Source organism: Leptosomus discolor, chromosome 21 (genome assembly GCF_034619465.1).
Source record: "Leptosomus discolor isolate bLepDis1 chromosome 21, bLepDis1.hap2, whole genome shotgun sequence".
NCBI classification, from domain to species: Eukaryota; Metazoa; Chordata; class Aves; order Leptosomiformes; family Leptosomidae; genus Leptosomus; species Leptosomus discolor.
The window spans coordinates 781,222-843,186 of record NC_141411.1 but is presented as its reverse complement, the minus strand read 5'-3'; the positions used below and the strand labels follow the sequence as shown (position 1 = coordinate 843,186).

At 57.2% G+C, this 61,965-nt stretch overlaps 1 protein-coding gene across 1 annotated transcript; it reads right to left on the bottom strand.

The window, feature by feature from the left end:
* Positions 1-1,732: 1,732 nt before the first annotated feature.
* On the bottom strand, positions 1,733-10,532 carry PPM1J (protein phosphatase, Mg2+/Mn2+ dependent 1J). Its single transcript, XM_086476501.1, has 10 exons — positions 10,273-10,532; positions 7,807-7,933; positions 6,952-7,275; positions 6,300-6,412; positions 4,740-4,824; positions 3,067-3,185; positions 2,771-2,834; positions 2,488-2,595; positions 2,185-2,336; positions 1,733-1,880 (listed from the first exon to the last, which is right to left on the bottom strand). Exons 1-10 carry the CDS (start codon positions 10,530-10,532, stop codon positions 1,733-1,735), a joined length of 1,500 nt encoding a protein of 499 aa, XP_086332627.1.
* Between the last annotated feature and the right edge of the window lie 51,433 nt (positions 10,533-61,965).

Here is a 61,965-nt window from a genome sequence, read left to right as displayed (position 1 = left end):
GCCAGCCCCAGGGAGCTGTGACCCCCAGCCAGCAGCCCCCGGGCAGCACGGCGGCGGCTCCCACTCCCCTGGGCAAGGGAGGACACTTCCACGGGGTCCGGCCAGTGCCAAGGGCAGAGGGACAGCAGCTCACATGGCCCTGCCTGTGCCTATTTGCTGCCAAGCCTGCCTACATAAATTAATCACAGCTAATTGGCTTTTAGGTAAGTCTTCTTTGCAGGAGCTCTGCAAGAAAGACTTTGAAGTGGGACTACGAGTGGCAAAACCTTATTTAACCACACAGCGCTACACAAGGACAGGCTCCTGGCCCCAGTATCACTCCCTGCTCCCTTCAGCACAGAAGATGTCAACAGGTTAAAATCTCGCTGGATAACTTTTACTTCCCATTAACTGCACCCAGTTTATTTACATCTCACTGATTGCAAGACAAAAAAAACCATTCACCAGAGGTGACACCTGACAAGAGCTGGCTGCACTCAGCGACAGCAGGACACAAACTACTGGTGCCACAGAGCCTTTCCAAAACAAGGGACCATGGCCCAGCTCCCCCCATCCCCACATGACCAGAATGAGACCATCCCTTTATGTTTTGGGAGGATGCAATGCTCTGCCGAGGCCCAGGAAATGCATCCTCCAGGTCAGAGGTACGTGTGATGTGAAGTAAGATCCTGTGCAGAGATCAACTGCTGCTACAGCTCTGCTCAGCACCAGCTTTGAGACTATTAAGAAAAAGGGGGGAGTTGTCTCCCCCCCCCCCCAGTCACGACCAAGCCGCTTTATTGCGGGTTTCCAGCCCCCAGCTAAGCAAATCCAGGCAGCACATTTAAGCTGTTAAGCTTGGCTGAATAGGGCTGCTCTGTGTGCAACTGCTGCTCAGCAGTGGCCAACTTAGAACTGCTCAAAAATATAGATACACATTCATACAGACTCCCCACACCAAGAAAGGATTTAGACATTTTCCAGCTCAGCTCTCCAGTTAATCATAAATAATTGGCTCCAGAAACACAGCAGTGATCCAAGGCATGAAGAGGGGTGGGGGCAGAACCCACGGCAGAGGCAGTGCAAGTGCGATAGCTCATTCCTTCCCAGGGCTCTTGTGACCAAGCACTGCCCCATCCTCCCAAAGTGGAGACTACGACAAGGTACGCGGATGAGGCGAAGGCGTGAGGGGCTGGAGAGGGCAAGCACGAAGTGGGATGTCAGTCGTCGGGCCCACCCACCACCACGCCACCCACAAACAGACTTCTGCCATGGCCCATCCTAGCCCCAGCGCCCAGCCCCAACAGCAGCTTTGGTGTCGCTGGTGCAAGTGTCACAGGGCAGGGGGACAGGAGATGATCGCAGCAGCAGGCACACGCTTCTCCCGGGACGAGTGCCCCACTGGCCCGATGAACCAGCACACCCAGGCCCAGGGCAAGGTGCAAAGGTCGCACCGAGAAGCCAGGGAGCCTTTAGGCTTTTCACAGCAATCAAGAAAGTGGCAGCACAAAAAACACCCCCCGACCCCAGTCCCCACTCTCTGTCCAAGGCCCTTCCCTCTCCACCCGAGGCCGGGATGCAGCAGGTGGAGGGGGATGCTCTGGGCAGGGGCACAGGCTCCAGGTTTCTTACTCTTCTCGTGGTTGGCTCAGGGAACAAGTGCTTGAGGGAGAGGTGGCCCCGAGGTAGCGCCAGTGTCCTGCTCGTCTCCACCCAGGCGAGGCGAGCCCCGCTGCCTGGGGGACACCGGGCATCATGTGTAGTTGCCCGGGCCACCCAGAGGGATCACGAAGACAGAGATGTCATCGCCGGAGCCCAGCTTGTCGTTGGCCAGCCGCCAGCCCCGCTCCTTCAGCACCCCCCTGGACCGCATCACCAGCTCCTGGGCCACCATGGTGTACCTGGGGGGCACAGTACAGCACGGCTCAGCAGTGACCCCAGACCCCACAGACCCCCTGATGCAGCACCCCGCAGTCCCTGACAAGGAGAAGCTGGAGGAGCCAGAGGTGCAGGAAAGGGTCCTTTGGAGAGGAGAGATCCGAGCTCAGGTACGCACATCCCGGGGAGCTTTGCACGCTGCGGAGCAACAGCACCAGCCCCGAGGCCAGAGGGACGCATGGCCACGACACCGCTCCAAGGAGCAAGGCCAAGGGGAGGTGTCAGAGTGCAGGACACGCTCGTCCCCCCTGCCCACTCGCAGCTCACCTGCACGGGTCGTTGGGCTCGTAGCTCGTCAGCACCTCCATCACCACGCCAGCCACCTCCTTGTCATTGGTGACATCCCAGAGCCCGTCGGTGCCCAAGACAAGAACATCATCGGGGCAGTGCTCGTACTGCGTGAGGTCGTAAACCCTGACCTGGCAAGCAACAGGGCAAGATGCAAGGGTGAAGGGCAGAGAGGCAGAGGAGGCTCCCGCTGCACTGGGCACACCATGGATCTGGTCACCCCGACTGGCTCCGGCTGTTGCAGGAACCCCCGGGCGCAGAGCAGCCGGCAGCCAGGCTCACCTCCGGGAAGCAGGACAGGAAAGGCTTGATGTGGATGTTGGAGCTGAACACCTTGAGGTCGTGGTCTCCCAGGCCCCGCGTGACCCCAATCGTGGCCATCACCCGAGCCTGGAGAATGGCAAAATCAAAAGAAAACTTTAAGATGCTTCATCTCCACCTCCATTCCCAGCTGAGAATCAGCATTGGAGCAGTGACAGCACTAGCAAAAACAGGCTGGAAACCCCTGATTCAGCGAGGGCAGATGGGAAGCAACCCCCACGCAGCTCCTGCCACAGCACTTCACCTTTTTGCCTTCCCCGTAGATAAGTGGAAATTTCAGGTCGTCCTCTTCTATCTTTTTGTAAGCCCTGGTTAAAACAAGCCAGGGACAACGTGTCAGCAGGTGGTGGCTTCCAGCACCGCCACTGCCCGCTTGGGACACAGCATCCCCCAGGGACAAGGCCCCTTCAAGACCCGGGCACCCAGCACGTCACAGCCCCCCACCCCGCGGGAAAGGATGCCGGAGCCGGGTGGCCGGGCACAGGCGGACCCCAGCGCCGCCCCTCGGCACGGAGCCTGCCAGGCGGGTTGGGGCGTTACCAGCCGTTCATGTTTTGGTCTCTGTACAGCATCTTCTTCCCCAGCTCCTTGGGCTGGATCCTGCGGGGGAACTCAAGGTGTGTGAACTCCTTCCCCAGCAGCTCGGGCCTCAGGAACGCCTGTGGGATGAAGCACCGGCTCAGCTGCAGGGCTGGGAGAGCAGGGTCCGCACTGCAGCGCCTGCCCCGCCGGCCAGCATCGCCCACAGCACCTCACCGGGCACGGCAGCATGGGACCCGCCAGCCTGACAGCACCCCAGCTACGGCATTTTGCGGTGGGGACAACCTCAGCTGCTCTGCTGCAACTCAGACAGGCGGGGGTAAAGCAGCTTCAAACCACCCGTCCAGGCTACACCCAGAGGGGAGACAAGAGCCATGCCAACACCCAGGAAGAAGGTGAAGCTTTTACACGGAGAGTTTTGGGAAATAAGGATCTCCAAAAAGGATCAAAACCCAGCAAATTCCAGGAGAAGCTGGAATTTTCCCAGGAGGAGTCAGAGCCGCAAACCTCCCGGGACCTTGGGCTCAGCACAGGGCAGGGCACTCGTCCGAGGAAAAGAGCCGATGGGTCTGTTCAGAAACCGTGTCCCGGCTGCGACAAGGGACGAGAAGCAGGACAGAGCCCCTGGAGCACAGTGTGCAGGGGACCAAGAATAGGGGCAGCGCTGGAAAATGCAGATGGAGGAAGAAAGAGCTGAAAGAAAGGAGGAGAGCCCTTGGGAAGAGGGGAGGGTTTGGTGCAGAGGCATGGAGAGCCCTGTCCCACTCCGGGGGGGGGCCCTGACCACGGCCTGGGCGCTGTGCAGCACAGCAAGCGTGCGCCTGGCCCCCTGCCTGCGCCCTGCCCATCGCAGCCGGCTGGAGAGGATCCCGCTCACAGCAGTTTCCTCCTCTCGGTCATTCAAAAATAGATTCAAGAAAAAATGCCTCAGTGTTTTTCCAAGTACATTGCAAGCCAGGAACTTGCATCCAGCAAGACCTCCTCCAACACAAACGCCTCCTCCTCTGCACTGCCATCAGAGAGGTCTTTATAACCTTAAAAAGTCTCCCTGTGTGGCACAGGGGGGTTTGTCCAGGCCAGGCAGGAGAAGGAGCTTTTGGGAAGAAAGCTAGAAACCCGTCAGCGCATGTCAGCTCCCTGACTGCCCAGGGAGCAGCTGGGGAAGAAAACTAGGACTCGGCGCGAGCGCTGTGGCTCCTTCGACCGTGCCAGGGAGCAGAGCTGAGCTCCTGCTGGTCTCTGTGCCAGCCAGCCCGGCGCTCCCGCAGCAGCAGCGGGCGATGATCCCCGTTCCCCAGGCAGGAGCGGGACAAGATGGACCAAACTGGCTCCGTGCAACCGAACCAAACCGGCCCCACGCCGAGAGCGCGGGATCCCCAGGTCCTGGCCAGGCCAGGCTCGCAGGCACGGCCCTTCACGCTGACCCCGCAGCAAACCGGGGCTCCCCCAGCCACGAGATGACCCCACGGGCCAGCGAGCCAGGGCAGCTCCCCGCGTCCCGGCACCTCTCCCCAACCCAGCGAGCTGGCTGGGATGGACCAGTGCCACCTGCAGGTCCCAGCTGTGGGGCTGCCCTCGGCCCCCGGGACCCCCCAAGGCAGCAGCCCAGCAGGCAGCGCAGGGGTCGGGAGGAGGTTCAGCAGGAACGAGGTTAGAAGAAAAGTCTTTCTTACTAAAAACTGCAGCCTCTGCCTCTCTGTCTCTGGAGTAAACTCCCTGGACATTGGAATGATTTCCCCGTTACGGATGATAATGGCCCTGCAATGAAACATGGAAGGATGAGGTTAGAGAGAAGAGGAGACGTGGCGGGGGAGCTAAGCCCGGCTCTCTGGGGCTGACTGCCTGCACGGCTGCCCAGGCAGTGCAACCCCTTCCCATCTGCTGCCTGCCCTCTTCCCAGCCCCGAGCTGGGAGCTGCTTGCTGGCTCCGCTGCAGCTAACCCCCACCAGACCCACAGCCCCCCACGCCTCCCTCCTGCGCAGGGAGGGACAGAAAATGGAAGAGAAGCATGGGGCAGAGGGGAATGAAGCAGAACAAACCAAAGGACAGAATATGGTTAGAAAAGGAGCAGCACAAAGTTGGCGAACCCTCCTTCAGAGAGGAACTGCACACAGGACAGGCAGAAATCGCCAGCAGCAGGACACGGGTGCAAGTGCCCGGCCCACACCAGCACTGCTGCTCGTGGCTGGGGCCGGTCTGATTGATGTGTTCAAAAAATAAAAGTCTGATGATGAGATGTTTCTGGATGTCATGGGAGGATCGAGGGTCTCCAGCACTGGTGGCCCAGCCATCCCACCTGCTGTCCTGCCTGGGGCTGCGGGTCTCCTCCAGGGATGCAGGGCCTGGCTGAGCCCAGTTCTGGCAGCATCCGATGCCCGAGGACGGAACACAGACCCTCGCCCAGAGGTTACAGCCTCAGGGCCCTGTGCACGCTGCTGTCCCGCAGGGCCAGCACCAGGCTGCTGCTGCCATGGAGGGACCCTGCACCCAAAAGCAGAAGGATGAGAGATCTCCTCCTCCTCCTCTGTCCCAGAGCTGGAAGCACATCCTCCAGACAATCTACCAGGGCCTGACATTGCTGGGGACAAGCTAACGCTGCAGCAAACACAGGGCAATTCAAACCATCTTCACCCTCAGGTAAGGCGGACTTTCCTTCCTGCCATTGCCTCGGGGGCATGAACACACCCAGGCACAACTGCAGTAACCCACTGGTATCAGTCAAAATCCTTGGGCTCCAAGCTCCCATGGGACTTGTCTGCACATAGATTTGCATGTCCTCCTCCTGAAACAGTTCACTGGTATTAAGTGTGCCCTCAAATGACCTCCTACACATTACTGAAAGCTTTGATGAGGGCAATTTTCACTCCCCAACTCACAGCCCAGGTCAGTGCTTGCAGCAGGGACTGAGGTGTGATCTAGAGCCGTCTGGGAAGCAGACGGGATGCTGCTGGGAAGGAAGGCAGCAACTCCCAGATTTGGGGAGGTGATTCTGCAGCCCCGTGTATGCACCAGGCAAATGTGGAGGTGACGGCAGGGCATGCTGTCCCCCGGGCGTTCAGGCAGGCAGGGGGTGGCTCTGCCTGGTCCTGCTGCCTTTGTCCTCCCCAAGACAGCCCAGCTTCAGGGATGGAGCTGGGTGCTCCTCACCAGCCATGACTCCAGCACCGCCCTGCTCCACTGGGGCGCTCCCCAATTGCCGGGCAGAAGGTGGTGGTGCCCTGCGGGGCCGTACCTGCTGTCGCCAGCGTTGGCCACGTAGAACTTGCCCATGAGGTAGACGGCAGCCAGGGCGCAGCAGCCCCCGGACAGGTGCTGGGACGCCCGCTCCCGCTCGATCTGGTCGTCCTGGGGAGACACAGAGAGCTCCAGGCAGGGCGGGCGGGCGGCCCCGTGCCAGCAAAGCTGCGAGCAGCCCAAAATAGCGCCCGGCTGCTCCAGCAGCACCTCAGCCGCTGGCCGAGGCAGGAGCCTGCACCAGGCGGGGAGCAGCAGCCAGCGGGGCCCGGGCACCCTTCCCCACGCAGCCCAGGGGCGTCTGCAGGGCTGGGGCAGGGGTCCTGCGGGGCAGCTGGGGACGTGGCTTCACTGGGGCATCAGAGTGGGCAGGAAAGAGCAAGACACGAGAGCAGCAGCTGGGACTGCAGGAACATCGTGCAACGAAGCCCTCTGCATCTGCGCAGCCCGAAGCCCAAAGCCTCCGCAACCTGAACCCCCAAAATACAGGAAAGCATCACAGTGCCCTCTCTGAGACCATCCTGCTAGAAGCCCTCAATGCAGCCCTCTCCTTGCTGCAGAGCTGCCTTTTGCTGGAGGGGACAACCCAGCGCAGACAGAGAGAGCAGAGATGCTCCTAGGGGATGCCCCGCAGGCAGGGGCTCACTCACCATGTGCTTAAAGGCGTTCTCGATGGCGCCGATCACCAGGCTCTCGTGGGAGACCGCTTTCTCCAGGTGAAACCGTGGCACAGCATTGTTGGGGACCTCTCCATTGTCCTCTGTGACGGACACCTGGCTTGGCTCCGCAGACACAGCCCTCGTGTTGTGCGGGAGGCAGATGGGAGGTGGGGAGGGGTCCTGCAGGATGTCCACGAGGTCCCGCAGCTGCTCACAGATGTGCAGATGGAGCCTCTTGGATGCCATGACAGCAGCACCACTGCCCGCATGGCCATCAAACAAGGCCCAGTAGTGGAAATAAAACCCCTTCCTGCCCTGCGGGGAGAGACGGGAAGGTTAAGTGAGCCCGCAAGGAAGCAGATGGGACGGGGAATTCAGAGCAACTGGGGTCACCAGCTGAGGACAGTGACACAGGGCTTTGCCTCCGGCTCACAGGTCCCAGCCCAGCGCAGGCAGGAGTGATGTGGGCAGCTGATCAAGGGCGTCTGGACACGGCTGGTCCCTGGCTCAAGCCCAGCCCTGCACCAGACACCTCGTGCTGCCGGCAGCGCATCTCTGCCAGCCAGCTCCTCCGAAGGGGTGGCACGACAGGGCCAGCGTGGCAGCCGCCTCCGCAGCCCGCTGGGGCACATGGGCCAGCAGCCTCCCCAGGCCAGCCAGCCCCGGTGTAGTCCAGCGGGGATGACGGCAGGAGCTGGCAGGGAGCAGGGGCAGCCGGCCCGGGAATGGAGGGAATCCCGGGGGAAGCGGCGGTGCGCACACATCGCCACATGCCCCGTCTCACGTCCTGCCGCTGGGCATCCTCCCTGCCGCGTCCCCGCCTGTGCACGCCGCCTCGGCTCTCACCCCGTCCAGCTCCCCGCTGCCTTCCCTGGACGGCAGCCGGCCCCTCGGGCTGGGCCTCCTCTCCACAAACACCACCTCGCAGCACGCCTGGTCCTCGTTGTGCTGGCTCTTCCCCGCGTTTATCACCCTGCCGTGAGGAAACAAGGCGTGAAGGCTCTTTCTTTCCCATCACATCCCAGCCAAGGCCACCTCGCAGCACCTCACCCCAGCCCCCATTCATGCCCCCACGTCCCCATGGATGCTCTCCACAGGTGCTCCTGCCCTGCCTGCGGCAGCCGCCAGGAAAGGAGATGTCCCACACCAGTCGCACGGTTTGATGGGAGGCCAGCACCAGTACTTGCTCCCGAGAGCACAGCTGGGTCCAGGGGAGAGCGGCCGTCCAGGCACCCACCGAGGGAGGTGACCAGAAAAAAATGCTTTTGCTGAAGGTCCCCCCCACTGCCCCAAGCAGAGCAACTGCCTGAAAACCTGCACCAGCCTCAACACACACACATACAGAGCTAGGACTCACAGACAGGTCTGTAGGGTTTGCGTGGCAAGGTTTTGGGGTGTGTGGGGGCTGGCTACAGGGGTGGCTCCTGTTTCCCCCACGTCCAACAGACCCAGGGCCAGCTGGCTCCAGGATGGACCCACCCCAGACAAGGCTGAGCCCACCAGTGACGGTGGCAGCACCTCTGGGATAATGTACTTAAGAAGAGGAAAAAGTTGCTGCCCAGGAGGAATCGCAGCTGAAGAGAGGAGTGAAAACATGCGAGACAAACAACTCTGCAGACACCAAGGTCAGTGCAGAAGGAGGGGGAGGAGGTGGCCCAGGTGCTGGAGCAGCGATTCCCCTGCAGCCCGTGATGAAGACCATGGCGAGGCAGGCTGTTCCCCTGCAGCCTGTGGAGGACCCCACGCCAGAGCACGCTGATGCCCAAAGGGGGCTGTGACCCTGTGGGGGACCCACACTGGAGCAGATTGTTCCTGAAGGGCTGCACCCCATGGAAGGGAACCGCGCTGGAGCAGTTTGTGAAGAGCTGCAGCCCGTGGGAAGGACTCGTGTTGGAGAAGTTAGTGGAGGACTGTCTCCCATGAGAGGGACCCCACGCTGGAGCAGGGGAAGAGTGTGAGGAGTCCTCCCCCCGAGGAGGAAGGAGCAGCAGAGACACCGTGTGATGAACTGACCACAACCCCCATTCCCTGTCCCTCTGCAGGAGAGGAGGTAGAGAAATCGGGAGCAGAGCCGAGCCCAGGAAGAAGGGAAGGGTGGGGGGAAGGCGTTTTTAAGATCTGGCTGTATTTCTCATTATCCTACTCTGATTTGATCGGTAATAAATTAAACTAATCTCCCCAAGTTGAGTCTGTCTTGCCCGTGGCAGTAATTGCCTAGTGTCCTCCCTGTCCTTATCTCAACCCATGAGCCTTTCCTTACATTTCCTCTCCCCGTCCAACCAAGGTCAACCCTCCACAACAGGACTGCAGCCTCACCCATGCCCCATCACACCCAGCACCTCTCAGATGGAGCAGGTGCCTCAGAGAAGGAGGGGAGAAGGCAACGAAGGTGAAGTCAGCAGTACTTTTGCAAAAAGATTCACACTAACTTTTCACAGCTTGCGCTGGCACAGCAGATTTCAGGTCTAGATTGCAAAACCTGCTCACGGGAGGAAGCTGCAAACATGCACTACAGGATGAGCTGTTTGGGCACAGACTTTTCAAGTGGTTGCAGAAAGAAGTATCAGGAGACGAAAGAGAAGTCTTGCTGCTGAGCAGAGGGTGGGTTTTGCTCCAGGTGGTTTTTACTCCAGATGCTCCTACACCAGTACCTCCTGAGGCAAATTAACATCTCAGCAAGCTCCCTTGAGGAGGAAGGATCACCTTGAGCAAGGGATGCAGGAGTGGACTGACAGCAGCAAAGGTGGCCTTCAAAGCCCGACCTTCCCCACGGGCCTTTCAGTTAAGGATGAAACTCACAGCGAGTAAAAGGAGAAGAGAATCAGGCCCTTGAAGGGGAAGTCGAAATCAGATCCCACTCCCAAGGCAGCTTCAATTCCCTCCTCCCCCCGAGTCCTGCAAGAGCCGCAGCAGTTCCTTCACCCCTCGGTGCCAGCTCCCCATCAGTGACACCGGGTACCGCGCAGGATAAACGCAGAAAGCAACAACAACAACAACAAAAGAAAACCCAAGACAGAAGAGCCTGAACCCCTCGGCGACGGGCAGGAGCGCAAACCCACGCGGGTGCCTTTCCCACCCGCAGGCATTTCGAGAGCAGAGCTTCCCCTCCGCTGCTCCTGAGGACGCAAACGCAGCTCCCCGCCGCTGCCGGGCTGCGACCCCCTTCAGCCCCCGACGGCCCCGCTCCGGCCCCGAGCGCTGCCGGCCGGTGCCTCCCTCCGGGCTCCCCAGCCCCCGGCCCCGAGAAGCGCGTCCCGCCGCGGGCACCCCCGGCCCCGCGGGCACCCCCGGCCCGGCCCCGGCCCCGCTCACTCGGCGTAGCCCGTGCTCCAGGGCAGGCGGCGGCGGCCGTCGCGGGGGCTCTGCACCGCCCGGCCCGCGTGGTCCTCGGCGCGGCGGAGCTCCTCGGGCGTCAGCTGGAGGAAGGCCGGACGGCCGGAGGGGGCCCCCGCCGGCGACCCCCCGGACCCGCCGCCGCCACCGCCGCCTCCCCGGGGCTCGGCGGGGGGCTGCGCGCCCGCCCCCAGCCCCGCCGCCAGCTGCGCCACGGCGGCGCGCACCCGCAGCAGCATGCCGAGCCGAGCCGGTCCGAGCCGTGCCGTGCCCGCCGCCCCGCCCAGCGGCCCGCCCCGCTCCCCCGCGCCTTCCGCCGGCCGCCCCGGTGGCGGGGAGGGGAGGGAGGGGGGGCGGGCGGCAGCTCAGCGCGTCCGCGCATCGCCCCGCAGCTCCTCCCCAGCCGGGACGGCACCGGGCCTGCCGGTACAACCGGGCCTGCCCTCGGGGGGAGCTACCCGCAAGGCAGCCGGCGGCTCCGGTGCCAGCCTCCGAGGGATGCGCGGCGGCGGGCGGGGAGCGGCTCCCGGGAAGGCTTTTACCGGCTGCAGGAGGCAGAGGGGCGGCGGGGAGACAGGCGGGCCCTGCCCGCGCCTGGCCGCTCTCCTTCCCGGGCTCTGCCGGCCGGTGGGCTTCCCGGCTGGATCCTCCCGGGGCTCCAGCAGAGCCACCTGCTCCGAGACACCGTCCCCTGCCCGGGACAGCTGCGTTGTCACTCTCCCTGCGCTCATTAACGAGGCCCAGCCCACGCGCAGTCATGCCAGGCTATTAATAACGAGCCAGCCCGCGGGGGAGCGGGGAGTTAACGTGAGAGGACCGGGAGCCGCAGCGCTCCTGCCTGTACGCCAGCACTGATCGGGATGCAGGTTTAGCTGACCCGGACCAACACGTTCCCACCGGCTGGGAGGGGAAGATACGGCAGTTTAAATCAGCATCAATTTCACAGCCCAGCCTCAGCACCTCCCTGCCTCCAAGTTCCAATGACAGCAAAAAAAAAAAAACTGCTGAAAAAACACAGTACCTGCCTACTGTGAAGTAAAATTGAGGCTATTTCCTAAGACTTGTGTGTCCCAGTGCTCTCAGCTCCACAGAGAAACCATTTCTTTCTTTCCACACAGGCCTTCTGCACCATAAAGTCCAGGCAGAAGCAGGGCTCCCACTGTGGGCTCCATGAAGCCACCTATACTTTAGCCACTTTCTTCAGTCAGAACTCTTCTAACTGCAGCATACTAAGCCCACCCTACAGGAGTTACTCAAAACTCCCTGTATTCCCATCTTCTACCCCCTAGCTTTAAGCTACTCAGTACCCTGCCTTTTGTAAGGCCCTCACACCCGCTTTCTCACTCTGCTTTCCACAGCCTGCTCGCACACCCCTATTTGAAGCTGCTGCCTCATTTCCTGCCTCGCTCTGCGCCCACTGCTCACCTGGGTGTCCCAGCTGTCGCTTGGCTCCAGTTAAAATGTTCCCTGATAAATACGTCCCTGCTTGCCCACTATGGGTGCTACAAGACCCAGGGGAAAAGCTAAAAGGAGGAGCTCTGGTCTGCAGCTCTTTGAGTTGGAAGTATAGCAAAGGCACAGGTGGGTTTATCTGCAGATATACACGTGCTTCACCGCACGTTAGTAGGTCAGGGCGTGCTATATCTCGGTCATTACCCGTGGCAACCCCTGAACGCCGGTGTGAGCCGCTGCCCAGGTAAGAGCATTCCCTCGCTGATGCTTCTGCTCTTCTGCCTTCCTACATAGCCTGTGCCCGTTCTCTAGCAGGGGCTGAGGGTGTTTGCGCCGCGGAGGGGGGGGGGGGGCGGCTACGGCCGCCCCCAGCCCCTTCCGCCAGCTCTGTGCTTCTCCCTGCTGCCGCTGCAGCCGCTGAGGGGTGTCCGGGGGTGCGCAGCTCTGCTCCCCCCCGCGGAAGGCGGCGGCGGGGGCGGCCGGGGAGCTGCAGGGAGCGGCGGCGCCGCTGGGGGGCGGCAGAGGCTGCGCTACGGCCCCGCAGCGCCCCCCTCCCCCGGGCCGCGCATCCCGGCCGAGCCCCCCGGGGCCGGGCAGGAGGAACGGGCGAGTGGGCTGCCCCGACAGCGAGCCCGCCAGCCGCCCCCCGGCGCGGGGGGAGACCCTAGCTGCCTCGTACGAGTGATTTCAGAATTCCCGGCGCTTTCGGCTCCGTGAGCTGCTGCGGGGTTTGTCACAGCCGGGCCCGGCGTTTGCAGCCCCGGCACACGCACAGGGCACGCAGCTTCGCGTGTTTGTGCCGCTGGTTCCCCGTGTTGTCCCCACGGTGCCTTCTGGCTGCGTGTGTGCGCTCTGGCAGCCCGGACCCCCGGGGGGCCGCCCCACCGCGGCTGGGAGCTGTGGCGGGCTGGGGAGCGGTGGGTACGGGCGGGCTGGGAGCAGCTGTGCCAGCGGGGGGGGGGGGGGGGGCAGCACCCCACCGGTCCCCCTCCGGTCCCCCTCCGGCAGCCCTGGGTACTCTCTTTGCTCCAGATGCCTTCCCCCTTGCAGCATCTCTGGTCACGCAGGGGGTCTCAAATATTACACGTGTGATACCCTTTGTGTTGCTAAGGTTGAAAATCACTGGGTTCTCCGGGGAATGTTTGTCTCCTCTGTAGGGCCGCCGGTCTGCCCTGTGCTGCTGAGTCACCAGGATGCTTTCCTTGGAAATGGCAGTTTCCAAAATGACTTCTGCATCAGGCTGATCCTATTACGTATTTATTGTTGCTGTTATGCTCAGCACTGTGCAGAAAGAATGGTCTGACATCAAAATATGCTGCAAGAATGTTCCCTGAAACAATGCAATGCTAATAACTGTTTTCCAAGAAAGAGGGCTAAATTTCCTCCTATTCATCCTGCCTGCCAGTTCAGTGCGCAGTTTCCTCCTTGCCTGCCAGGCTGGTGTTCCCCTTCGCCAGGCTGCCCAGCACCAGCCCTGCCGGTGGGCCTGGGGATGCCGGCAGTTATGGGCTGAGTCACACTGGGAGCTTGGGGAGGCAAATGCCAGTAAATGGCCCCCAGAAAGCTCTACCTGGGGGAAGACACCCAGGAGCTCATTCCTGCTGGGCCTGCAGTGCATGTTACATTGGGGAAAGAGGAGGAGGTGTGCGGGTGGGGGGGTATGCTGGTTGCCTGAGCACCTCCTGGCAGAGAGCCTCCTGTTTTGTCAGCCTCAGATTGGGATTTTTTGGGGGGAGGGAGGGTGATGGTGTGTTTTAAATTGAGGGACTAATGGGCATGGTGTCCCAGCATTCTCCTCACCCCTGGGCAACCAGGAGTGTGGGGACCCAGCAGTGCCTGCCATGGTGGTGCTGCTTCCCCGTCTGCACAATGGGCACGGCAGTACTGGCACCGGAGTGGCTGTGGGGGCTTGGGGGGCAGTGGGGCGGCCTCCTCTGGTTCTTCCCACCTGCCTTGTGCCCCGCCTGTGTGTCAGCTGGCTGTGCTTATGCAGGCCAAAACTTTTGTTTCTATATTTCACGTTTGATTTAGTTGCCTTTAGCTCATTGTTAATTTAAATGTTCCTAATGAGTCACCACAACCAGTTGCAGAGCAAGGTGGACACCTCTGATGGCTGCTATGAGTTGCCCTAGACCTGGGCAAGGGGAGCTGAGCTCACCAGGGCAGCAGCCACATGTGCATGGGCAGCACTGGCACAGAGACCCATAACCCCCTGCCAGCCTGCTGCTGTGGTAAACACCAGTTTAAAAACTAGTAACACAGGAATGAGGCTTAAATTATGCTGTTTTGCTTAGTTTCTAATGCAACTGCCTGCCATTAAAAAAGCCTTTTTAAGTTTCATCATTCATCTATGTTGCTGAGGCCTAAAGGAGGTAGGACGAAGCCAGGGATGTTCCTTCGTGAAAGAATGACATGTTGGTGGCATTTAAGCCGGAGCAGAAGTAAATTGAACATCTAGATCATAAAAGTACCAGAGGATGTTTTAAAATAGGCTCTTTGCAGCAGTGCATTAGTGACTGCACAGCTTTACTGTGTAATGAGCAATATATTAATTTATAATTAGTGTAATACAGTGAAGCTCAGCAAATAGCTCTGTGCACTCTGGATAATTCATCAACAGAAGAAGCAGCTCTTAATGGTTTCCAAGGTTTGCCTGTCCCCTGTAATTGGGAAGTTCAGAATTTATTGTTATTTCTTTTAAGGGATAATTTGATTGCAACCACACATCTTTGTTCTGTGTCTGTTCCTGCTTGGGTGCAGAAAAGCCTTTGGAGTGTTGCAGCTCGGGGTGGTCCGTGACCTCTCTGCAGGTGGTTTTGGGGAGCAGATGACATGGCATTGGTGCAGGTTTCCTGCAGGCTTTTGCCTTCCCCTCTCCCTGCTGCAGAGGGGGAGGTCAGCAGGTTAGGGCCCTCGGGTCACTTGTCTTTTTCCCCTCTGCTGCTACCAAAACTGCCTTACCCCTTCCACATCACCCGAGGGATCTTCATGCTAAATTCTCTCTCAGGCTTCCTGAGTCTCTTGTTCTTGTATAACATCACCTGACAGTAGAAATACAGAAGGACAATAATAAATGTGTGATAATAAGGGTAATTGGAATTTCTGGAGCCTTTGGGGGTTTTATTTTTCAGTTTGGAAGCTCAGACCCACATCCCAGAGGATGCAGGGACCCTGAGTGGGACTTGTCCCTCCCTGGGCGGTGGGTGCCCAGGCTCCCCAGAGACCCTCCCTCCTGTGCCCTGTGCTGTCAGGCTGGGAATCTGCAATTCCCCGTTGTCGGCAAAGCCTTCTGAAAAGAGAACAGAATCCTCAGAGCTGGGTACTCCGTGCTGAGGCAGCCTGGGGGCACCAGGGCCTCCTCAGAGGAAGGGGATAAAGAAGCTTGAATCTTAATTCGGTGACCCACTGAAAACAGGGTGTGACAAATCTTCCCCAGGAATAAGATGTCAGGAGCTCTGCTTTTTCCAGCTTTAATAAAATAATTTGTATGCCTCTGCCTATTAACAGCTGCAGAGAAGTTGATTGCACTGAGGATTTACAGTGTTCTGGTGTGGCCATCTGCCTCAGCGTAAGTCTCTAACCCAAACCTGTGTCGTAAACCCTGAGTTTTCTTCCTGAAAAAGACCCTGTTGATCCTCTAGAGTGTACAGAGGGGATCCAGGTATGTGGACAGCCAGCCAGGTTAGGGGGAAAGGATTTCTTACATGGTAGCAAGAGTATTTGGTGCTAAGATTTTTCTGGTGCAGCTCCTTTCCAAACTCATCTTGTTATGGAAGAACCCCCCCACCCCCAGTGAAATAAGGGGCTCCTTGAAGAGTCACAGCCAGGGACTAGAGCAATGCTGAAGGCTGCTGCTGGGCAGCCAAACAAGGAGTTTGGGGAGGGAGGAGAAATTACTGTGTTCGCTTCCAGTGGAATTTAAATGAAATCAGTTTTACTGAAGTCTTAATTCTTCCCCTGCATTGAAATGCTGTGATCTGGAAAGCAGCAAGTTTGTATTTCTGTCCCATTACATCAATAAAGAGCTTGATTTTTGTAGGCTTCCTTATTGAATAATCTGGCCTAATTTAATTGGAATTTAGCTGGTGTGAAAGGTAGTTTTGATTGCATTTGCTCTTGATCATTTCCATTAAGACTTTGTGATCTGAAAAGTAAAATGTTTGTATTTACTTATCATAGCAATAGAGACCTGAGTTGGCAGACTCTCTATCAAATTACCTGATGAATATAAACAGCAGATTTAATTTAGTTTCATATTGATTTTTGCCATTATTATTAAAACCCTCTTTTCTGGAGAAGGAGATGCTTGTATTTCCCTAATATCTTATTGGGGTTTGGGTTAATCTTGTAGAGCTTTTCCCTTTTGAGCAACCAAGTCTAATTAATTGGAATTTAACATGTGGCAATTCTGGATCTCTAAAGGGGGAAATAGAGCTCAGTTTTGCAAGATAAAATAGCAAAGAAACCTATTCTTATCAAGGGCCTCTTAAAGCTGGGGTACCTTCCCCTGACTCCCTATGTGCATTTCGGGGTGACTCTTCCCCCCCACCAGGGAAGAGGCCAAGGTCTTGAGTCCCCCAGGAGCTGGTGGGTCATCTCAGCATCTGCCCTCCAGTGTGGGCAGCGGTCAGCTGTGCCAGGAGGGATGGTGCTCTGCTGTCACCAACACTAATTGGTTTGACTGGTTGGAACTAGAGAAGTTATAAATCAAACCAAGATTAAAGGGGGATAAGTCTAGGCTTCTGCTGGGGATACATGAAGGGGAGAAACCCTCCCCAGTGGGGGGACCTGGCTCTGCCCTGCCTCCTTCCCTAGGAAAAAAAGGGAAACATGATGCGAGGTGCTGCGGAGGTGCTGAGAGGCTGCGGTTTGCTCTAAGTGGCTGCAGAAACCTGCTTGGCTCAGAGGGAGGAAACCAGGTCAGATGACGAGGCTCATCGGAGGAGCAGGAGCCCGGGCTCTGGGAATCGGCACAGGCTGAGTCCCGGTGTGCACCAAAGCCACGGGCGAGGGCTCTGGGTGCAGAGAGGGGCCCAGCTCGGTGGTGGCGCGAGATGTCCCTGGGCGTGCAGAGCGCGGGCTGCTGCTGCAAGCCTGTGGGGGGGCTGTGGGGCTTGGACAAACCTGGGGGCCAGTGGGTGCCCGGCGAGGATGGCCCGAATGTGGCACTTCGGGGCTTTTGGCTGAGCTGCTTCCGAGGGCTGGTGCCTGGGCAGGGAGAGGGGATGCACGTGGGCTTCGGTGAGCTCAGGGGAAGAAAAAGGCTGGGATGTTTGTGAACTGCCCACGTGTGGTTTGACTGAGCAGCTGCATTGATCTGTAACTCGGGTTGGTCTCGGAAATCATTCAGTGCTTCCAGCTGCGCAGTGGCTTGAAAGGTCCAGGGGTAAACTGTGAGTGGTCTTCAAAAACCAAAGGCTTTCATTGATATGTGAATGGGTTTGAGTAAAGCAAAGAAAATAAGTTATATGTGATTCCAGCCTCTCATCTCAGCTGTCCTGAGGCTGTGGGATGAGCTCCTGGCAGCAACTGTGAAAATTCATCCCTTGCTTTTGCTGTTTGTTGGCATTTTACAGCCTCTTGCTGCCAGCTGTCACAGCAGCACCTGCGGAGCCATGTCCTGGGGTGCCCCAGGAGGGGTTTGTCGGGCTAGCCTGGAGCTGTTCTGGGGACACAGCTGTCCCAGGCTGGTGTCGGAGTCCCCCGGGTCAGGCTTGAGAGCCCTGCGGAGCTGGGGCCAGGTCGGTACCAGCATTTTAGCAGTTCTTGGCTCCAGGAAAGCTATGGGATTTGGTGGGCTGACACCGAGGTCAAGCTCCTGCTTTGAGGAGCGGGCCCGGTGGTGCATCCGTCCGTCCCTGCACCACACGGTACCGCTCACTGCCCACCAGGGCGGTCACCTGTTTTATTTTGGGGCGGGGGGTGGGTGGATTTGATTTTCAGGTAAATGAGCTCTGCCCAGTCCTCCCTGCTGGCTCCGTTAACGAGCACCGGGGCTAATTGGGGCGGGGCAGCGCCCTCCCAGGAGCCACCGGCGGCGCGGCGGGCTGGCGCGGAGCCGGGTGCCCGCCCGGGGTCGCCGGTCCCGGGGCGGCGGCAGCGGCAGGCGGCGCTGCGCCCCTTCGCGCCGGCGCGGGCACCGGGGCCGCTCGGCTCCGCCGCCCCCGCCCAGCCCCGCTCCGAGCCGAGCGCTGCCGGCGCCGCCGCCGCCCGGCGATGCCAGCGGCCCCCGGCCCCAGCGGCCCGCGGACGCGGCGCTGACCCGGCGGAGCGGACGGACGGACGGCGGCCATGGGCAGCGGGGACCCAGGCCCGCACGGACGGCACCGGCAGGTACGTGCGGCCCGGGCGGAAAGTTTGGGGCGGGGGGGACGGGACGCGCCCCCCCCCCCCCCCCGGGGAGGAGCGCGGCGGCAGCGCCGTCGGGGCCCCGCGTCGCCTGCCCGGTCCCGGTCCTGGTCCTGCGGGCTGAGCCCCGGCGGGGAGAGCCGCTGGGCTCGGCGTGCCCGCGGCGCCGGTGCGGGGCTCCGCAGCGGGGTGCGCTGCTGGCCCGGCCCGGCCCGGTCCCCCCCCTCCACCGCCCGCCGGGATGCGGCGTGTCCCGGTGCCGTCTCGCCCCCCGGGACGGTGGGAGGCTGCCCGAGCCCCCGCGCTGCGCTGGCCCGGGGCGGGGCTCGGGGGGGCCTCGCCGTGAGTTTCTCCGCGCCGGCTCCTGCCGTGCGCTCGGTCGCGGCCGCCCCCGGCCCCTGCCCGCCCTGCGGCGGGGGGCAGCGCCCGCGGGAGGGGGTGCTCGCCCCGGGCGGGGCCTGGGTCTGGCCGCCGGCTCGGGCAGGGTCCTGGTGCGGGGGTGAGCTCTGGCCAGGGGTGCGGTTTACCCCCGGTGAAACGGTTCTGCCAGCCCCGCAGAGCCGCTTGCAGTTTTAGGAGGCGAAGCGCTTCTGGGGAGACCCGAGGTTGCTGCAGCCAAAATTGCTCCTTCACCCTGGAGGGGGGAATCAAGACCGACCGCTGCCTGCCTTTGGGGCGAGCTGTCCCCCACAGCCAAAGCTCCAAGCAGGACGGGTGGGAGGTGGGCTTCCATCTTCCTCTACTTGCTTCCTCTCTGCCGTAACCCCTTCGGCCAGGTGCTGGTCGATGCCCGGCTGGAGCGGGGCAGGGCCGCTGGCATCCTGCTGCCTCGTGGAGTGGCTCGAGGGGCGCAGCGGACATGGGCCGGGTGTCCCCTCACCTGCGAGGGGAGGCTCAGTGGTCTGGAAGAGAGTGTGAGTTGTACCGGTCCCATTCTGGAGACAGGCAGGAGTGGATCCATGCCGTGGTGTTGGGCAGGGAGCAGGAGACCCCTCCTCCTACCGGTTAGCCATCCCTTTTGAGGCAGTGGGAGGCTTGGGGGGCTATTGGGTGTGCAGGTGCCCTTGACCTGGGAGAACTCGTCTGTGCTGGGACACCCACACCCCAGCAAAGAGCTTGCACACGTGAGATGATGTGTCTCCTGGGGAAACAATCTGAGCTGTCAAGTCCTCTGCTTTCCTCCACTGACAGGACTTGACTGAGCTGCTGTTGACCTTGGGTTTCAATACCCCTGATGAGCGGCCATGCTCAGCCAGAGAGAAGTTTCTGGCACTGGTTGAGTCTGAGGTTCGAGCTGTCAGCAGAGCTGACCTTCAATATGCCAGCAGCAGCGGGGCGGTGGGATTCACGGAGGGGAGGGCACAGGAACAGGCCTGTGCTTGGGCAGAATTAGAGTTAAAAACTCTCCTGCTCACCTTGGCTGGGAAGGAAATGCTGCAGACGCTGGAGGAATGAGCAAGGAGCTGGAAATAAATCAGCGTAGAGGAGAGGACGAGAGAGCACACTTGGGGGAAGGAGTCCTCTGCATTTCTGTGTGCTTCCCTGTCACCTCTTTGCTGGTCGGAGGGCACATGCTTCATGCTGCCCTCACTAGCACATCGGTGGGGCTGGACCGCTCTAAGTGCACCCCAAGGAAGAGCTAAAATGAAATGGGCAAAAAGTCTCAGCTCAGCCTGGAGCTCTGGGGCTTGGGCCAGGCTCCCCTCTGGTGGGGCTTCCCTTTGGGGAGGAGCAGCGCAGCGTTCGGGGCAGTACAGAGCATGGGAGGGTGCAGGAGTTACTGCGTGAAGCTCCCGTCAGCGCAGCTCCAAGTGGGCATGCCGGCCCCCGGGCGCTGCCCCCAGCTCTGCGGCCGCGGTAGCTCTGACTTCCCAGCTTTGCCTGTTGTGATTGAGCATCCTCAGCGCTGCGGAGGGAGCTGGGGTTTAGCCAGTCCGCTGGCCTCCGCTGAGGAACCTGAAGCTGTGGGTGTGGAGGTTGCTGCTGTTGTCTGTCTGTGCTCAGATGGCAGCATCCTGCTGACCAGCCTCCCCAGGGACCCCCAGCCTCGCGGCTTGTTCCCAGGATGGATAGCAGCAGAGTGTTTCAGAGGTCCTGGCCCCTAGTCTCACAGCCTGTGCGTGTCTGAGCATTTTCTCACCTGCCTGGAGTGAAGGATCCAGCGCTCAGCTGATTTTCCAGCCTTGGGGGAGAAGGGAGATGCCCTCTGCCAAGCCTGCGCTGCTGCTTTTGCCCTCTCTTCGGCTGCTGGAGGCAGAGCTGTACCGGAGCCTGTGCCGTGCCTCCTCGGGGGACTGTGGAGGTGTCTCCTTGCTTGTCAGCATCTTTTGAGGAGGCGTCAGCTTCCCGGGAGACTCGGCAGTCTCTCCATGCTGCTGCTGTCGCCTGTTGTGCAGCCCATGGAGCTGTGCTTCGGGGCGAGGGAAGGGCACGGGGCTGGCAGAGTGGTCTGGGGGTCCAGCCCTCCCTCTTGTACGGGGGGGGGAGTCGGCTCAGCCACTGCTGTCATGAGGTTTTTGCCAGGTAGCTGTGCAGCACAGCAGGGGTGTGCAGGGTGGTCACGGGGCTGGGGGCGCAGCCTGTCCCCCGGTCCAGCACAGTGGGGCATTTGCTTAGGGGAGTCTGACTTTTTGCTTCAGGGAAGTATTAAAATGAAATTGCCCCCTCCAACGGGCAGCGTAACACCTCCACTGTCACGAGGAGGTTTCTGTGCCTGCTGGGCTCTGGCCAGGTTTCCTCCCTGCTGGGTTGGGGCTGCCCAGCACTGCGGACCCCTGGGTCGTGCTCTGTTGGGCCAAAGCCCGTGCCTCTTCTTGCACCGAACAAAGGTGCCCAAGTTCCAAGCGGTGCTGAAACAGCAGGGGTATGAAAATAGCTTTTGGAAAATGGGCAGAACTGTCGGGCCAGAGGTGCACAAAGGTTGACAGTGTTGGAGCTGCAGCGGGGAGGGCTGTGTCACTTGGCACAGAAACCCAGCCGATGTGCCAGCCTCCCCCACCTCTCTCTTCCTTCTTTGGGTGCAGTTCTGCTCACTATAATTATCCAGCTCACATGGCCGTTGCAAACCACACTCCAGACCGGCAGGACTCGGGGCATGGTTTGGCAGGACAGAGTCCCTCAGTAGCGCCGAGGGGCGCCGGGCTGCGTTCCAGCCGAGCCGCGGACGGAGCAGCCCTGGCTGGCGCGTCACCGTTCTACGTGAGGCTTTAATGGAGGAGGAAGGAGCCTCTGCAGCGCCTGTGACGGGCAGAGGGGCTGCGGTCTGGGAGGGCAGCGTGGAGCTGCTCCCGGTGTGTCTGTGTGCTGGGGGAACCTCGGTGAGGCTCCGGTGTGGGTGATGGCTTGTGCCCACGGGGAGGGACATGGGCCCGTGCAGAGGAACAGTCATCTCTCGCCTTGCTGGCTACGACTGAGATCTGTCTCCAGAGAGATTTCGGCACTGGGCAGTTACTTCAGGTCCCTGCTCAGACCCGAAGGGTGGAAACCAGCTAACAAAGGTCGATGAAAAATTCCACAAAATTCCAAACAGAATGTAGCAGAAGAGAGAATACTGATATTTTCAATCAAAATTAAGTGCTTTGACGTGCCAGAACACTGCTCTTCATTTCAAAATGACATTCCAGGCTGAAAAATTTCAAGTCAGACCAAACATTTGTAGTTGGAGTCTCATGACGGTGGAGGTTGATAACTGTCAAAATAGCAATTTCTGCGAAGCTGTGTTTTCTAATGGGAGTTTGTGCGTGAGTGGGAGCCTGAGCGCCTGTGCTGGCGTGGCTCGGGGGGAGCATCGCTCCGACGGCCGCTGCTGGAGACGGCACCTCTCGGCCTCACGCTCCTCCAAACCCCGCTGCTTGGTGCCTGCTGCTCGGCGCGGCGCCTCCCCTTTGGAGCGTGGGGTGGACAGAGCGGGCTGCATTATTGATAACGCGGATTTATTTATGCTTCCTTGGCTGCAGCAAACAGCTCTGCCTTCCCGAGCTAAGTATAGTTTGCGCTGGGAGCGCATCCCTGTCCTGTGCAGGATGGGAGGTGCTCAGCGGTGCCTTGCTTTTTGGTCCAGCTGAGAGACTCGGGGACATCTCCTGGAGACCTTGCATGGCCCGGAGGGTCCCACGGGCAGGAGCTGGGGCTGGGCTCCTCCGGAGGGGCTCTGGTGCTTGTACCTGGGAGCTCAGCTGCCCTCCGTTCGTGGAGGGGGAGCTGGAGCAGCAGCCGGGAGACCAGGGACTCTCAGTGCGGGCTGACCTCCTGGGGGGCCCTGGCTGCTCTGCTGGAGGCAGCAGGGGATGTGCACTGGCGTCGGGGGCTTGCTGCTGCAAGAAATGCAGAGGCTGATGACAGCATCGCGTCTGCTGTCCTCACATCTGGGCTGCCAGATGTGCCCCTTCGTGGGGCAGGACAGATGGGTGCTGTGGCACGTGTCCCACACGGCTTCTCCCCGGCTCCCCCGGTCCAGCGTGGCTGGGGGGTGGGTGTACGCAGGCATGGGAGGGCATCGTGCCCCGCTCCCGGCCGGCCGCAGCGCTGGGCGCTGATGCATGCGCTGCCCCTGGGTTTACGTGAAGGGCTGAGCAGCTCTGCGAGGGCTGCTCGCTTTCTCATTGAGGAAACAGTGCGTGTTCTAAGCTGGCATCAGCGTTGACATGATGGGCTGTTGCGTCCCTGGAGGGGCTCTGGCAGTGCAGGCTGTCGTGTGACAATCCCCTCTCCGAGGAAGGCTCTGGCAGAGCAGAGTCTGCGGAGCGGAGCACCCACGGTTGCCTAAAGGCAGCTTCGCACGAGGGAGTCGGCACAGTCCGGTCCCACCAGCTCGTGCCCGCTTCAAGGAGCGAAGGTTTTCTCGCACTTTAAGCCACTTCGGGGTGGTTCAGGTGCTGCAGTGGCTCGTGGGGAGGCTTGGGGCTGCCTCGGCAGCGGTGCAGGTCTGCGCAGGCCCCCCAGCCCCCACAGCACGGGGGGCACCTGAGTGGAGCAGGGTCAGTCCCTTGTCACCTGGCAGGCAGGGACGGAGCTGGGAAGGAGAGCAGGATGCCTGCCTGCCCACGCCCTGTCCAGCCACGCTTCGCTCTGCTCCTGGCCAAGCGACTGTCCTGCGGCATTGGTTTGGAGTGTTTTCTTACCTCTAAATTCTTGTCTAGTAGAAAATCTGTGGTTTTGTCAAGATACCTTTTTTTTTTTTCTGGGCAAATGTCAACGTTTTTGGTGACATTTTCTCAGGTTTTTTAATTTTTTTTTCCAGCTGGGAGAATCAAAATGGAAAATACCATTTTAAATCAGCATTTTGGAATGAAACATTTTTCCTTTTGAAATGTCAGTTTAAAATGGAACAATTCGTTTTGAAATGCTTCAAACAAGAAATGCCCTTTTACCACCTCAAATCACTTGGTTTTGATTAAAAATGTGAGTGTTTTCTGTTCTGGCACTTCGTTACATGAGTCTGTGTCACTGTCTCAGCCTGGTCCAGAGCAGGCAAATTCAGACCATGGTTGAAAATTAGCGATTTCTCCTCCCAGCAGCCTGCGTTTGTCCGGTGCCCGGCCGGAATGCCGCACCGCCTGTCGGCCCCGTGGGTGCGGGCAGCGGGGGCTGGTGCAGCGGAGCTCACTGGGACGGGACTGCGGGCGCGAGCCTTGCGCGGGGCAGGGGCAGCCCGGGCACCTGCCGTCTGGTCCTGGCAGCGCTCCCGAGCCTCGGCATCGTTGTCACTTGTCTTCAGTGCCTGATCATAATTTATTAACGAGAGGCCGTGAAGTTTTATGGGGGACCTGGTTATTTGCCCTGGACCTGGTTAGATCTCAGCAGCGATAACCAGCGAGTCCGGGAGTTTGTCACTTTGCTTGGCAGATGCTGAGTGGAGACGTTGCTGTCAAAGCTGTTCCCACCTGCAGGGCTGTGGCTGATAAATAGGACAGGGAACATATTTAAAGCAGTCAACAGTAAGATACCAAGTCTTTGGGGGTTAGAATTTTTCCTTAAGGGGCTCCAGATGATGTAAAACTCGGCTCTTTCCCCGCACGTCCTGCGTGGCATGGGAGGGGGTGCCAGTGCGGTGCCCTGGTGCGCACGGAGGTGCCAGGAGAGGTCGGGCGCGGTCGAAGGCGGTGGACGCGGTTCTGCGTCCGTGTGCTTTCATGAACGCTGCAGCTGTACCGAGAGGAGAAGCAGCCCCAGGAGGTGGCATTGCGCCGGGGCAGGGTGCGGGTCCTGGCACTGCCGCGGGCTGCGCGTGTCCGTCCGGGCATCGGCCGCCCCCTCCTCGGCTCCCCGTGCGGCGCTGGGCCCCGGGACAGGCCATGCGGTCGGTCCGTCTGTCCCTCGGCGAGTGGTTTGCAAGTGCCCAGCCTGCGGGAGCCAAACCTTGAGCGTCGCTGCAAGGGACCCCGGTGACATGAGGGCGATGACGGCGCGTAGCTGCGCATGGGAAAGGCGATACCGGAATGACTCGCTGCTGACTTACTCCGGCTCTTCCCACGCACCCTGGGTCCGCATTTAGTATTTGTGATCTGTGTTAATAACGTACTATAACGGGCCTGGGTTTGGGCTCTCGGCAGTCAAAGTCGGGAGCAGCTCCTCCGAGGCAGATGAAGTCCTGGTGCTGTTAAAAGGGGGTGAGCAGGGTGATGGGCTGAGGTCCCAGACAGGTTTTGGGGCGCGCGATGGGCGGGTGTGTGCACGAGAGCCTGTGTGCTGATGGGGGCCCAGCCGAGCTCCGGGGTGTCCCCAGCCGCTCCCAGGGACACGGCGGCTCTCCCTCCCCACGTGCTTACAGCAGGTACAGCTGCCCGTGTTTCCGTTTCTCCTTTCAGATGCCCTGATGTCTGCCCCTTGCAAAGACCCGACCTACCCGAGGTTGGCAGATGCGCAGGCGTTGGTGTGACTCCCCAGTAAAAGGTAACTCTCGCTCACCCCTGCTGCTGCCGCTGGGATTTCTCTCGGCCCCGCTGCAACAGCCCGTGCTGAAGGGGTCCAAGCCCCTCCGAGGGTGGTGGGTGAATCCCGGGTGTGTGCCCTGTCTCCCAGGGCCGCGTTCGCGCAGCCAGGCCACCCCAGTACCTGTGCCTACACGTGCTCAGGGGCCGCACCACTGCGTGCAGCAGCGTCGGCGAGTGGGGGCTGCACCTCCCAACCCTCCTCAGCCCCTCTGCCTCTGCCCATCTCTTCTTGTTTTTGGTAGAATGAGTGAGAGAGACATACAAAGCCTGAGCAAATGGGTTTTCGTGCTCACTCTCTGCCTTACCACGCTGTGGGGAAGACTGACGCTGGCCTCCACCCATCACAGAAGCCATTCAGGTAGGGGAGGCGACGTCCTTGCTATGTGCATTGGGCTCCTGTGCAATCGCCCTGGGCCCCGGAGGTGCTGGGGGCACCCTGGGGTCTCCATGAGGTGCCTGGAGTAGGGGTTACATGGGACCGAGATGTTTGGTGAGGGTCTGTCCCGTGTTCCTGGGTGGGAGGATGAGTGTGGGTGGTCTCGGGTCGTGGCACGCAGCAGGAGCGGGTGGGTGGCTCTCGGGGGGCCGGAGGCCGCTTGCCCAGTGGACCTCGGTGTCCAGCCCTATTGCTGGGATCGAGGTGAAGGGGATGAGCGTGCCGAAGGTGCGGGGCAGAATCCAGCAAACGGACACCAAGAGGCACTGACATTTTCTCTCCGGAGGCGCTGTGAGGGCTGCGGGATTTGCGCTTCGAGTGTCCGTGTGTGCAGGAAACTCCCTGGGCTGCTCCGCCGAGACAGGCGGGAACCTGGAGCCATATAGCAGTAAAGCTGTTGCTTGGAGTTATAACTTGTAAATACTTAATATGGGGCAGTGATAAACTGTTGCTTGATGAGCCTGGCTGGTGTGAGGAGCTGAAAAGTGAATTTCTTCATGTCCGTAGCAAAATCTGAGACGCATCCGTGTATTCAGGTAATTGTTGATCTGCCAGCAGTGAGATGTGACTCTTTCCATCTGAGTTGCAGTGAGTGTTACAAACCGCGCTTGTTGTGTGATGGACACTCTCTGCTTCAGGCTGTTGTTGGAAATACAAATTTTCAGCCCTCTGGTTGTAAAGATCATCTTGAAACATGGAACAAGTATAAACTGATGTAGAACTGAAAGTCTTGCTGGCAAGCGTAGCCTTGGCTCTGGGGTGTTAATTTGTTATTCCCAGTGGTGGCTTCGAGATCCCCCTCTGTGCCCGTATGTCGGGATGCAGTTTTCTGTGATGGGTGTGATTTCTGGAGGGGTCGTGTGAACCCGCGGTTTAATTTTGTGCTTGAGAAGCAGCTGGGAAGTTGTGTCAGCTCCTTGTGCCCACCCTGCCTGGAGCAGGAGCCTGATGGACCGTGCCGGAGGGGATCCGGTAGCCCAGGGCTCACCAGTTCCTCTCCTCGGTGGGGAGGGGGGAGGACGGCGCGGGCGGTGGGAGCTGGTGTTACTGGCAGAGGCGAGTGCTTGGAGGGGAGCAATCCTGGGGCACGGCCGTCTGCCTTTGTGCCTGTGCTTGGAAAAGAAGGTGATTAAGGGTTAATTTGAAACTGTTCGTGCTCTTGCCTGACCCCACACCTAACCCTGTCCTATTTCTGTCATTTCTGCCTGACAGTTAAAGCAGTTCTAATCCTATAATCCCCATCCTCCTCGCTTAAAACCAAAACATATCTTCCGGAGTGACTCCCTCAGCCAGCTAGTCAGCAGGTACCTGCCTGACCCTCCCGCTAACCCTACCAGCGGGAAGATGAAGCTTCTCTGTCGTTTCTGGGATGACTTTTTGGCACCAGCTCGGGACTGCCCAGGGCAGGGGCTGGGGCGCTGCCTGTGGCCAGGCACCCACCTGACCCGCCCGGGGCCAGAGACCCCCGCTCCTCCCCGGCAGGAGCGGTTTGCAGGGGAGCTGCTGCCTCAGGAGAGAGTCAGACTGGGCACTACTAAAGCAGCGACTCACCTGGGTTTAAAGTGCAAGTGGCCAAGTGTACTGGTGGGGTGTGGATTGTGTGTAAATCTCGCTCCAAACGTGAGCAGACGGGCTCTGTGTTCACGTGCTGGCGGGCAGAGAGCCGGGGGTTTCTCGCTCACGCAGTCTTATCCACAGTGGACCAAATCTTGTGCTTTTTATTCAAGCAAATTCTGATCCACAGCAAAGAGGGCAGACCAGAAGCAACTGCTTAGAAGTCTGACCCCACTCTGTGTCTGTATTAACACGGTTTCTCTCTGCCTGTCCTGGTTTCCTGGCACTGTGGGTATTCTGCGTGGTGCCTGCTCTCCTGGGCTGGAACGCTGTGAACTCAAACCAGGAATTCCTACTCTTCTTGCTGAGTTCATGGGCTTTATTTTCCTGTTGTCTGCCCTGTGCTTTTGCTTCATTTGGGACAGTTTTTAGTGAAGGTTATATTTGAAACAAGCTTTCATAAGGTTGCCTGCTCAGTTGCAATGACATTTTCATCCTGGGAAGCCCGTGGAGTTGGGCTGGGTGGGAACAGGGACAGCTGAACCGCTGCTGCCTGCCTGCCTGCGGCCCCCCGACTCAGAGATGCTGATGGGTTGTGTGCATGAAAGGACAGACACGTCCACAGCTTTCAGCCGTTCAGAGCATTGCGCTTATTTGCAGTTAAAACCAGGTGTGGCACCTAAAAACGAGCAATAGCAAAGGAAGGTCTTTAATTGTGACAATGTGGCCACAAGGTTTCAGAGCCCCCAAACTTATGGATGTCTTGAACAGCGAACCCGTGTGCAGACCCTCCGTTAGCCGTCCAGGGAAACGCTGTGCTGTGAACGTCTGGCTGCGGACATAAAGTCTAATCGCTTGTGCTCCCCCAGCACCCCAGGAGTGCTGATGTGCCGAGCAGAGCGGTGCTTCCTGGGGTGTGCGGTGGGATTTAAATAGCCACATGAATCAAGTGCGGAGATTAAGTCATTTGGAAATGGAATGGGAGACTCCTCGGTGAAGAATGATTCACCAGCAATTTAATCCCCCGTGTAACGTGGTGAGCTCTACGTGATGAAGGAGGCTTGTCTGGATACCGCTCCCGCAAAGGTGGCCCCAGCATCTTCAGATAAACCCCCCTAATGCTGATAATCAAAGTGCCATCTTTGCCTTCATCCACATTCATCACTCAACCCGGAGCAGCAGTAAAGGCATTGTCAGCTGGGATTTGCTTTTGGGAAATGAGGTTCTCCGAACGGAGAGCAGAGCACTGATTTCTGATTATCTTGTAAGCGAGATTTACTGGTCAGCGTGTCGCTGCTCGGAGTGAAGACGGCAGCTCTATGGTATTTATTTGTGAGACGCTTCTGCAAGATTCCCTCCTGCTCGGGGAAGTGTTGGTTCCTCCGTCACATGCAGCCTTTACGTCAAGATGGACTATTTTTCTAAGCCCCCTTCTCTAGATGAGGCGGGTGCAGCGCGGGGTGTGTGGGAAGCACCGCTCGGTGCTGGGGAGCAGGGCGGGTTGTGTGGCGGGAGCTGTATCCCCTGGCCGCAGGGTGCCCGGGCAGGTTCGTCGGTGGCAGAACACTTTCAGCCGTTCTCAACACCCTCCAGGCATTCGGTTTTCCGCTTGCAGGTGTGAAGTGATGGGGTTTGCACGAGCAGTTCATGGACGTGCACGCTCACACATGCAACAAAAGGGGGTAGAGCATGATGTGGAGTCTTGAGGTGACAAGATAGTAAAATATCCCAACTGACATGCAGTGATAATGAGCAATAAAAACAAGCCTGCTTCTCTCCAAAACCCTCTTAAATAATGCATGCATCTAAGGCAGTAGTGATTTTAAGACTTTAATTATTTAGTGAATATTAGTAGTAGAGTTGTTGCAGAGCACGGTGTACAGATCACTCACGCCACTGCCTGCCCGGGTCTGCCCCCGAGCTGCCCGTTCCCGGTGCCCTGGGGCTGTGCTGTCTCTGAGCAGAGCCCACTGAGCCCCCAGCCCTGCTCCCTGCTGGGAACTGGGCCCTCTGCCTCCCTCCTGGCTTCTGCCTGTCTCTGCTGTGCTGCTCACCCCTCTGCAGCTCACCCGGACCCCTTTAATGGCGTTTCAGTGCCCGGGAGGAAGGAGTTTTGAGGCAGAGGGTTTGGGCATTGCCTGGCAGTTGCATGTGTTCAAATTCTCTTCATTTTACATCTCTCCACCAGCAAGCAGAGCAATATTTTACACTGAATAGGTGGAGCTGTGCCCACGCCTCCCTGAGACATACAAAATGTGTCATTTCAGGTTATGCCATAAAACCCCATGTTCTGCTGTTCACTTAAAGGTCAGCCAGAGTAGGACAGGGGTTTTATTTTATTTTTGCATGCAGGATTCAAAAGCCTTGTGCTCCTACAATGCTTTTATGGTTCCATGAGATAAGGTTTTTTTAAAAAGGGTTCCAGTGGGGAAATACCAGTTAAATGGGAGGGAGAAGCGTGCCAGAAGCTCTGGAACTTATCCCAGGCTCTCTGGGGGTTTCCTGCTCTCAGTGTTAAACACACCATCCATCTGATTTGCATTTTCAGTCCTATCTGGTTCGAAGTTTCCTGCTGCTCAGCAGAAGGAGAATCAGCTGCAGGGAGCTCTGGGGGAGCCTGTCGCTCTCCCCGCGCTCAGGTTCTCTGCTCGCTCTTCCCAGGCGTGTGGCGTGGAAGCCCGGTGTGGCAAGGAGCCGCTTGCCCACGGCCGGGCAGCCCCTGGGCACCGCTCTGCTGAGCAGCCCTTGGCATGGGGCTGCTCGTCTCCTCTGCAGCAAGGAAACTGCAGAGCCTCGTGCCAACGTCCTGGGAATCGCTGTCTGACGCAGAGGGGTTTACCTGCCTCCACTTACACCCCCCAAACTCCTGAGCTCGCTCAGATGTTGGGGTCCGTGGTACCCACGCCGGCTGTGGTCCATGCTGCCTGCGGTCGAGGGGCAGGAAAGCGGGTGAATCTGTCTGCGTGTGAGGAGCTGAGAGGCTTTGCAGCCAGCAGGGTGGCTCTTGCCCTGCTCCCCGTGGGGCTGATCCCCGTGCCCAAAGGCAGCCCGCAGCTCTGCTGCGAGGGGACGCACCGTGCCCTGCTGCCGGGGCTGGGGCTGGTGGCTGGAGGGGTCTGCACCGGCTCGGGCAGGGCTGGAGCAGAGAGCATCTCCCAGCTGCCAGGGGTTTTGCCTTCCCTGCCTGGCGTGCCCAGGCAGCTGGGGCCAAGGGGCAGGCTGGGGCTGGGCTGTGTCCGTCTGTCCTGGTGAGAACCTTCCTTGTGTCTGCACACCTGCAGTCTGCCGGCACGGCCGGGGTTCCTCGGTGTCGCTGTCGGGGACACGGCCGGTGCCCGTGGGCTCCAAGGCTGCGGGTCCGGCACTGCGGTGCCACCGAGCTCAGCCAGCTGCGGCGAGGCGGAGGGGAGGTGAATTTTTCTTTATCTCCGTGCTGCACCTTGTTGAGCAAATTAAAAGGGCTTCGGTGTGTTAGTGCGCTCTTATTGCATGGCTGTAATGAGCGATTTCTCAGTTCTGCCTGGCTCTCCCTCTGCTGAACCTTTTTAAATGAGCTGAAAATGAGAAGTCGGAGAGCAGAAGCGAGAGGGAGCAGAGGGGTCGGGTGGCCCTTCCTCCTGGGGAGAGCTCTGCTAATGAAGGTTTGTGGGGAGGCTTTTGTAGAAGGGAGTCAAAACCACAGCTACGTGTGAGTGCTGAAGTTGGAGGGTATGAAATCTCCTGTTGGGGGGAGGGAGGCTGTGTTGGGGTGTGCAGGGTGGGTGAGTGACTCCTCGTGGTTCTGGACTGGAGCACGGTGGGAATGTGGGTTCACAGCCAGCCAAAGCCGAGGACCTTTGCTTATTCCTCAGATTATTTGAAAAATCCCATTATCCATAAAAACAGGGCAAAACAATCACGTTTGTTCTGTAATGAGTTGCTTTCCATCTCACTTTCACCAAAGTCTACCATTTCTGCATACAAAAAGAATGGAAATTATCATTAAAGCTGAATTATGATGGCATTTAAAAGGGAGGATGAAATTTATGGCCAGAGATGCTATTACAGAATACTTCCAGGGTAGGTAATTGTGTAATTATTATGGGCAGAAATGAAAGTGATGGTTCATTAAAGGAAAATGACCATGAAATAACAATAAATAAAGCCAAATTAAAGCCATGGTAATTGCATGGCCTGTCCTGCCTCTGTGCTGGTGGGTACAGGGCATGGGGGCATGTGGCTCCCGGCCACAGCTCCCCGATGGAGCAGGCTGCAAGGGACGAGCCATGTTGTCAGTGCCCATGTTGGGACGTGGCCTTTCTGCAGAGCCGTGGGCGTCTCTGCCCTGGCCCGGGCTGGTGCCACCACTGGGGAGCGGGTCCTGGGGTGGCTCCTCGCGTCCTGCCCTTTTGTCTCCCGGCCCTGGGGAAATAAAAGCCTGTTCCCGGTGCCCCAGGGGATGTCTCCGTGCGTGGCTCTGCGCTCGCTCCTCTCGTGCTCATTAAACGGGACCCACAGGGATCGCCGCTCACTGGGTCATGGGCATGGAGTCGATCCCGCCCCGTTTGGCTGGTTTGCGTTGTGCTTGTGTGGGCTGTCACCCCGCAAAAGTCATGGATCTGCAATGCTGACTCGCTTCTGCAGCCGGATCCCAGAGGTGATAAGCCAACACATTAGTTTTCCTTCTTCCTTAATATTTCAGTGGCGCTGGGAGGGGGAGCAGCAGAGCAGCCAGGTTTCTGATGAACCCTGTGACGTTTCTGTGGAAATGCCCTCCTGGTCCTCCCTCCTCCAGCCAACGGGTGGTGTGTGACGGAGCGCTGGTTTTGGCTGGGGCCGGAGGCGGTGGTACTCTCTTTGAAGCCAAAGGCATCACGAGGCACCATCCCCTCCTGTAGCAGAGTGTGCATCTCGTTATCAGCTGCAATTAACTGAAGTGCTCGTTTGCTTCAATAAAGCTCTTGGCTTGGCCGCGGCCAGAGGCGATTAATTTTGCTGGGTAGGACGGGGGTGAGGACTGTTAGGAGTAAGAGCTCGGATGCAGGAGGTCTGGAGCAGGACGAGTGCTTCTCCCTGCGGGCGGGCTGCGGAGATGCTGGGCCGAGCTGCCCTGGGGCGATTGCCGGAGGCTGGGACGGCGCTGCCCGCTCCCGGTGCTGCCTGCTCCCGGTGCCTCGGTCGCGGCACACACCGGGGCAGTGAGCAGCGGGGTGGCCTTGGGGCTCTGGGGCACAGTCTCACCTGACGGTGGCTGTTTCTCCTCCCGCAGTGCACGTCGAGCCCGGCACGTGCGAAGTCATTGCAGCTCACCGGTGCTGCAATAAGAACAAGATCGAGGAGCGCTCCCAGACGGTGAAATGCTCCTGCTTCCCGGGGCAGGTGGCAGGGACCACACGGGCAGCTCCCTCCTGCGTGGATGGTGAGTACCCAGTGGCTGCAAGCTGGGTCCCCTGCGACCCCCAACTGTGTCTTCCCAGTGGGTCAGGCTGGTGTGGGGTTTCTGCGCCTCTGGGATGAATAGAGGAGACCTACCCAGGGGCAGAGGGGACAAGGGAGCATTTTGGGGACACTCTCCGTTGATGTGGCTGTGTCACCCCGCTCAGTGCAGCCCTGGGCTGTGTGCCCCGGGTGGGTTACGGTGCTGTGGCTGGGGCCGGGCGCTGCAGCATCGATCCCTGCACATCTGCTCACTGTGCTGCTGCAGCGGGGGGCAGGGACGTGACTCCAGCCATGCAGCACCGTCACCTGCGAGGAGCACTAAGCAAGGCTCAAGCCATGTATATTTTATCGAATGGCGTCACGTGGCGTTGCCAAAGAGCTGGCAGGAGCAGCTGCAGCCTCTGCCAGCGCGGTACCGATTCTCCTGACAGCCGGTGTCCTCTGAGTGCGTCTGTGTGCGGCGCCAGGAAACGCCAGGACGAATTGTCAGGGAAGGGTTTTGAGGTCCCAAAAGAGCTTGTGTCTGTTGTCGTTCCCAAACACGGGGGAGCTCGCTCTGCTTACCCCCACTGGAGGTGTAAATTACAAGAGCCTCACAGAACAGAGTGGCAGCAGACAGTCCCTTTGCCTCTGTTAGCAGAGCCTGAAGTGGGTTATTGAACTCTGCTCTCCCTGCTCTGGCTGGGAGCGAGGGCAGGGCTGTCACCAGGCTTTTTACCTGGGGTACTGAGAGAAAACAGGGTGTTTCGGAGGCAGGTGAAGCGGTTGGGTCGAGTGAGACCAGGCCGGCGATGAGCGGCTCCTTGGCAGGGTCGCTGCAAACGCGGGCTGTGCCTCTTGCCGCCCCCCAAGGCGGGCAGGGCTGGCCCCCTCCGCAGCCTGTGCGGCAGCCCCGCCGCTGACGCCCTCCTCTCCCCCAGCCTCCATCGTGCTGCAGAAGTGGTGGTGCCAGATGGAGCCGTGCCTCGACGGGGAGGAGTGCAAGGTGCTGCCCGACCTCTCGGGCTGGAGCTGCAGTAGCGGCAACAAAGTGAAGACGACCAAGGTATGTCCCCAGGCAGGGTGCTGGGGGGAAGCCTGGCCGTGCTTTCCCCAGCCTGGGGCAAGTGAAACCTGGGGAAGCGTCCCCGAAGAGTCCGCAGGGGAAGGGGAGAGCTCCGGCTTCCCCAGGGCACGCGCCGTTTGTTACGGGTGCCCTGAAGCAGAGCAGAGGGTCTGGGCTGTTGTCACCGGTGCTGGAGGGGCCGGCGGGGGTAGCACAAGCCCCGAGTGGGTCCCACGGCTTTGCTGGTGGGTAACTCCTGCGGGGAGGCTTGGCCAGGAGGGTGTCGCGTGGCTCAGCCTGGGTGCAGACATCCCAGGGATGTTTCTGTACCAGCCCATCCTGGCCGCTCCCCAGCATCTCCCCGGTGCTCCGGGGCAGCAGGTTGCTTGTCCCAGCCCAGCAGCACAGCCCTGAATCCGTCAGTGCTCCCCTGTCTGAGGCAATCATCTGTGACAGAGTGCTACATGATTATTATTTTCATGGCTTGCTGAATGCCCCAAAGAACAAGGTATAATTAAAATTTTATCAAACTCATTAGTAATTACATATATGCCATGGTTAATCAGTTGCATAATTTTGTAATCATTGTTCATACTGTTGAGTGTAATTATTCCTTATGCTTTGGTTTTTCTCACCCCACATCCCCTGCCATAAAATTATCGTATTAAGTGATGTTGGGATTTTTTTCGTTATTGTTATTATTTTTGTGCGCAGAAAGCGCTTTCATGCTTAAGTGTTTTTTATGGACTTCCAAGGAGGTTCCTCTGGCCCTGGGCATCCATCGCTGACCAGTAACTGCAGCACTACATTTAGCTCATTGTCTTTTTCCCATCTTGATATTGTCTGGTTATTTCCCCCCAGTCCTAACTTAGCCCAAAGCCTCTGCTCTGGCTTTGCTGTCCTCGGCTCTCCCTGAGGACCGTTCCATCTGGAGGACCCCAGCAGCCCCGACCTCTGTGGCCGTCCTCCTGGCGCCCCTTTTTGGGTCCCTTGCCCTCCCCTCGGGAGGCGGCGGTTTGGAAACACAGGCGTGTGTTGGGGACTCTGGGCGCCCTGTTAGGAGCCGTGCCGAGGGGGCTGGGTTTGCCCATCCCTGCTGGAGACAAGACCCCCCGCGGGAGCTGTAGCCAGAGCAGGGGGTTCACAAACGATCCGTACGGTGAAATCTGAAACAACCACCTCGTTAAATGAACGCAAAGAGCAAACCGGGTTTGGGTCTCCCGAGGCTGCTCGCTGACCGTTTGCAGGCGGGGGACTCACCCGGACGCGTTGGGGGACTCGCCCGCTGCAAGCGGGTTGAGCGTTTCCATCAGCAGGCGCCTGCCCCACTCTCCTCCTCTGCCCACAGGTCACACGATAGCCCCCGTGCGACTCGGCGCGGGTCCCGGTGCTCCGCAGAGCCGTGAGCAGCAGGATGTGGCCCGGCCGGGCGGTGCCTGCGGAGGTGGGATGCTCCGGGGCTGCCGTCCTGTGCCGGGTGCTGGATCAGAGCATCTGCTGAGCCCCAGCTGCCCTGGAGGCTGCAAGTGTGGGACCCCAGCGCCGCTGCAAGACTCCTGTGACTCCACGGTCTCCTCCTCCCCCGTGGACGCACTTGCCATAAAGAAATGGGCTCATCTTCCCATCCTCTTAAGTAAAATACTCCGATCACATCAGAGCTGTTGACAGTACAGAGACAGACAGACAGCGGTCCCCCAAAATGGGCTTTATTCTGAAATAGCTGACATCATTGCTGTGGGCCACCTTTCGCATCTCCCGAGATGTTGAATCAGGGTCTCCATCAGGAACTGGGAAGTCAATGGTTGTGTGAAACCCTGCCCTGTTTGGCTCATGGCTCCTGCTCCGGTGGGTTCCCAGGAGCCGGCGCTGAGCTCCGGCCTGATCTGGTGTCACCCAGGGGCTGGGGGGCTGCTCCGGCCCCTGGAGCGTTGTGCTCTCCCTGCGCTGTGACCTGGCTGCTGTGGATGCGTCAGTGTGGCCGGGGGTGTCTGACCGCACCCCGTCAGCCCCGAGAGATGGTGAAACATCTCCGTGGAGCGTGCTGCTGGTGTCTCCTTCCTCGGGAATTGCACTAACCAGGCTGCGAGGTCAGTACCTGTTCTCTGCTGCCCAGGCACCAAGTTAGTGCTTGTGTTTGCAATCGCATTTCAGAAGAAGGCGCGGGGGGAGCCCTCTTCTGTCTGTGGGTCTGGTGTGCCTGACACCCTGCGGATGCCCCGACCGAGCCCGGCTTCCTTGCATTTATTCAAAATAAAGAAAAAATTACCATCTCCTGGCCGTGAGCTCGTGACCTTCTCCAGGACACACCGTTTCCCCTGGCGTGGCACCTGAAGGGGGAGAGGATGGGAGCCCTGTGGTCCTGGCATCAGCAGGGCTGGGGGTACTGGTGCTGCTGCACTGGTGGGGCTGGTGGCCCACAGCCTGAGCAAGAGCATCGCTGTGGGGGAGTGGGGCCAAGGGCTCCCCGGGTGCCCCAGCCCCGCTCCGTGGCCTGTCAGGGGGGTCGTGCCAGCTCCGGAGGGGCCGGGGGCTGGAGCCGGTGCGGGGGCCGGCAGCACGGCGCGCTGCCCGGGGGTGCTGGTGGGCGTGCGGCCGCCTGCCTCCATGCTCCGGCTGCCGCCGGCGGGATTCATTATTTAGACGTTTTTGTAACGGGGTATGTAATACCTGCTCCAGATGTGATGTAAATACCAGACTGTGAAATAATAAATTCATTTTAATCTCTGCAAAGGATCTTTTCGTTCAGCAGCGAAGGGAGGCTTTGGGGGCGCTTCTCTTGCCGCCCGATCCGAGGCGGAGGGGCTGGGGGGCTCTGCCCTGGCCGTTCCAGTCCCAACTGGCTCGTGCAGCGGCGGCCGCTCTCGTTACTCATGCAACTGTCTAATTCTCCAGCTCAATAAAATCTTTTGGCTGTGACTTACACTCTCTAATTACACGTTGCATTAAGAAGGCATACTCTTTCATTTAGCCGAACCGCAGAGGAACAGTTCGGGCGATGCTCAACGAGCTGATTTTTGTCTCGATTTCACTCACGTTGCTGGAGGGATGAGTCCACCCATGTCTCTTCATTTCTGCATGCTGAGATCTGACCGGCGACAGCCTTCTCCAGCTCTGGTGGGTAGGTAGCTGTGCCTCTGGGCCACCAGCACGGGCACAGCGTTTGTACCCCCACCAGACCTGATCCCTGTTAGTTCAAGCGATCGCTGGGCTGGAGGAGCGCTGGTGAAACACCTCCTTTCCCTCTGATAGTGACTGTGTGAGCGTGTACTTGAGAGAAAGAAAAATACGTGGCTCTGGAGGAGAGCTGAAAGCTTGTTCTGGCCAGCAAAGGCTGATTACCTCGTAGTGATCCCGGGGCGACGTGCATTAATTTCTCCAGGATGCCTTGCTGAGAGCTTCCCCTGTCCCTTCTCCTTTGCGCAGTGGCTCCTGCTGCTGCGGTGTGATGTCCTCACAGATGCCACCCCTCCCCAGGGCCACTCTGTGTTTGTTCAATCCCCACCGGGGAGGCCTGTCCCCCACCAAGAGCCCCAGCTGTCCAATGCAGCGTGGGAGTCTGTTCTTGCTACCAACAGACCCTGGGCTGCTGCTGGGAGCGTCCCTGCTTGGCTAAGCGTGTTTGTAGTCAGCTCATAATGTGGTGGCTCTGCTCTGCAGAAGTGTTGAGCTCGACACCTGCATTGATATAAAAACATTTTATTGTCTGCATAATAGCCACTCTCAATGCTTATTTTTCACTTACGGCAATACACAGTTTGGTGAGGAAATAGCCCCTCGGTGTCTGCTGAGTGCTGACCTCGCCTGTTGGATGCTGCTATCACAGGAAAGTACATGAGTATGGAAAATCGCTGCTCCCCTCCTGGCAGGCAAGTGCTTGTCAGAGGAAAGCCTGCAGCCTGCGGTGCCGCTGGTTTTATCTCCCGTCTCTCGGGGGAAGCTGGGGAAGGATGCTCCTGCCGCGGCTCCTGGCGCTCCTCCCGGGCGCTCTCCTTCTGTATCGTCAACCTGTTCCTTTGGCCAAGCCGGCAGAACATTTCTAGCAGAAGTGTTAAGCCAAGGAAGAGGATGATGGAGATGGGAACGTCCCTGCGCTGTGGCTGCTGGACGCCTGCTCCCATGGCGAGGACTTTACGCGCTGCCCCGTGTCTCCGCTCCCTTGGTGGGACAGTGCCAGCCCCGTGGCCCTCGGCTCCCTCGGACACCCTGTCCCCTTCCCTCCAGGTGGGACCATGCTGCGTGAACCTCTGAGGCTGCATCAGTGGCTTAAAACCCTCGAGATCCCGGCGCAGCAGCAGCACCGTGCCCAAATCCCCCGAAGCATGGTCCTGGCCCGTTAGTGCAGTAACTGATGGGGAGCTTGCGCAGCCAAGATTTGCAAGTCGCCGAAGGGGCGATTAGTCAGAGGAAACTGTCACAGTTAAGGTACTTCCAATATCATCTCCCTGGGTATTATAATTACACCCCACTCAATTAGTCTTCAGGAAAAAAAAGGCTTTTGTATTAAGGCTTGGTGGAGAATTATTAGAGAGTGAATTAAAAGACAAGGATTCCATTTTACTTCACAATAATAAAGACATAATGTATAAAATACCCCAAAATTACAAGCTGACTAAATTTAGAGCTGCGCTAGGAGGTGAAATGAAAGGTAAAATGAAACCCTTTGAGCGGCTGCACTGTGCAGTACAAGGTGGGGTATTATCTGAGAAATAAGATGGAAACATAATTAACCACCCGGCATTATGCTGAAAGACGGCAAATTGAAATGGGAGACAAAATTAGGTGAAATTGCAGAGCAGCCTCATTTATTTCTACTTTATAAACCAGTGCTACCTGTCAGCAGTGATGCAAAGCTGTTCCAGAGCAGGAGCTTTCCGAGGGATGCTGCTGGCAGGGACCTCACCTTGTCCCAGCAGGGACTGCTGGGCACACACCAGCACCATGAGCCGTGTGTCACCGTGGAAGAAGCTGATGCCTCCAAGAGCCAAGTCCCTGGTGCCCCTTTCCCTCGGCCCGCCTGCAGCACGTGCTGGCCAGGGCTGGTCCCTGCCCTTCCCCAAACCTGGGTTGCTTTCCCTGATGTTTTGCTGCTATAACTGGTGCCACCCGTGTGACTTCTGCCAGCGTTGCTCCCACGTCATCTCGCTGGGAACCTGCCTTCAGGGGCCCCTTACACTGATGAGTTGAACGGCCCAGTTTAGGGTTGGAGGAACATTTTCTTTCACTGGCTTTAATTTTCCTCCTCTCAGACGTAATTGGCTCCTTTTCCCTGTAGCAGGAAGAGGCAGAAGTAACCCCTGCCACCTCCATCCTACTGCTGTCACTCAGCTTGCTCCTCTCTGGCCATTCGGTTTCTTGCTGCTTTTACAGTGAATTCAAACAAGTAGAAGAAAAGAATTTTCTCTTTTCCAGAAGCAGCAAGATTTTTGCTAGAATCACCTCAGCTATGGAAAACAAAGTTCCCACGCAGCTCCCATGTCGTGTTTAGGAATGCAAGGAGCCAAAACTGGCTTATCAGATGAGTCCATCTCATCAAGTTTGTGATTCAAACGGGAGGAAGGTGCATGCAGCTGTTCAGGCACCCATGTGCGTGTGTTTGCACATGAGCGTGTGGTTCAACATTTTTCTAGTTTGCTGATACCTTTCGCTAAGAAACTCGATGTGATTTTTCTCTCTAGCAGGCTCATCAGTAGATCTACCCCTGTTTGATGGAGGGGGCTGCAGGGGGTGAAGCGAGTGGCTCCGGCGTTCCTTGGAAGGTGGGCACCTTTCCCACGGCCTGGCAGGCGGTGGGACTCCATTAGAGTCACCAAGATAAAAATACAACTGCGCAGTGTTTGCTCTGGTTAATAAGCTGTGATGGGGCTGCGTGAAGCATTAGATGGCTCTTCCAAAAATGCGTCCTCATGTTTTATTAAAACCTGCATTTGTGGAGATGTTCTTAAAGGAGTCAATAAAATATTCATTCAGATGTTACTGTGCGATAAAAGAGAGTCAGGGCACAACCCACGCTGCAGGGGGTCACCTGCAGACCTGGCTCCTGCCGTGCCCCACGAGGGTCCCCGGGGACAGGGGCTCTTGCTGCCACCCGCTCGGGAGACCCCAGCCACGTCCAGCAGCTCTGGCAGAGCCCTCCCTGCAGAAACCCCCTGCTCCATGTGGCCCTGGAGCAACGGGTGCTGAACAGGGCAGGTGCCTGTTTGAGTCGTCTTTCTTCTGCTCGGGGCCTCTCCCGCTGTCCCACATCCAGGCAGGTGACATGGGACAGCCCAGGGACACCTGCAGAGGTGGCACCGCACTGGAGAGCCGTGCCCATGTCCCACCTTACTGCAGGAGAAGCCCCGTCCCCGAGTCCCCCCCGAAGCTGGTGGGAAGAGGCCGGAGCCCCGAGCCCCAGACGGGGTCATTGCTGCCGCCAGCCTGGCAGCACTTGTCCCTCGTCTCTTCTCCCGGGCACGGCTCTATCTCCAGATTTGGGTCCCTGGAAAAGCGAGACGCGCTGCCCTCCCCGGGCGCACGGATCCGGGGGGGGGTGCAGGAGCATCGGCTTGCTCTGGGCAGGCTCCGCTTACTGACTGCCTCAGGGATTAAAGTCATTTGTATAAAGTGATTTCTAACCTTGTTTTCCTGCTGGGGGGGCTGTGGTGGCCAGAGCAGAAATGGAGCCTTTGGCTTGGGCAAAGCAGCGAGGGAGAATGCAATTTAATTTGTGCATTTCCCAGCTTGTTGTTAATCTCCTGACTTACTGCTGGTATTTGATTTCTGCAGCATTACTTCATAATAAAGGGATTAGATAGGACCATAGGTCTTCTCTTTTATGCTCATCTGCTGGGGATTACTGAGAAATTCTGTAGTTAGTTAATGGGTCAAATAGGTAAAAATGAAAATATGTGTATGATTTTGTTGACATTTGCAGGGACATTCAATCTGTGATCTAACGTTTGCTCTTCTGGCCCGTTCAGCATCCCCTGCTGCCTGCCTCACGGGGGTCCTGCCCCCCCCCCGCTGTCAGGTTCAGAGCCCCAGAGCCATGAAGCAGGAGCTGCTCCCCCGAAAGGGTCTGCTGTGCCCCTGCTGCTCCGGCAGCCCTTTTGCCTGTGGGGACCGAAGGCACTGAAAGCTTCAGCATCGCCCAGCGGCCGGGCTGGCGGGCGCTGCGGTGGGCACCCAGCAGTGCCCCCGGGCAGCATCGCGCTGACGGGGCCGGGAGGTGCCTTGGGCAGCCCGTGAAACCCCTGCGAAGCGCGGCTGGAATTTTTCCTGGGCACAGCGGTGGCAACAGGGGTTAACGTAATATCAGCAGGTTGACCTGAATGTGAGTAAGTCGGACATCCCTAATGAACGCCTGCTAACTGAAAACGTGGATAAATTAGCACATGCTCCATCGCCTTCTAACGGTGCGCTTTTCTCTGGTCTCGGCTTCCCCACGCGTGTTGGGAGCCAGCTGCGCCTTGCGTCCCGTGGGGCAGGACTGGCCACCTCCCTCGCCGTCACCTCGTCCTTCCGAGAGCCCTGAGCTGGGCCGGTCACTCGCCCCTCGGCAGCGCTGCTGGCCCAGCCGCTCCTCCAAGCCGCCTGGAGAGACGGTCTGTGAGCAGGGAGATGCATAATTGATTTATCGGTAACGTGACACGCTGCACGGAGCCAGGACCAAGAAACGATCCAATTAAATACTTGTGGATGCATTCATATTAGCGAGCTCTAAGTCAATCAATTATTTAGATACACCAGGAATCGTGTCCTGTGACTACTAAAGGGGCTGAAATCGTGGTGCATTAATAACAATAACAAATATTGTGGACACTCAGTTCTTTAAGAAAATTATTCCACGAGTTGTGAAATCTGTGCAGGAGCTGCAAGGCTGGGAGGATATGAATATGGATCAGCGGGATTATTACACACATCAGCACCAAGGGACAAAATTAAAGAGTGCTTAAAATTCGTTGCAAAGACAAAATGTAGAATACGAAAACTTTTGCAATCATTTATAATAATGAAACTTTGATTAGAAAGCCAGGATCATGCATAAGTTATTGCATCAGCCCTCCGGACCAAACAGCACGTAGAATCGGTGAAATCTGTTGAAAACATCCTGGCTTTGCAGCAGCAGGCGTGCCCCAGGCGGTCGGGAAGGAGGACGGGTGATGGGGGGCTTGGCTGCACAAAACGAACTGACCCAGAGGAGGAGGAGGCGGCAGCCCCCAGCAAGGGGTGTCTCACCCTCCTGTAGGCGCTCACAGCACTGGTGGCTCAGCCCCACATGTGCCGTGCGGAGGAAGGGAATCTTTCTTCTGTGTTTTCTGCTCTAACATAGTGGGGAAAACAGTATATAAATTATTTAAGCAGGCAGAAGATAATTAACTCTAATCAATCTGGATTCTGCCCAGGTTATAGCTCTGCAACAGCATTAATCTTACTAATTACTTAATATTACTAACACAGTTTTCAATGAATTCAACAATGCATTCAGTGAATCTGGCGTTGAGTAATAGATGTAAAGTGATTGATTCTGAGTTGAAAAGCCCTTCGGTACAGCAAATCTGACCATTTTGTTAATCAAATTATCACTTTTAGGGCATTCAAGAAGTAGCAGCTCAGTGTTGCAGGGAAATTTTTTCATTACACTGATGGGTTATTCTTGGATTGCATTAGGGAGAGTGTTATTTCAAGAACATTAAGAAAGAAGAATGTGGACTAAATGAACAGTATCTCTGATAAACAGTTGTTTAGATTGCAGGGTGAGCATCGAGGTTAAAAGCCTGGTCTCAATTGATGGGACTGGAGCTTGTGCCCAGCTCCATGGCCACCCACCCCGCCGGAGGGTTTGGACAGGGTCCGTCCAGGCGCCTGCTCCGAACCTCGAGCCCCCAGCGAGGCTCCGTCCTGCAGCTCCCTGCGGTACCGGGCTCTGTCTGGTGCCACCCGGCCCAAAACGGGCTCCTGAGCACCGGTGGGTACGGCTGCGCTGGGCAGCCCCCCTGCAGGCGTGCGGGAGGGGAGGGCTGGTCCTGGCCGGGGTGAGTTCCCTCCCCGGGAAACGCCGGCCGCCCTCTCTAAAGCCACCAGACAACTCAGTCTGTTATTTTCCAGTCATCCCACCGTGCCAGTCACGGGAACCTAGGGAAATGAAAAGGTGAGAACGCATTATTGATTAATTACTTAGTCATCTCCAAAGGGTTATTGAGCACGGCTGTGACTTTGACAAATTACTCCTCAATTCCTGTGACTGATACGCAATTTGATTAATGCAGTTTCATGATGCTCCTGTCAGAGGGTGACACGCAGTCTGATCCCAGTGCCTTGCAAAAGGCAATGGTGTCATGTTTGCGGTAATTGGTGGCATTTGCAAATACTTAGCCAAAAAATAATTAAGCGATGTGATATTTTATTTGAAAGGAACACTGGGTTAATAAGCTGAGCTGAAGGTGGACTATCCACGCTGTGTAGTCACGCTGCCAAGTGAGCTGGTGCCGTTGCCGCGCAGAGGGTCTGAAGCCGCAACGTGGGCGCAGTCCCCACGCAAGAGATCGTCGTTGGCCGGGGCCGAGACAGTGCTCGGGGCTTTGCTCACGCCAGTGTTTGCCCTGTGGTGCCCTGGCAGAGGGGTGCCCTGGGCAGACCCCCTTTGTGCTTCAGCCCATCTCTGTCTCTCTCCAGACTGATACCACTCCTGGGAAAAGGCACGTGTGTGTTGTGGCTGGTCAATACTCGGGTTTGGCTCCCCCACCTTCCCTCTGACTCGGAGGCCTTGTGCAGCAGAGCACAGGAGGCATAAGCAGAGGAAACCTCCCTTTCCTGCAAGGAAATGCTGTTAAAATCCTTTGCAAGAAGCGGGAAGATTAACCACCTGTGGATGCGGTGCCTGGCAGTCCTCACCTGCGGCATCGGTCGCTTTATCTGCAGATCCTCAACAGCTACCAACGGAGGAGCAGGACAGCGGGGCCAGGGTGGAGGGGCTGTCTCGCTAACAAATAGCATCAGGCAGAACGGGGAACGTTGGGTGCTGCAAAAGGCCATTCTTGTAGACCAGAGGGCAAGTGGCCTCATAAAGAAGGATTTCCCACTATTTAAACAATTAAAATCCTTGCTGTCTGCCTTGGGAAAATAGCCTTTTACCGTGAAAAAGCTGTGGTTTGAAAACAGTGGCTGCCGGACACGGTCCCGGTAAAGGCTCCTGGCAAAGGGCAGAGCCAGATGAGCCGGTGTAATAACGGCCGCTCCACGGAGAAGGACTGCTTGTCTGCAGTCCGCCCCAGGCGGTGTCCGCTCCCGCTGGCAGCTCCCTGGGCGCAGCAGGAAATCGGGCTGTAGGCACAGACCGAGCCGAGGGTCTGCGGGGGCAGCCTGGCACGGCGAGGGGAGCGCCGAGGGTGTCCCTGCTGTGCCCCCCGCCCGCTGCGCCCCCCTGCCCACCTCCCGGCGTTCAGGACGAGGAGCCCAGGGAAGGGTGGGCTGGGGGACAAGGCCCCCGTCACCAGTGCCTGTGTGCTGGCCAGGCCGGTGGATGCTGGGGCAGGTGGGTCCATTTCTTCCAGGACAGGGCTGGTGGCTGATGCCACCGTTACCGCTTTCAAATCTATATTCCTAGAAACATCCATCGCTCACAGCCCTTCCAGTGGTTCTGCTTGTTTCCTCTCCACAGTAATCAGTAATTCCCCTTTTGAACAAACTGGCTTTCTGCTCCACTTAGAACCGTTTCCCTCTGGTTCCACTCAGGGCCCCATTTGCAATGTCACGTGCTTAGCAGGGTACGTGCTTCGTGTTTTTCTCACCAAGTCCGTTTGCAAAGGGTTTTTCTTGCTGCTTGTGCTCATCACCGGGTTGCTGACAAGGTGCTCGTGCGGCAGCTCTGGCGTGAGCTGTTTCTGCACCTCTGACTCCCTTCTGTTAGCGCCTTTTCCGTGTGAGACCTTGTCTGCAGAGCTGACATCCCAGCGCTCTGCCTGGAGCGAGCAATTAGGGATGGTGCACAGGGAACAGGGAGTCTTAAAGGTGGCAAGACTAGTAATGAATATTTTAACTGCTTTGCTGGAATAAATTCAGCTTTAATGAAATAAACTGAAACCAGTGGCCTAGTGCAAAATGAGAACAGGGATGGAGCTTACCTCAGATCGTAACGTCCCAGCGGTGGGTTTTTAAAGAAAAGCTGTGTTTCAGGCAGAACAAGCTCTGGCTGTCAGATGGTCTCCTCTGCATCGCTTCCAAACGCAGTGTGGCTGCCAGGCTGCCTGAAGCCAGGACCCAGAGATGTTCCACCAGATGTTGGGAATGACAGAGAACAAGCAAGTCTGCCTCTTAAAAAATAAGCCACTGTTATTTGGGGTGGGGCCATGGGACTTGGCATCAGGTTCCCTCTTCTATTAATCAGCATTTGTGTTGGTTTTAATTAGTTTTGATTGCAGTTTACAAATGTAAATGTGTCTCCCATGACATCTCCCTCACCTCCTGGGAATGTTAAACGAGTGTTTAGTTGAACAGCATCTGGGTTACGTAGAGGAAGGAAAACAAACAGAAAAGCTCCATGTACATCCAGTGCCAGTGCTGTTTCTGGTGATCTCCATCTCGGTCTATCGCAGCTAAGCAGAAAGGGGAGAGGATCCTCGAAATGAGAAGGGAAACCCATCTTGATGGTTCTTCAAAGAAGTGTCTGATGCTCTGAGGAAAGGTCCAAGGACCGTTCCTTTGCCAACGTGAAGTCTGCAGGAGTTATCTGTCCCGTCATGCTCAGGAGGAGGAATCATGGCCATGCGGGAGGAAGGACAGGGGAGCAGCTCACCACCGACAGTGACACCGGGGCCACCAGGCTTAGCCCTTGCAGCAAGCTGGGAGATCTCTTGTCTCCGTCAGATGAAGGAAAGCTTCCTCACTAGGAGGTTAATGTACTTGATCCACCACCCACAGGGACATCATCTTTCTTATTAGTGTTTGCCATTTTATAGTTTAATTGAGGTCACCCAGTGGGCCTGTAAATGACATCTTAATTAATAGCCTACGATATCTGCCAGTGCCAGCCAGGCTTGCTGCGGAGTCAGTACCCCGGGAAGGGAGAGCGAGAGCAGCGGCGTGAGGCGCAGCTGCAGCCCTCTCCGCGCGGAGGAGCCTCTGCCTTGCCCCGGACCAGCCCCTGCGCAGGCGCGTGCGGACACGAGCAGCGCGGTGCCGGGCCTTCGCACGTCCAGGCCGATTTCCCGAGAACAACCGCTCTGCTGCGGAGGTGGGAGTCCTTGTTAGAGCCCGGCGTTGCCCGGGATGAGCTCCTGTAAAGAACAGACAAACTAAAAGCCCAGAGACGACCCCTTTCCACTCCGAAAAGGCAAGCGGGAGCGATGGGGGAGAGGGTGCAGCAGCCGCCCCTGCTGATGAGCAGGAGAGCAAGCCAGTGCCTGTCCTCAGTGTCACCTTCCCTTCGAGACCTGCTGGCTGTGTCCCCGACAGCCCAGCACCGTCCCCTCGGAGCGCTGTCTGTCACAGCGCTCGTGTCCTCCCTGCCCGCTCCCGGCGGGGCTGGTGGAGCGCCTTTGGTAGGGACGGGTTGTTCAACCCGCCGGCCTTGGAGCGTTGGGGCAGCTTCATGCCCTGCCCCACCCGTGACGGAGCCCCTCCTGCAGCGGAGGAGCCTGCCTTCGGGCTGGCTGACAGAGCAGCGTCACCTCTTCCTCTGGTGGTTGTTGCCCACCTGCCCTGGCCTGGGCAGCCTGGACGGCGCGAAGGGCTCCCAGCGCCCGCTGGCTCCTCGCCCCGAGGTGGCACCATCCCAGATTTACGCCCCGGCGTTTACTCACAAACCATGAGATAATGCAGCCGCCATCTCACCAGCCCATAAATCGGGGTGTGTGATCCGACGACGCGCTTGCGACTCAGCGGTGTACCCAGATCCATCTCTTGTGATTTATGACTCAGCTTTGTGACTTATTTCAGAGTCAGTCATAGTTCAGAGCCAACCTGTAACTCGGACCCATCACATATTCATCAGTGACACGGGACTTGGGTAACTCGGGGATAACTTCAGAATTAATTGTGTTACTTATGAAGTTGCTGACATGACTTATAAATTGCCACACGGTCAATAAGTCAGTGAGACACCTGAGAAATTAATCATTTTTTTTTTTCAGTCAGAAACTTCATATGCCCTATAAATCAGACATTGGAACAGCTTATTGTACATCAAACCCACACTTGGAAAACAGCTTTTGGGGGAGAATATATATTTATGGAGTATCTGTCCCAAACTGCTTAACAGGGTTAAAGAAAACGTAAGGGCAAGTGAAAGTGAAATGCGCGAAGGAAAAGCACTCATCCCCGGACCGCGCCGCAGCGGTGGTGCTGCGGAAGCCGGCGTCTGCGCGTGGGTCCGTACGCCAAGACACGATCCTGTGCCCTGAGGCTGGACGCCCGCGACGGAGGGAGCACTTCTGCTGCGCTGGGGCAGCGGCGGTGGAGCCTCGCTGCCGGGAGATGCTGCTGCCGGTCGGGGCTGGGGCACCTCATCCACCGCCAGCAGCCAAGCACGTTCCCCAGCAAAGCTGGTCCGAGAACCTCTAACGGGACCCACCGTGGAAATCCAAGCGCAGCGTTCGACCCGCGGAGCTTTCATGCTGGTTCTCTGTGCGCGAGCGAGGAGCTGAGGGCTCCGCACAGCCACGCCGAGCGGCTCGGGTCGGTGCAGGGCAAGGCGTCGTGTCCAGAGCCGAGGAGTGAGCCGTTCCCACCCTGGGGACGAGCTCTCCGCCTCGCCTGGGCTCTCTTCCAGCGCTGGGAGGTTGCACGTGGAGATGACCTTTGTGTTTCTCAGGGTTGCACACAAAAGATGTCCTTTCTCTGTGTCGTGCTCATTTAAGGCACGTGTGACAGAACCGCATCAGGGCTGAGGTTTCCCTGGCGCAGGACAAAGGCTTTAAGGAGCTGCCTGGGCTCACAGGGACACAGGGGTTGACCCTCCAGAGCCTGCTGCAGCCCACAAGCTCCATAGTGCTGTCTGCTGCTGTTATCTCTGCCAGCCCCCTGCTCAAAAGTGTCACAAATATGCTCTTAATGACAACAATCAATACATTCGATGAAGAATCAGATTTTATTTAATGTGCAATTCACTTAAAGCCTGACACATCTATTTAGATTTATTAAAGCAATTCTTGTACATTGACTCAGTACTGATTGATTCCTTGAAATACATTTTAGTGGGGCTTTAAAATCCCAGCAAGACAGACATTTTCGATATCCTGCATTTAAACTACTACAAATGCAACATGTTCTTATCAGTAGGTGTCCCTTTAGAATACAGAATCACCCTATTTTTGTTCTGTATAAAATGCATGGAAGAGATTATTCAGGACATATTTAAAGGATGGGGTTTTTTAATGAATCTGTGGGCAATTTACCATAAATTACACATGGAAATATAAAATCTAATCAACTAGTTGCATAAGCATAGCCATATGTGCAGGAGTTTCACTCCTGCAAAAAAAGGCAAATTAAATGAATACATTGGAGATGATTTGAATACATCAAGCAGATTTTTAAAGTATTTCCCTAAGAAACACAGCCTGCACAAAGCCCTGTCACTAATAGAATGGGAATAGTTGCCAGTAAATATTTACATTAGCAGCTTTTGATGGAAAAACAAAACTCCAGGCAAAACGTCTAACGTTTCCCGTCAGATGCGGCTCAGACTCGCTTTTTCCTTGCTGCTCTCCCTGGGGGAGGGGGATCCTTGGGCAGCTCTGCCCGGCTCCTTGCTCTGGGACCCCCCAGGACCCTGGCTCTCTGCACCCCAGCCCAAGGCACCCGAGGAGGGAGATTTTCCAGAAGCGTCATTAAATACGTTCGCTCCTGAGGGCTCCTCCCCTGTGCGTGCACCCCAACTGGAGGCCTTGAACTGAATTTCCCCTGCACAAAGGGCTGGCGGGGGGCAACTGCCTCCTTTCTCCAGAGGCCTTTGAACCCGCAGCACTGGGGAGCAGCTGCATCTGCTGCTGCTGGTGACCATGCCTGGTGCAAGCCCTCTTGCCGAGGTGTTCCTGGTGGCCGTGCCTGGTGCAAGCCCTCTTCCCGGGTTATTCCTGGTGGCTGTGCCTGGTGCAAGCCTTCCCGGGGTGCTCCCAGCAGTGCTGGGCTCTGGAGGGCATCACAGGAGGGCAGCAGAGAAGCTGAATTACCCCCATCCCTCCGCTGCTCCTGGAGAAGGCGCTCAGCCCGTGCCATGCTGGCATGGTGCTGGCACCCAGCCCGCACAGTGGCGGGACACGGCCCTGCAGTGGTGGGACACGGCTGTGCAGTGGTGGGACATGGCCCTGCAGTGGTGGGACACGGCCGTGCAGCCCCACCGCCGTGCACATTTACAGCCCTTCTGCACGTGCCCACGGCCAGAGCTGGGCCTGGAGTTGCTCCTTGGTTTTCACCAGATCTGGCCCAGAAGCGCACAGCACCGCTCCTGCTCCTGCTCCTGCTCCTGCTCCGGACCCGGAGGAAGGCGAGGGCTCGCTCCTGCAATGACTTTCAGTACCGGGAAAACTTCCCGCTTAGAAGCACACGTCGGCCCGAGAAGAAACCAATGCTTGTGGGCAGCAGATGCAAAAGACAAAGCTGCAGCTGGACTACGTTAATGAGAGGCAAATATTGACAGCAAACTTCTTGCAGCCTCCCGCGCTCCCCAGGTGCTGTGCACGGGAGCACTCACAGCTGAGCCTCCTCTTCTGCTGGCGGCCGAGGCGGAGTGGCCGTCCCCAATTCCAGCTATCAGCGTGGCTTGCTTAGGGGTAGCATAAAGGTCTGATGATAACTTAGAAAAGCCCAGAAGCTGTGACTGTGCAGTGATGTGCTGCTCGGTTTCTATGGGAACAGGCTGAGCTGGTTGATGAGAAAACCACGTGCAGAAGAGGCAGGAAAAGCTGTGAGTGGTGCTGCTGCTGCAGAGATTAATTGGTGTGACTCAGGCTGGGCTTTTACATAATTTGAAGCCATCCCAAAAGGTGCCTCGGCGCCCGAGTTGGGATGTAATGAGGAGATGTTCACAGGAGAACAATCTCAGAACTTGTTGCAAAGGTTGTTGCTCCTGCTTTAAAAAAAAACAGTGGGGTGGGTGGTTTCTAAATCACCTGTAACTTCACTCACAAAGGTCACGGCTAAGGCGTGGGGAGCACCTGCTGCCAGCGGGAAGGCACGGCCTTGTCTTGCCAGGTTAAAAATGCTTTTTTTTTTTCCACATGCGTGTCTTCCCAACTGCGGAAAGGACCTAGACAAGCCATGGGATTGTTGTGTCCCAGTCCTGGCAGTGTGTCACATGCCTGCTCCTAAGAAAGATCCCTGAGCTAAAAACCTCCCTGCTGTTGGCCTGGAGCGTGGAGGTGCCCCTGCACTGCACCGGACAGTTGGGAACAGCTCCCGGTGGGGAGGCGGTGGCGCGGAGACCCTTTGCTGATGGAGTGTTTGCTGGTGAGGAGGCAGCCCCCGTGTTTTAAATGTCCTCGCTTGGCAGGGTCCACGTGCAGGCTGAGCCGGTCGGTGTTGGCACCCGTCTGCCTGCACGTACCCTTTGGTGAAGGCAAAGCTGCTGCCGGGCTCTGTGTCAGTGCCTTTCCCGGCGCGGTCGGCACACGGGTACCGAGGTCTGGGCGCACTTTTCAGGATGGTGCGTGGGCTGGGATGTGGCCTGGGAGGGTGGTGGAATATTTGTAAAGTGTGTGGAATGCGCTCCACTTCAGTCATTTAGAAATAACAAATACAGCTACAGCCTCATTTGAAAAGAAAACACATTTGGAAACCAAAATTAGACGCAAAGCTGAAAGATAAACTCTGTTGTAAGCACTTGTAAGAAAGAGTTTAAGAAAAGGATTAAAAGGGATTTGCTGGGTCTCTGAGACAGAGGAGCTCCATCAGTAAATCTGATTATCAGCTCTGCGTAGCGCTCAGCGATTTAAAATGGCAAAAGGCTGATGCTGGAAATAAGGTGGATTCCGAGAGGCGCGGCCCTGGTCCCTGACGCGCTGGTGGTCGCGGAGGCTGGAGGCCACGCGTGGATGGTGCTGGATGGGGCAACAGCCCCGCACGCCTCTCTGTGGGAGCTGGGTTCCCCGGGGAGCAGGGCACGTTCCTCCCCTCCCACCCACAGAAGGACACGTTGTGCCTCCAGGCCCCCGACAAGAAGCCGAACCGATGGCGTATTCATTTCCCCGGCATTAGCTGGGGGATAGGTGAGGTTTGCATCCTCTTCCTAATGAATGATGCTCGATGCAAATCAGGAGATATTACTTATGTGTCAGTGGCTGTTGAATTATTCATTGGTGAAAATATCACCAGGGACCAGCCAAAGGAAAGCGCAATAAGCAATTAACTGTCTTCATTGGTGCTGCCTGCCTCTCATTAGTCTCTATTCATGTAATCAATACTTTTTCCAAGGGATGTGTTTGGCTCGGAAAGGGAGCAGAGTGTCTGAGGATGGAGCACAGGGCAACTCCCGCTGGTATTTCCTGGAGAGGGGAAGAAGATCCCTGTTTGTCCCTGTATGTCTGCCTTTGGTTCTTTGGGAGGGGTTGGGTTTTTTGTGGTGTTTTTTTTAAGAATTTCTGGCTTCTGCCAGTGCTGGAGGAAGCAATCCCATCTGGCAGAAGGCGTGCATCGCCTTTCTCCCCGCTCCCTTGGAACCTCTCGCTTCTGCGCTGACCCCGCTCCAGAGCGGCCCCAGTGCTGCGCTGGGGGTGCCCGAGCCATAAGCCCCCGCAGGCTGCGGGGCTGGGGCACTCGGGAGTCCTGCCTCACGCTGCCCCGGGCGCTGGCGGTGCTTTGCACCGGCTTCTGGGGGGCTCTTCCCCGGAGAGCTCGGGGCCGGAGGGAACCTCGCAAGCCCAGTCGCTTCCCAGCATTGGCACCGCTCCCTGCAAGTCTTTGAGGAAACTCATCAAATCCCTTCTGAGAAGCACAGTGGACCTTTCCTCCGCTGCTGTGGGAAGGGCTTTACAACCCAGACCCTCAGTGCTCTGAGCTTAGAAACCTCTTTGTCATTTCCAGCCTAAATTTATTCCTCGCTTCGTACCTCGTTATCCCTCTGCTAACGCCATCCTCTCCTTCAGATGTCTCCTCTCCCTGGGGACCCTGCCCAGATGTGCTCGGCTGCAAAATGCAGCTGCTCTCGAGTCCCCCGCCCCAGACAGACCCTGCAGGGTGGGATCCCCCCCGCCATGCTCCCCCCTCGCCATTGCCCCCGCTCTGCAGCAGCGATGCCAAGGCAAGCGGGCAGAGCTCTGCCCCCGGCTTCACCCGCCCGGGCACCGCGCCTCCGCCAGCGTCACCGTCCCACGGGGTCCCTGGGGCCGCCCCGCTCCTGAAAGGTGGAACACGGACCCTTGGGCTTGGGCTCGTCGATGGCAGCTCATCGCGCCAGTGTTTCCAGCGTCTGGGTGGGTTTTTTCCTTTTCACAAAGACAAACGCTTCTAATGAGCTGGTTAAACACTGGCGATCAACAGAAAACTGTTTTTAATTAAATTTACATACAAAAAAATTGGTTGCAATTACAACAATTATCTTGCTATGGAAATTGGGTGTGCGGAGAGGATGAAAGCGTTCTTGCAAAGAAAAGGACAGAAAATTCACAATCACGCTTACAGAAACAAGCTCCTTAAATTTGTCACTTTGACAACAATCCTGTATTTTTAATGTGTGTTTTACACCCCAAGGGTTCAGCTCACTTGCTGAATGATGCCACATATGCACATGCAGGATACAAAAGATCAGAGCTGCAGGAACTGTTTTGAAGTCCCCTGTTTTGTCAGTTGTGTTTCCTGCCCTTTAACCCTCTGCTTTACCTGTCGGTCAGAGGGAACAGTGCTTGTGGGAAAACCGAGGCCTCTTGGAGAGCTGAAACACTCCTGGGCACGTAATGACAAGAAACTGGGGTGGTTCTTTTTATTTAAGATTAGGGAAGAAAAAGAAAATGAAACAAAGTACTTGTGGTTTTAACCTAACGTGGTTTTAACCTAACATGGTTTTGCGTTCTTGGGGAGCACAACTCATGTCCCAAACCAGGTCGGTTTTGACAGTGACGTTTTGCAGAGAAAAAACAAACATTGCTGGGAACCTCCAGGATTGACACCGTCAGATCAAAAGCAGAGGAAAAAGTGTTCAAAATTCTGTTTGATCTCTTCACAGTTTTACATATTTTATTGGTCCTAATGAGGTGTGAAAGGAAACGATCCAGGGCGGTGCAGTAAATGGGAAGAGAGGAAACTGGAGAGGGTAAATTCACAGATGTTTCTTGGCCCGTTGGCACACAGGAGAGCCACTATCAGTTCCTCTGCCGATTTATTAAAAACTGGCTACATTGTCTGCTATTAAGACTAGTAAAATTATACTTCCTCTTCCATCTCTGCCTGTTCCCATCCCCTGCTTCACCTGTCTGTATGAGACCTACAGTCTGAGTTCATTTCCTACAGCGAGCAGCACTCGTTAGCAATTTGCACAGCAGCCCTTGCTGGGGACAGCTGCAGGTTGGTTCCGCTCCGCTCAGTGGCAGCTGCCCTGGCAGAGGTGGGAGCCCCTGCACCCACCACCCGTCTCGGCCGCAGAGGAGCGGGCAGGCTGGGAGCGAGGGCAGCCCCGGGCTGGCGGCAGAAGGAGGAAGCGTTTCTTTTCTCCTGGCCTCATTCGAGCAGCCCTGAATAAATCCCTTACCTGGTTTCCAGCCCTCACCCCCGGCAGCAGAGCGGGGCACCCCAGTACTGGTCCAAAGGCAAATGCTTTTGCCCCCTTGCCCAGCACCCGTTTGAGCTCCAGCCTTTCTGACCCTGGCTTTTCCCGTGCCTTCGCTAGTCGTGCCGCTGAGAGCAGGGGGCCGGGAGGGCACGGGAGGATGCACCCGAGCAGCGGCGCCAGCCCCTCGAGCCCCTCGGGGGGACCGACCAGCTCCACTCGGGTCACGCCGGGAGCCTGGGAGGGCTTTGCCATCTTTCGGCATCCACCATCCAGGGCGCATCGTGCGTGTCCCTCCCGAGCCTTGCCGAGCAGGAATGCTGCAGGCAACAGTAAGGGAAGTGGGTAACAATTACATTGATGCCTCTGATTTAACGAACTCATTTCTTTGGAGCTGTAAGAGCATCCCCCCGGCGTTTGCCACTGACACCAGGCTCTCGCCAGCCCAGCCCACGGGCCGGGGGCTTCCCGCGGGAGGAGTCTGTAAAGTCTGCAGGAGGAGAGAGCTCTCACATCCAGCACACAGAAAGCCCATTGTCTGGAAGGCTGCGTCGTCTCCTGGTTTAGTTAATAAAGGGAAGCTATTGAAATAGAAATACCATTTTCCATGGCTGCTTGGAGGCTGCTCGGACCCTCCCCAGTTCATCTGGGCCTGGCGAAGAGGGAGGGGGTTTGGCTGCTGTTCGGATCAGACGGTGCCCGCTGGCTGCTGCCCTGTGCTCATCACCGCTTCGGAGCAGCCCAGCTGCAGCTCGGAGCCTCCTGCATTCACAGCGTGGCCTCGGTGCAGTGAAACAGTGCTTAGAAGTTACATTTCATTCAGAACAACTGTAGCCTGAACAAAATTACTCTTAAAAAATGCAAATGAACTGCAGTTCCTTTTCATTTTTCCCCTTTAACTGCAGTTATTCTGTCGCTGGTGGATTTATGTAGTTTGGCTGCAGGTTTTAGTTGCTGTTTGCATACACGGCAGTGTTACATCCAAGCACTAAAAGTGTATTTCCGTTTTGCATGCAAATCTGAACCACTGCAGAAAAATTATCACTATGTGTGTTTTGATACCAGCTACATCTCAATCTGCCCTTAGAGCTGCTGAGGAGGAAGGACAAAGTGTATTTGTTTTATTTTAGGCACTTTGTGAGATACCCGGGAAAGGAAGCCAGCACCCAGCAGAGGCCGTGCAGGACACGGATGCTCTGTTGGACTTCGCGGCTGGAGGAAAATGTAGTAAAATCTTGTGTCACTCCGCTGGGATGAGGCGAAGGTCCCCGCGCCCGCCAGAGGGGCACCGGGCTGTGCCGCGCCGTGGGCTCACCCTGGCTTGGCTGCTGGCGAGTCCATGCCGCCGAGCCCCGGGGGTAGCTCAGGTGGCCCTGGGACCCCTGCCTGCCACCCTTCGGGGGGCCACTGGCCCCGCCGGGGCAAGAGGGACCAGGGCAGCGGGACGGGCGCTGCATGCTGAGCCGGGTGTTTCCTCTCCAGCTCCGCACGCCAGCCAGGTGCCTTTCTTTCCTTCTTTTTTCTTTTTCTTTTTTTTCCCTCCTTCTCAGTCCCCGGTTGATCAATTATTTAATACATTTCATCCCAGCGCAGAGCTCCCTGAAGTGAGTTGTTTTAAATTAAATACATTTCTCTTTGAATCAACTTGAGTCCCTGGGAAATTTTTAGCTCTGCAAATGAGCTCATTTGAATTTTCGAGGTGTACCTGAAGCTTGCCTGTGTGTTTTTTCTTTATTTTTATTATTTCAAATCTCATTCCACTTTGTTCCAGGTTCAATCTTTTCCCTGCAGCAGTGCCCTGTGCACCGACTTATCTGAATAATTTCAAAAAGAGCGTATTAAAGGGCCCAACATGAAATTTCCTTAGAGAATTGATGTGGGTTAACCGTCTGTATCTTATTGTGCTGGCTTGTTTGGAAAGCTTCTAGCAGCCATCCATTATACTTATAAGGCTGAATGATGGTACAGTTACACCAGAAAAAAAAAAGGGGGTGAAAAAAAAAAAAAGAAAAGCACTTTCTATGAATAACTGCACCAGGGTATTTAAAACACCATTGGCTGCACACTTCCAGGCAGCCTGTGCTGAAAAATATATTTCTCCCTTAATAACATTTATATCCCTTGTATGATCTGGGCTTTCTCTAATCCTCTAAATATGTTTGGAGGAGACAATAAGAACACGTACGCCACACTACAGATTACGGCTCCAGTCTGCTCACTGCCCCTTCATCTTCCCGCGCACACGGACAGAAAAAGGTATTTTTATGGCTGTGCCACCCGCAGAACGGCCTCGGGTCGCTTGTCCCGTCCCAGCAGGGAGAGCCGGACGGTGGGCAGAGGTGGTGGGAGCCCCCGGACACGGCTTTGCCAGCCAAAGGCAGCGGCGCAGGGCACAACCAGCCCTGAGCGAGGGTCGCTGGGGGGCACGGGCAGAGCCGAGCTGGGTTTCAGCTCTGGGCAGCAGTAGGGTTTGACGGCAGCCCCAGCGCTGGAGCATCCGCACCCCTTTGCTCCCTCTTTCCTGCCCGGCGGAGGCCACGGGGTGAGGGGCTGAGGGGTGCACAGTGCCCCAGACCCCCGGCTGGTGCCCGAGGCGGTCACTGTGGCCAGGGGGAGCAGAGTGCCCAGCCCCAGCAGCAGCCCCGGACCCTCCCGCTCTTCCAGCCCCCAGCGCCGGCTCCCAGGACGCACGGCCCCGTGTCCCCCCACTTCATTTCCCTTGGGCACAGTTTCAGGGAGACAATAACTCAGGTACAGTGAGCCAAATCCCTGCACCTCTGTCCATCGTGGTAGCTGCGGAACAGCCGCGTTACCTCCCACGGGGGCAGGCTCCGAGCAGTGCAGCCAGGGAGCAATTTGGCAGCATGGGTCCCCATGTATTTCATTACTCCCAGAATGGAAACAATCATCTCCCAGATCTGTAAGAGATGAACGCTCCCAAGCGTGGACACTGAGCTGCTCTGCCGTGCTCCCAGCAGCCGGTGGGTCTGTGTGGGGGACGGTTCGTACCCCAGCAGCTCCCTGGGGAGCACCATTGCATCCCTCTGTTGTCCCCACTCCGCAAAGGGGGTGATACTGGTCTGTTATCACAGGAATCAGTTCTTCAAAGGACAGTTTTCACTAGATTTAAAGACGGTGTTGAAACGAGATATATAATTTATACCCAGATCTGATCCTTTATAATGCAAATGTACAGTACTTCAAACGCCGCCTGCTCCCACTCGCAGGGGGCCAAACGCTTTAACCCAGCGCTGGAAATGACACTTGTCCCCATGGGGCAGGTGTCTGTGTCCTGCCCATTCCCCTCCTGTCCTTCAGCTCCAGTTCCTGAGCCTGGGGCAGGGATGCGGTGCCTTTGCACTGGTGGCAGTGCTGGTTCTAGGCCTTTTCTGGCGAGTGTCACCATCGAACCTGGAACTGTTTAACCCTTCCAGGCTCTTCTTCCCTTTCTCTGTTCTGCTGTTGTTAGGGGAGGTTGTGCACAGACAAAATATCCAAGCCGTAAAGAACGTGTGAACCAACTGAGGTGACAGCAAACATTCCTAAGCCTAAATCACCACTAAAATGGGTTGGTACAAAAGTCCTTGGCTGGGGTTTTCCGAGGAGGCTACAGGCAAGACTCGGGCAGCCTGTACAGAAAGTGGAACAGCCGGGGAAGAGCAGAGTCTGGATGGTGTGCAGGACCACGTCTCCTGGTTCATCACGCTTTCTCTCTCTCCACTGCCAGAGCATTTATGAATGGGAAAACATTTCCAATATGAAATTGCATGTGGGAGAAGTTTCTTATTTAAAGAAATGTTTATTATTTAAAGAAATGTCAGCACGAGGAGATATCTTTCTGCTTTGCTGGTTTTGGCAGAGGACTGTGGGGATGTTGTGGAACATCAGGGTGATATTTGTCATGCAGAAATGTTGAAAAGAAGCCACAAAAATCCTGGTGTTTTAAGCAGAAACAGAAAGACAAGAAAGCCACCCCTTGCCCCTCTCACTCCGGCATCAGGAGTGGAAGAGGCACAGGCAGAGCCAGCACCGGGGACAGCCCTCACAGCAGCCTCAGACGGAGCTCCCTTCACTGCAGCCCGGAGGAAGACGGACCACTGTCCCTTATGAACGCTGCAAACACGCTGGGGAATCCGGGAGAAAAGGCGCAGAGGGGGAAAATAGCAGGAGCATGATCCCAGCGTTGTAGAGAGAAGAGGAGCTAGCAGGGCAGCAGTCCCAGAGGGAGCCACTTGCCGAGCTGAGCACCACCGGGGTCTGCAGGATCAGTGCCAGGGTGGAAAAACACTGAGAGGGTCTGGGGGGAGCTGTGGACCCTGTGCTTCTGACAGCGCTGGGTTAGACCAGTGAGGTGTGAGCCGAGCAGGAGCCTGTTTGTTCCAACCTCTCCGTTTGTGTCTCACTTCAGTGGACATTTTTTCCAGGAACGGCTCCGACACCTGTTTTTTGCAGGACACGCAAACCCACGTTGTCGCCCTGAAGCTCTGCTGGTTTTCCCTTTCCCTCACAAAAAGCAAGACAAGGGTTAACCAAAGCAAAGCCAGGCAGGTTTACACTGAAATCCCCCCTGCAGATCCCCAAACAAAAGCTGCAAAAATGCCATGAATAAATTTCTTCCTGTTTGGCTGCGTTTCCAGTGTTAAATGGACTATTTATGTGCTTTTGTTACCCCAGCAGGGAGAGAGGTCTGGTGTGTTTGCAGAGCGAAGAGAGCTCAGTCTGCCTTCTGCTGCGGTGAGATTTCATTTTAATCATTACACGTCTAAAGACCCAATAATCACGGGTAAGCCTGAGCGAGCTCCTGTTAGAGCCACGGGCGAGTCCCCAGCCCAGCGCTGGGGCTGCACCAGCGGCTCAGCCCAGCCCGACCTGCAGGGCTCAGAAATTGCTTCCCCCCACCTGAAGAACCGCATCTTCTGGTCTGCTAAAGGCAAAACCGAACTGTCCGATTGAACATCCAGAACAGGCTCATTGCTTTCAAACAGAATAATTTGCAGTTTGTTCCGAGGTTTTGAGCCAAGCTGTTCCCCTGCTTATCTTTTGACTTTGCCATTTAGATAAAAGAACTGCCTCCTTTGTTCAACAGCCTTGTGGGTTTACTGATGCAGCTTATTCGCAACAGGAAGAAAGACCAAAACGCAGAAAAATATCTAAAACAGGTTCTGCCTCCAAAGGGAATCGTACCATCACGCCTGCACCCATGGTTTTTGGTGGGTGGGTGCCCTCCTCAAACCTACGAAGGAGAGAAGGAGTGTGAAGCTCTTGGGATTAGAATGAACCAGCCTGGGGAGCCTCGCCTCCACCCACAACGCTGTCAAAACCAGGAGGCGATGAGCAAAAGCCTCTTCTCAGTGACGCTGGGCGTTTGGTTGGTTTTGAGGCACCAGTAGGGTCTGGGCGTTGGGAAGCACCGTTGGCTGCCAGTGCTGCCGAGGCACTCGGTGCTCCCACCCCACCGGGTGCTCCTGCTCCCCTGGGGCTTTCCCTGGCAACAGGGATCGTGGTTTGGGAGGCAGCCATGGGCCCACAGTGCAGGATCGTCCTCTGGGACAGGGAGCGAAAGGGCTTGTCATTGCTGTGGCGTGTGCCACGGTTTCCCAGTGCTCGCTGCCACACAGGTTTCCCCCCGAATGGCAAACCCCCATTTCCCAAAGAATGAAATCTACAGTGCTTTCTCAAAATACCTGGAAAATGGAGTGTAACTCATGGATGGGAAAAAATTGCCTGATATGTCATTTTATGAACATACTTTGGGAGAAAGAAAGAGGTTACTTTCAAATAATGAGTTTCATATTTTGATAACAGGGGCTGTTAATTAGCTCTGGGTGCCGCTGCTGGCAGACGTCAGCTGTAACAGGAGTGTGAAAACTTACACTTCTGGAAGTCTTTTAATAGACCCTTTAACGTGACATTTGGGAGGAGGGTTTGGGCAAGGAGTCCCAAAGAGAATCAGCTTAAAACCACAGACCGCGAGGGAGGAGGGCAGCACGTGGTGCTCCTGCAGCGCAGAGCCGCTGGCCCCTCCGTGCCAGGGACGGGCAGCCCAGGGATGCTCTGCTGCTGCCTCGCGCACCGGCAGCCGCTCTCCGGGCCTGAGACCTGGGCCAGGCACAGGAAAGCAACGTATAGCGAAGGCAAAGCCTCAGGTGGTGTTTCCCATCGAGTATTTGCCCCTGCACCCACTCCTAGATTATCAGTCTTCTGCAGAGCAGTGTCAGGAAGGCAGGGAGCGATCCTGCACGACGAGCCCGTGGAGCAGGGATAGGAGCCAGCTCTCCTTCCCCGCTCCTCATCCTCTCACTGCTGAGCTCAGAAGGAGCCAACTGCCTTATTTATTTATTTATCAGTCAGTCATGAGCGTGGAAGATGCCTTTGAAGCTCTCTTAGTTATGTCTCTGGCTGGCAAAGAAATATTGCACATCTTGGTATTTTATTCCTTTTGATCTCCCTGCCGTGATTTTCACTCCCGCTGCCAAGCCGCTTGCTCGGGCCTCCATCTTTGATGTAGGTTAACAATACCTTCCGCAGCCCTTTGATGCTCCCTGGAATACCGCTTTTACATTTTTCAGCAGCAGAGCACACCGCTCCCGGAGCGGGAGTGGGGCTGAGCTGCCCTGACCCCCGCCACAGCTCCCCCCTCGCTGGCACCTGGGGGCAGACCCCCGTGCAGGAGTCCAGTCTGGACCAGTTGATGCTGCACACACGCAGCAGGGGCACTGGTGGGGGGAGCAAATGGAAATGACCCCTGTTATTACCCGCAGGTAAGGAGTTTTAGCAAATGCAGCCCTGATGTCCCCACCTCCCACCCCGCTCTGCCGGAGGGACCCCCGCTCTCCCCACTGCCTCCTCCAGTGAAGCCCCCGGCTCTCCTCCCTCCACCCCAGGTTTTGGCTGCTGCTGCCCAGAGGCACCCAGCAAACCTCCCTTCAGGTGTGCCAGGTCCCGGGGGAAGCTGCCACAGGGCAGTAACTAGTAACCACCCCCGGCACGAGCTGCACGGACCTGCACCCCAGGACCCTGAAAACGGGACCTGCATCATCCTTGAAAAAGCAGCGCTCGCCTTTTTGCCCGGGTGCTTAAGGGGAGTAGGACCGGGAGTCGTTCCTCAGCGCTAAAATCGCGCCCGCCGCGGCTTGCTCTGTGCTAATTGTCGCCACCGCTGAGCCGGGGTCACTTCTCCTGCACAAACAGCCATCGAATGTCACCTGAGGAGTCCATAACAGCCCAGCTGCCTGCTCTTTAATGCAAAGCATGGCCTGGGGTGCCAGCTGGTGATTGATTCCACTTCCTTGCGTCAATATTTTAATGAGGGCTCTGTTTTCAGGGTTAGGTAAATTCAAGAGGCGAGCAGCCGTGGCAGGGAGCTACACGGCTTTCCCGGGGAGCTGGTGATCACCCGATGGCAGGGGCACACCTGCGGGACCTCCAGCCCACCACACTCGGGGCAAGGCTTTAAAGGGCTGGGGGCAGGGGGTGCTGGGCTCAGGATGTCTCTGCAGCTCGTGGTTAGCGAGTGCTGGCCTCCCAGGAGAGCGAGCTGCCTGCGGCGGGGACCCTCCGTGAGTACAGCTGCGGGGGCGAGGGCGTGGGAGGGGAGCGGGGTGCCCATGGCCGGGAGCCGGTGGTGATGCTCAGGCGATGCCCCCCTGTCCTCGCTCCCAGCTTTGTAGCTCTCGGCCAGTGTCTTGCTTAGCTGCCTGCCAGCATGTCCACGCTGTAGCCAGTGCCCGATGTTTGGCCTGGCTGTCCCCAGGCAGGGGTGCTGGTGCGACAAATGTCTGTGCGTGAGCCTCTGGCAGCCCCTGCCCAGCTCCCGCGGCCCTTCTGCGTCCCTGGTCCCAGCCCACGCGGGGCTGCCGTGGTGCAGGCAGCGTTCGGCCACATCTGCCGAGGTCATAACCTGAGAGAACACAACTTATGCTCAAATAGGCCCACAAAAGCCAGAAAATGAGGGTGGCAAATGTTCTCAGAGAAGCCTGTGATGATATGGCAAGTACAGATGGGGCCAATGACACAAACGAATCCCCTGAGCCCTTCCCTCCTTAGGCAAGCTCGGAAAGGGCAAAGTCGTGGCTGGTCTGTGGCGTCTCCTCAGACACGTCTGGAGTTCGGGGACAGAAGCTCTCCCATGCAAGCATTCAAGCCGTGCCCACGCCAGAGCCGGGGTCCAGCTGGGCACGGCGGGAGCCGCCAAAGGCCTGGTTGGAGGGAAGCCCCGGGATCTCGGGGACTGAGCCTCGGTCCCCTGGCAGAGCACTGCCTTGCCTGCTCGACCGTCCTGCCTCCTGGCCTGAGGCGCGGGCAGAGCGGCAGCAGGAGGTGCCCGGCACCCCCAGCACGGTCCGGCTGTCGGGCTCCGCCGTCTCCCGCTCTGCAGCGCGCGCGGCAGCTCACCCTCGCTGCTGGAGGTGCTCACCAGGCTTCACCCCTGCGTTTTCAAGGAACTTCTTGGTCTCTGCAACCATGCAGTTACAGACTGACTTTCAGTATTATTGCATGGTGCATTCATACAGGATGAAGTTTGCTTATAAATAGGTAATTTATAGACAGACAAAATAAAGACATAGACTATTAGCATAATGGTGCAAACAAAAGATGGCATAGGGTTTTTATGGGGCTCCTCCTTGGGGTACTATCACCTAAATTACAAGAAAGCTCTGAACACCCAGACAAAAAACACACAATACAAGTGTGCAGCATTGCGGGTTGGCGATGACTGGACTTGTTTCAGGACCCCAGGCTGCAATGGGCCGGAGCGCAGCATGAATTTGTGTGGCTGCCTGGAAGAGGTTTCAGCCTGTTCCAGCCTGCA

Bases quoted from the DNA above. Each gene is read 5' to 3' on its own strand.
- PPM1J (XM_086476501.1), bottom strand. From the start codon at position 10,532: ATGCTGCTGCGGGTGCGCGCCGCCGTGGCGCAGCTGGCGGCGGGGCTG. The intron at 7,934-10,272 runs GTGAGCGGGGCC...TCCTCACGGCAG, and splicing joins TGGAGCACGGGCTACGCCGA to GGTGATAAACGCGGGGAAGA. The intron at 6,413-6,951 runs GTGAGTGAGCCC...GTGTCTCCCCAG, and splicing joins AGAACGCCTTTAAGCACATG to GACGACCAGATCGAGCGGGA.